Source organism: Lactuca sativa, chromosome 7 (genome assembly GCF_002870075.4).
Source record: "Lactuca sativa cultivar Salinas chromosome 7, Lsat_Salinas_v11, whole genome shotgun sequence".
In the NCBI taxonomy this organism is placed as follows: Eukaryota; Viridiplantae; Streptophyta; class Magnoliopsida; order Asterales; family Asteraceae; genus Lactuca; species Lactuca sativa.
In genome coordinates, this window is record NC_056629.2 from 5,289,571 (window position 1) to 5,361,659 (window position 72,089).

General features: G+C 34.2%; 3 protein-coding genes across 4 annotated transcripts; 2 read left to right on the plus strand and 1 right to left on the minus strand.

Annotated features, from left to right (window-relative positions):
- Window positions 1–1,655: 1,655 nt before the first annotated feature.
- LOC111902668 (26S proteasome non-ATPase regulatory subunit 4 homolog) lies at window positions 1,656–4,155 on the plus strand. 2 transcript variants are annotated; one of them, XM_023898485.2, is made up of 10 exons: window positions 1,656–1,809; window positions 1,882–1,995; window positions 2,221–2,326; window positions 2,418–2,532; window positions 2,610–2,819; window positions 2,905–3,202; window positions 3,299–3,425; window positions 3,531–3,640; window positions 3,749–3,817; window positions 3,898–4,155. In XM_023898485.2, exons 1-10 carry the CDS (start codon window positions 1,798–1,800, stop codon window positions 3,946–3,948), a joined length of 1,212 nt encoding a protein of 403 aa, XP_023754253.1. In that variant the 5' UTR covers window positions 1,656–1,797; the 3' UTR covers window positions 3,949–4,155. The 2 variants fall into 2 exon arrangements, with proteins under 2 accessions (XP_023754253.1, XP_023754254.1); XM_023898486.3 differs by having other exon boundaries at window positions 1,795–1,809; window positions 2,240–2,326.
- A 30,535-nt stretch (window positions 4,156–34,690) lies between these two features.
- LOC111902670 (ATG8-interacting protein 2) lies at window positions 34,691–37,423 on the plus strand. The gene is made up of 3 exons (XM_023898487.3): window positions 34,691–34,849; window positions 35,688–36,440; window positions 37,212–37,423. The coding sequence occupies exons 2-3, from the start codon at window positions 35,688–35,690 to the stop codon at window positions 37,302–37,304; spliced, it is 846 nt and encodes a 281-aa protein (XP_023754255.1). The 5' UTR covers window positions 34,691–34,849; the 3' UTR covers window positions 37,305–37,423.
- A 15,650-nt stretch (window positions 37,424–53,073) lies between these two features.
- Window positions 53,074–54,087, minus strand: LOC111902698 (uncharacterized). Its single transcript, XM_023898518.1, has one exon. It carries the CDS (start codon window positions 54,085–54,087, stop codon window positions 53,074–53,076), a length of 1,014 nt encoding a protein of 337 aa, XP_023754286.1.
- Window positions 54,088–72,089: the final 18,002 nt, after the last annotated feature.

The window sequence follows — 72,089 nt, forward strand, 5'->3', positions numbered from 1 at the left end:
AAAACTTTTTGGATCCTATCCAAAGTTTTTTGAATACCACGGGACCAATTTCACAGTTTTGTATTTATTTGTAAAAAATGGTTAATAACGTCAGGAAAAAAATGTTAAATTATTATAACAAGACGGGAAAATGACTTAGGAGGGTAACTACCTATTATTCATGTTCACATATTGGCAACTTCTTCTTTTTTGTACATAATAAAGCAACTAACTTGTTTTAACTGTTTAAATTACACCAATATTACCGGCTAATATTTGTTTTAACCGGTAACTCAAAGGGAAAATGACTTAGGAGGGTAACTATCTCTTATCCGTGTTCACATATTGACAACTTCTTATTTTTTGTACATAAGAAAGCAACTAACTTGTTTTAACTGTGTAACGTCCCAAAAATCATGACCAAAAATTTCGTTTTTAGTTTAATACTAAAACCATAATTGTCAAACCATTAATTTAATACTCCGCCATCGGACCCTGCTCGGTATACAGATTTGTCTCTTTTAGGCCCCGCCCGCTAAACACATACAATCATATAACATGCTAACACATAAAGAAACATACTCTACTGTATCCCTGTCCTAAGAAACATATTCTGCTAATAATGAGATATGGAACTTCATCCGTACTCATCTAGTTCCAGCCAGGGCTTCAGCAGTGCAAGGTGAGTCTCCTCACTGTGTGAATGGGTCTAAGGCCACAATGCCAGCCCATGTAGTCTATGAGTAGGAAGACTCGGGGGTTAGCCTTAGACATTGTATGCTAGTATGTTATTCCAGACCAAGGTCCGATGTCGGGCGGGTGCCCGAGGAATGTTTGCATGTTAGATTATACTTGTTGTCTGTGTGATACTTGTATGTGTCTGGTAGGGAGGTGAGTGTGGGCGAGGTTCCGTATCTCATCACTAGCTGAGTACGGACGATGTTTCGTACCTCATTATTAGCAGAGTATGTTTCTTAGGACAGAGATACAGTCAAGTATGTTTCTTTATGTGTTAGCATCTTATATGATTGTATGTGTTTAGCGGCCGGGGCTCGAAGACAGGCAGAGCCTAAGAGAGATAGATATGTATACCGAGTGGGGCTCGATGCTAGGAGGGGCCTGATGCCGGGCGAGGCCCGATGCCGGAGAATTAAATTAATGGTTTGACAATTATGGTTTTAGTATTAAATTAAAAACGAAATTTTTGGTCATGATTTTTGGGATGTTACACAGTTAAAACAAGTTAGTTGCTTTCTTATGTACAAAAAATAAGAAGTTGCCAATATGTGAACACGGATAAGAGGTAGTTACCCTCCTAAGTCATTTTCCCTTTGAGTTTCCGATTAAAACATGTATTAGCCGGTAATATTGGTGTAATTTAAACAGTTAGAACAAGTTAGTTGTTTTATTATGTACAAAAAAGAAGAAGTTGCCAATATATGAACACGAATAAGAGGTAATTACCCTCGTAAGTCATTTTTCCTAAAAAGACAAACATGCCCATGCCTTCGTCTTTGATTTTTTGTTTCGAGCAAAACCAAAAGTACTTGGAAAATTTAGTATTGAAGTTTATGCTTTATTTTAGATAAGTAAAGCTTATTAAAAAGGTCAATCTTGTCATTTACCAAGGTCTGGCCCAAAGCATGCTCACAGGCCCAACAAAAACAAAAGAAGGGCCCAAGTTTTCTGATATTCCATATTTCCAGTGGTACGGTACGTATCGGGCAAGAAAACTCTCCATTCCTCTCCTCCAAACACAACTCTCAAACCCTGTAATCACTCTTTCGATTTACTCCGTTTCTTCGTCAACCTTCAATCATGGTGCTCGAGGTACATTTTTCAATTTTGCCACATACTCTTCTATTTCAAAAAACTAGGGTTTTAATTTGTTATTTGGATCAGGCTACGATGATCTGTATCGATAATTCCGAATGGATGCGTAACGGGGATTACTCACCCACTAGGTTTCAAGCCCAATCCGACGCTGTTAATCTGATTTGTGGCGCTAAAACCCAGGTAATTTGATAGTCAATCATAGGGCTTTTGTTTTGTTGTTGCCAAGAGTTTAAATCGTACGTAAATATTGTTAATTGGGAAAAGTTTTCGGTAGATTGGGACAAGATCCCACATAAGATGAATTTTGTGGGTCTAGGCGTTTGGCTACTAGTTTTTTTACATAAATTATATTCGTCAATAGCAAGTTGACTTATCCGGTGAGAAGCTGAAAAATTGATGTTGCAGTCTAATCCTGAAAATACAGTGGGCGTATTGACAATGGCTGGCAAAGGTGTCCGTGTTCTTGTCACTCCTACTAGCGATCTTGGCAAGATCCTGGCTTGCATGCATGGTTAGCTTCTTTGATGTAATATTTACTTACAATCTATACAACATTTTTGTATGAAGTTTGAAGTGCTGAAATTTATTCTTCACTTACTCAGGTTTAGAAATAGGTGGTGAGATGAACTTAGCAGCTGGGATCCAAATTGCTCAGTTGGCTTTAAAGCATCGTCAAAACAAAAAACAGCAACAAAGGATAATTGTGTTTGCTGGAGGGTATGTATATGTATCCTTATACATATCATCTTTTTATTAATTATCTTCTGATTTCATTCACATTTTTTGGTTTTCAGTCCTGTCAAATATGATAAGAAAGTACTGGAGCTGATTGGGAAGAAGTTAAAGAAGAACAGTGTAGCTCTTGATGTTGTGAACTTTGGTGAAGAAGATGAATCAAAGTCAGAAAAGCTTGAAGCTTTAGTTGCTGCTGTAAACAACAATGACAGCAGTCACATTGTTCATGTCCCAGCTGGATCAAATGCTCTTTCTGATGTTCTTTTAAGGTTTATTATAATTTATTTTTTATTGACATATCTTTATTAGTATTAAGTATTGCATTGGCTGATAAATGTTTTACTGTTAGTACAGTACTCCAATATTTACTGGTGATGGAGAAGGTGGAAGTGGATTTGCAGCGGCAGCAGCTGCAGCTGCAGCTGGTGGTGTATCTGGTTATGACTTTGGTGTTGACCCAAATCTTGATCCTGAGCTGGCACTTGCTCTTCGTGTTTCAATGGAAGAAGAAAGAGCAAGGCAAGAAGCTGCTGCTAAAAAAGCTGCAGATGATTCTTCAAAGAATGAGAAACAAGGGGAGTCTACTTCACAAGATGCAACTATGTCTGAAAATGTTGCTTCTGAATCTGAGAATAAAAAAGATGATTTAATGGTTACTTCTTGTCTTGCTTCTTATTTTTTTTAGCTTTAACTTTAATTTTTATAATACATATTTGTTGTTAACAGTATAATAATGGTGGCTTGTCAGGATGATGAGAATGCATTGCTGCAACAGGCTCTTGCCATGTCAATGGATGACCCTGCTGCTACTACTGTGACAACAAGGGATACTGACATGTCAGAGGCAGCTGCTGATGATCAAGATTTGGCACTTGGTAACTTGCTATGAATTTTATATACGATTGATATTTTTACAGTTATGGTAAAAAAAAAGGTGAATCAATCTTTGAAACTAAATGGTGTTAATTTGCAATTTGCAGCCCTACAATTGTCTGTTGAAGAAGGTGCAAAAGATGGATCAGGGTCAGGGCAGGCAGATATGGGGAAGCTCTTGGCTGATCAGTCGTTTGTCTCATCTATTCTTGCTTCGGTACATCATCATTACACTTTTTTCTTATTTTTTTGAATAGAAAAAAAATAATACCAAAAATGGAGAGAAATTGATTTTTTTTTTGTTTTTTTGGGGTTGGTTTTGAAGCTGCCAGGAGTCGACCCGAATGATCCTTCAGTCAAGGATTTGCTTGCTTCAATGCAAAATCAGCCTGAGGTTAGTTCAAAGATCTTTTTTTTTTTTTTTTTTTTTTTTTTTTTAAATAAGAAATAAAAATTAATTTGAGATTTTATTAGTCTGACCAGAAGAAAAAGGAGGATAAAGCACCCAAGGAAGACGACAAGTGATGTTATTGTTATGTGGTCTTTTTTTTTCCTAAGTATAATCCCTGGCATGTACCACTCCTAAAAAACCTGATTTTTATTTTATTTTTGTAGGCAAACCACTCCATGAGTTATATATTTCTTTTGTATTTGTGGGTGTAGAGGTTACAAATTACGGTGGCATTTGTTGTTTAATGAATGATAATGGGATATGGATAGACTTGTTGATTACACCATAGAATCTATGTTCTGGTTTTAAATGGTCCCTAATTTTTATTTTTATTTTTATTTTGTGTCATTTAAGTCATTAAACTAGTGAACAGCCTGTTAAAAAAGATCATAAAGCTCTGTTTTTCTCATTTGGTCCCGGTTTCACAGGTTACATATAATCCGGGTGGATTTGATTTGATTTGATTTTATAAAAATTAAAAATTAAAAAATAATCGATGTAGACATCAGATGGATTCCCTTATCAATCTCTGTTTCCATGTAAATCACATTGCATTCACTGTGCAAACTAAAGGTGAAAATTCTCTCGAAATAGCTGTTTCTTACTTTCTTCCTTGCAGATCATCCATTTTTGAGAAAATATAAATGATGGATAAGTTATCGTAATTCTGAGTTATTAGATAGTTTACAGGGAAAGATTTCATCAAGGGGATGAATCTTATGATTACAAGTAGTTTGAAATCTTGAAGCTGAACCAGATTATACCATTGGTTTCCTGTTCAGCTGATGGTATAATTTATTAACTGTTCTTCTGTTTGAAATCTTCATCATTCCAAATACCATTCAACAAACTGTTTTGAATAATCTTCTTCAAATCCAACGTTCATACACCCATCTTCACGCTCTTCGATCAATCAGCCACACATAAACATAAACCGGTAATTGTCTTCAAATAATTGAAACCTCAATCCATCTTCATCCTTTGAAATACCCATCAACAAGCTGTTTCGAATTATCTTCTTCAAACTGAAAGTTCATCTCCATCTAAAAGGAATCAAACTGTAACCTCACTCAGAACCAGATATATCGATCATCAAAGGATAGAAGTGGAGATAAAAAAAGTAAAAGTTTAGGGATCATTTGAAACGAAAACATTAACTTTATTGGTGCTTTCATGATAAAAACCCAAACCAAATACTACTATTCTTGTTACCATGGATTTATCAGTTTGACTTTTGGTTCTGTTTATCAACTTTAATCATGGCACTTCGGATTTAGATAAGATGATCATTAATTTCTCTTCTTGCTTGCTTGTTTACATTTTTCTTCATGGATAATTTTTAAAGTGAATAATATTGTGATTCTTGTGTCTAGTTGCCTTGTCTCACACGAAGTTGAAGTTGTTTTAAGCCTTCTATTAACTATGCTGTTTGGGAAAAAAACCCACGATGATTGTCACTATTGAAAATTACATTTTAAATGTACAAGTTCCCTCTCTAATAGATAGATATTAGAGACTTGTTTCTTCAAATCACAACGCATTCACATCCACAGGGAGTTTGTTTGGGTTGCTGATATACAAGTTCGTTTTTTAGCATTTGTTTTATGATTTAGTTTTGTTAAGTGTTTGTTGAAGTAATTATATTGAAACCAATTTAATAAAAAAAAAATAAAATAAAATAAAAAAAACTTAAACCAGGAAACAAATAAACTTTATTTATAGACATTCAATAGGTTTATCAGAAATAACAACATTATTTATATAGGTTTATCATAAAAGAACATTAAGTTGAATGGGAAATTAAAATATGAATATGACTTAGCATCATCTTCATCTCAACTACTATCTTCTTATCACATATCGCTATCACATGTATTATGAAAATAAGTTTGTCACTTCATCTGCTATCTTCATCTCAAGTGTTATATGACAAAAACAAGGTCATTCTATATGGATTGCACCATCTTTCATCTTTTTTAATATTTCAAGCCTAATAACCTTCATATTCACCTGTTTGCTCCAATCCAGAAGCAATCTCACGAGTAACAGGTTCTCATATCCAGTCGCACCTGCCAACATATACACAAAATTTATCTGAGATACAATTGTAGGTGAAAGGTGTAATAGTTTAGAGGTAATATCAAGTCAATTCTTCAAATTTTAAAATAAAATGGAGCAAATTCTAGTTGCACCATGGGTGTTTAATGGAGTTCAACATCACTTAATTGGCCTAAACATTGAACTCAATTAGTCAAGTATGTTTGAAAACCTCAACAACTGAACTTATTCCATTATTCGATCATAAGAATCTAGCAGTTAATTTTCCAATAGCTTTATGATTTTGTTACAAAATCCTAATAACATCTAACGTCCTCTAATCAACTAATAATGAAGAAACAATCCATTTAGTCATTGATTCTCGGGCATAGATCCCTTTTCGGTTTCCATGTAACATTTTTCAATCATAATTCATACATAAGTTACAGGACAAAACAGCCTAATTTTCATAGTAAAAAATGTAAATTAATAACCAGTATAAATCATAAGCACCTAACGAAGAGAAAACATACTATGTGCATCTGATCAACAATCCAATGCTCCATTGATGAATCATGGTAATAAACAATTCATGCCAATGATGCCATCTTAGTTTAGCCGCATGTATCATCAATCAGTCGAATGCAATTAAATCCTTTCAATTCTACCGATTTACAATAATAAATTTACATATACGTATACATAAAAAGCTCAAATTACTGAAGAAGTGTGTGTGACTTAGAAAGAGATACCTTAAAAGAAGGAATGGAGCTCTCTCCACAGCTATCACATAAAACTCCATCGAAGTCCAAGGCATACAGATATCGCATTTATTTTTCTCTTTCTAATCCAGTCGGTAGGAAAAGACGGGAGAATTTGAACGCTTTGTTGTAGTCCAACAGATTTCAATTGAGAGCCTCAATTTTTGCCTCTCTCCACATCTACACTCCGTCCGTGCTAAAAAAACACAAAAAAAATTAAGAAGGATTAATACCATAAAAACCATTAATCCATTATATTTACATCATTGTTTTGATTTAGCTCGATTATTTATTTTGTTATTTGTTGGTGATTTTAGTGTCACCATGTCATTTTAAGTAATTGGGACCGATAAATGAGCTAAGGGGCTTTATAATTTGTATGCTAATATATGTACGAGGTTGTGCGGAGTGCACGCATCTATAAGATCGAATTAGAAGCCGGTTCGACGACTAGTCAGGGGTCCGGGGGCAGCGCCCCTGGGTCCGGGGTTTCCAAAGGGGCTGATGAAACCCTAATCCTGTTTATAAACGGTTTTCCTCCTCAGAAGGAGGTTACAAATTTTAGCTCTCGTTTTCATCAAACTCTCACATAATCTCTCTATCAAATTGGTTTACGATTTCTGTGCCTAGAATCGTAAGTGTCCACTTGGATTATCCTAGGCTGAATTTCTTGCAACCCAGACATATGGTAGAAATATCAGTTTGAAAAGTATTCTCACGATCCAAGTTGGTATCCAGATCTCCACTACAAACCCTAATATATCTTACATTATTTATATGCCATTATATTTTGGAATTTTTTTCATTTTTGGGACACCGAACGGTTACCGACAAGTTAAAGTAACCATTAAATTTACATCATTGTTTTGTTTTAGCTTGATTATTTTTTTTTGTTATTTATATGCCATTATATTTTGGAATTTTTTTCACTTTTGGGACACATGCTACAATAACTTGTTTGTTTGTCGAAACATGTTTTTAGCCCAAACATTTACATCTCAGATTGCGTTTTGTCCCAACTTTTTTTTTCCAATTTGCCATTACTTTTTTGGAAAAATTTTCATTTTTAACCATTGTCCAGTTATCAATAGGTATTTTAAAATGTAAAATGCCAATCTCTAAGTCTGGGATATCTACTAAAGAATGTGACATGTTAATCTCCGAGCCAATCAAATTTGTTCATTCATTCGTAATTCATCTAATGACATATTTGTTGAGAAATCAAAAGAATGAGATGATAGTACATATTAGAACATATTAAAGTATAAAGCTATAGTAAGAGAAAATATAAAATAATTGTTGCATTTAACCCTTAAAATTTTACGGACTATAGTCATCTCATTTCTTTGGTTTCTCAACAAATATGACATTAAAAATAGCCAATTGTTTCCTAGATGAATTATGAATTAACAAATTGGATTTGACTTAAATATTAGCATGTGACATTATTTATTAAATGTTATGGGTTCAAGACTTGCACTAAATATTGGTAATACAAAAAATAGAGTGTGTGACTTACTAGCTGACACATCTCGTCTATCAAGGATAAGTCACGGTTTCGACTCTCGCTTTCAACGCCTCTTGTTTTTTCATTTTTAAATACGTATTGGTGATCGGCCAAGGGCTAAAAATGAAAAAAGAATAAAAAAATAATGGCAAACAAAAAATGGGAACGATTCACTATATGATAATTGTTACAATCGCCTAGACTAATCTTCCAACCCTCCCCAAAATTACACACACACACACACTCTCCAAAGTGGTAACAAACACTTTCTACACTCGAAACAAAAGAAAGAAAAAAAAGAATTGAACAATTCAAGTGTATTGATTGGAGTGTTTTGAAACCAAAGCCTTAGTCTCTTTTTATAAGTTTGGAGTCCTCCCAAACTTTCATCCTTATACCATTATAATGTGGGATGGAACAACTATTCATTTAGACCAAAAAAACTCAATACATATCCACCTTGGATAAATAAAAGAAAACACAACCACATAAAAAGAACATCATCTTCAACCGACAATCATAATTCTAAAGTCATAAAGTTATCATACCCCACCATAAAAGAGTATCACCATGCAGAGTTAACCATTCTTAGAAATTCACCCATGCACATGTTGAAATACTTGCATGAAGTTTATTGCAGAAATTTCCTATTTGGCATACCCACAAGTCATTATCCATCAACATCAAATTTAACCATACATCTTCCAATTATGCCAATCAATTGCCTGCGTGTAGATACATAAACCATCAAATAAACTACATTTTTTTTCATGGTAGCATGGGCATAACATATGGATGTCATTTCTCAAAGGAATTCATTACCATCAATAACAGTGGATAAATGTTAACTACATTTGAGCCTTTGTTGAATTTGCTCCACCCGGACAATTTCTCTTGACATGCCCAAATTGTCCACACTTCCAGCATACTAAATGCTTATGTAAGACAATAGTTCCAACATAACAAATTCTTTTGTGATTTCTTCTTCTTTCTGTTCCCGTACATCAAAATTGTTCCTTTTGACGAAGTATCGCTGCTACTCTCCACTCTTTTATCCTCAAATAGGAGTTTCTAGTAAAATCTGCATACTACAAGGTCTCTTTCCCATACATCAGAATGAGCTTTATATGCTCACAGAGAGATGACAAAGATAGGATGAGCCTTAATACTTTATCCTAATCTTCAACCTTCACTCTGATAGCCTCTAGTTTTGTCAATATCATTAAGAACACTTATATGATATGAGAATTTTGTATCTCCATTCATATGAAGAATATGTAAATCACTTTGGGTTCTCAGTTCCCCATATTCCTAAAAAAGCAGTGTTAGGTTTTGTAGGTTTCTAGTCCTTGATTCTTGGGTTTATTATTTTGGTTTAGAATCAAAATTTGAAAGGTCACTTAAGTCTATATTTCGACCCTCATAACTTTTTCATACGAGGTTGAAATAAGTTTATTTTTTCCAGTATTTAGTTCTATGTCTTCTTGGCTACATTATAGTATTAAGAACCACCTTAAGTGATTAAGAATTTGTTGGGTTACACATCACTAAACATGGGCTATGATGGATGTTGGTTTTTTTTCTTTTTTTTGTAAAAGTTTCAGCCAACTTTTGCAAGCTCCGAATGAGCTTATTTTCCCAACATACAGTCCTCTTTATTGGCTACTTTTTTAGGCTCAATACCACCATAACCAGTTAAGAATATCTGATTTTACACACCCCTAAACATGGGTTGTTACGACTGTTAGGTTGTTTTTAGTTTGTGAAAAAAATTAGGGGTCATCTGACAGTTGCTAACTAGGTTAGAAGTTGCACTACAAATAAAATGACATATAGCGGCACACATTTTTAGTGGCATATGGTTAATGTGCTACTATATCATGGTATTTAGTGGCACTTATTATAAGCCACTAAAAAATTAGGGTAAATTACACGGATGGTCCTTGTGGTTTGGGGTAACTTGCGCGCCTAGTCCCTGAGCAAGATTTTTAACTCGGATTATCCCTAATGGTAAAATTCATAACCCGCCTGGTCCCTCACTTAACATTCCGTCTAGTTGCTCCGTTAAAACACCCCACGTGCAAGGCACGCAGGGGTATTTTTGTCTTTTTAATATTCTAGTGTTACCGCTATGTTGTATACGAAGAGGCGATCATTTTGCTTTGTACTCCATCTTTTCATTCAGAAAACCCAGAAAAAATTTCAACATTCCGATAAGAAAACCCTAATCGTGATATCTTCTCCTCTGAAACGCAATGGTGTTGTGGCGTATACGTGCAAATATGGAGGAAATCGAAGTTGGACGTCGTTACTGTAAGTATTCTTTCACTCTCAATCTTCTATAACTTGGATTTTGTTGAAACCTTATCTGAAGTGGGCTATTTCACAGGGGGGCATCCGACAATCTTTTCCATTTGGTTATACCATGGTGGAGAGTTCACCAAATTTCCTGGAAGAAAGTACATCAAAGGAAAACAAACGTATATAGACTTACTCGACATGGATACTTTCTCAGTGCATGACATTGATGAAATGATGGAACAGTTAGGCTATGTTGATGAAGGTATACCTTTGTACTATCACTTTAAACGACCTTTTTCAGATTTAGATTTCGGGTTATTTGCTTTGGGTAGTGATCAGGATGTGAGACATCTGGGTACCTTCATTTCCAAGCATAAGTTGATTGAAGTCTATATTGAGCATGGAAAAACCCAATTACATACATACACAATGTCCCCAAATCAAGAAAAAATTCAAATAAAGGAAATTATTGAACCTCCATCGTGTTCTCGTAGGCTTTTCTTAGATTGGTATGATACTGGGGAGAAAAATGTTGTTGGGGATGCTTCTAAAGAGGCTAATGTAATGGACCTCACTGGAGATGACAATATGGACATAACTGATAATGGGGATAATAACAAGGAAGGAAATCCATGCGTTGAAGTTGAAATTGGGGACAAATTTGAGCACACAAATGAAGTTGAATTTAGGGATGGTAACAAGGATGGAGAAGATCCATGGGCTGAATTTGAAAGTGGGGACATGTTTGAGGACATAAACGAAGAAGAATTTGGAAGTGGGGACAACTTTGACGATGATAGTGGTTATAAATCTAGTGAGTCCGATGATATAGACTTTTATGTTGACAATGACAACATCTTAGATGATGTAGAAGTTGACATGAATGATTTCAATGATAACATTGATATGGATGCAGAGTGGGTTGGAGGTATGAATGACAATGTGGTACAATAAGAGAATGAAGTTGGAGAGCTTAATGAAGTACTAAATAACGAGGTACTTTTGTCAAGATCATCTTCGGATGAAGTTCCAGTTGGTCAACGAAAGAAGACCATCAAAGCTATCCAACGAGCTCATGAGAATGATGAAGCAAATGTTGTTGAACCATTTTATATCCTTCAAACCTTTAATACAACCGAAGAGCTTAAAGAAAGAGTTAACGTCCATGCTATTGAGACAACAAGGGAACTTGGTTTTGAAAAAAATGACAAGAATAGGGTAAGAGTTGTGTGTAGGGGGACAATACCAAAACTGGGAAACTTAGACAAAAGTGGGGAAGGTCAACAAGAAGTCAACAATGAAGATGAAGAGAAGTGCCCGTGGAGCCTCTACGCTAGTAAATGGAAATGTGATATAAATTGGATGGTCAAATCTTACAACAAAGAACATCTTTGTCTCCAAGCTCGGAATGTTAAAGCTTGTACTTATAAGTTTCTCGCCCAAAAGATTACAACTCAGGTGGAATCTAACCCAACTATTCCAATTCGTGCTTTACAAGAACAACTGCAACGTGATTACCAAGTGGGACTTTCCAAGATGAAAGTGTTTAGGGCTAGAAATGAAGCTCTCAATCAGGTGCGAGGGGATTATGTTGGTCAGTATGCTCTATTGAGAGACTATGTTCTAGAACTCCAAAAACATAACCCATACACGACTGTAAAGATTGATGTAGAGAGTGAACCAAATCCAAATTCAGAAACTAGAACTTTCAAGCACATATACATCTGTCTTGGTCCTTTAAAAAAGGGATTTGCTGCTAGAAGAAGAGACTTTCTTGGTCTCGATGGTGCCTTTATGAAGGGTCCATACCCAGGACAAATACTTTCAGCTGTGGTAACCTTTTTTCATATGAACTACATTTATATTATAAAAAGTTGTATTTTAGGTTATTGATGGTGCTTTAATTGTGAAATTTTTACTTATGTAGGGAATTGATGGTAATAATGGAACATATCCACTGGCTTATGCTGTTGTGGAATTTGAGAGTACCAACTCATGGACTTGGTTTCTAACTTGTCTAGGGGATGATTTGGGTTTAGGAACCAACTCAAATTTTACGTTTATGACAGACAGACAAAAGGTATTAATTCGAATATCAAATTAATACATTATATATGGTATACTTTTAATACAATTTTCCATTATATAGGGAGTGTTACCTGCTATAGCAAAGTTGTTTCCATGCGCTGAGCATCGTTATTGTCTTCGTCATATCCATGAAAACATGAAAGCTAATTGGAGGGCAAAGCAATTCAAAGACTTGCTATGGGATTGTGCAAAAGCATCTACTGTTCAACAGTTTCAACGATCAATGGAGGAACTTAGAAAACTTAATAATGATGCGTATGAGTGGCTTAAAAACATTCCTCCTCAACATTGGTCTCGTTCATACTTTACAGGTAGATTTTAATGTTAGATCATTAGTTTGTAGCTGTGCAATATGTGTGAAACTCTAAATAGCTCATACATATTTTAATGATTTATCAGGTAGAGCTCATACAGATGCTATGCTTAACAATATGTGTGAATCTCTAAATAGCAAGATTGTTGAAGGTCGTGATGTACCAATCATTACATGTTTGGAGTACATTAGAGAGTACTTAGTGAAGAAAATTGTAACTGTGCAAAAGGAAATTGATAAAGCTGTAGGTCCATTGACTCCTACAGCTACCATATGGGTTGAAAAACTGAAGAAAGAGGCTTCACAATTAAGGTCTGTTTTCTGTGGGAATGGGAAATATCAAGTTAGTAAAAATCTTCTGGAACAGTTTGTGGTAGATATGGGCCACCAAACATGTTCATGTAGAAGGTGGGAACTAATAGGGATACCATGTGCACATGCAATAACATGTATGTGGGAGATGTTGAAGAACAAAGAAATTGATAAGATACCCGAACATTGGGTCCATCGAACGTATTGGTTAGAAACATGGAAGAATATGTATTCTTTTACAATTCAGCCAATCAATGGAAGGAACATGTGGGAGAAGTCTACATGCCCTACAACCTTACTCCCTCCAAAACACCATGTGCCCATTGGAAGACCAAAGAAAAAAAAAAGGAGATCTGCCATGGAGGTTGAGGATTTGGTGAAAGGTAACCAATTGTCAAGAGCACAAAAATCAGTGTCATGTTCTAAGTGTAACAAAAGTGGGCATAATGCAAGGACTTGCAAGGGACAAAAGGCTGGTGGTTCTCAAACTTCAAGGAATGTTGGTGGATCACAAACTTCAAAGATTGTTGGTGGTGCTGGTAGTGAAAAAGTGAAGGCTGGAAGTGCAAAAGTGAAGGCTGGTGGATCAAAAACTTCAAAGAATGTTGGTGGTGCTGGTAGTGAAAAAGTGAAGGCTGGAAGTGCAAAAGTGAAGGCTGGTGGATCACAAACTTCAAGGAATGTTAGTGGTGCTGGAAGTGCAAAAGTGAAGGATGGAAGTGCAAAAGTGAGGGCAAGTGTTAGCAAAAAAGGGAAAGGTGTCCCATAAATGTGGCTTTTAGGTGTTTATGTATTGTTTTGGTTGATGTTGACAAACATTGTCTTCTTTTGAACTAATTTATGTGTTGTGATGGTTATGTTGATTGCTTTTGAAAAACAATGGTGTAATTATAGTATCCAGTTTTAGCAATGTACTTTGCCTTTGACAAACAATGTAATCTTTTGATTGCTTTTATTTTGGTCATCTGTTTTGCTTATTTTGGTCATCTGCTTTTGGCATTGCTTTTATTTTGGTCATATGTTTTGCTTTTATTTTGGTCATCTGCTTTTGTCAATTTAATCTTTTGATTGCTTTTAGCAATGTAGTTTAACCAATGTACCAAGATACATCACAAATTGTAAAATACAATCAAGTTCAACAAAATATCATTTTCATTGATAAAAAGGTACCCTTGATACAAATAAGATTCATTACAATGCATTGTAAACAACTGCAACTACATCAGTTGATCTTAAAACTAACACTACAACTTGTAAACAACTATCCCAAAAAACAAAAACCAACTGATTATTAACAATGCCTTTAGATTATGATTTTGGACCTCAAGTTCTTGAATTTGGATTTCAAGCCCCTCGTTTTTTATTTCCGCCTCATGACCATGCTTTTCTTCATCTACCCACTTAATAAAGCCAGACCTTGGTCCTTGTACTGTGAATAACTTCGATTAGCACATACACATACTAGGGTTACAATAGAAAATCCCCCAAAACAATTCCAACATCGTACCTCTAATGGGCAAACATAAAATGCCCTACCTGGGTTTCTTTTCGTAGTTGAAGTACGTATAACGCCTATCGCACCACAGTTGCATTTCACCATGTTTGATCGGTTGTGAGAAGAAAGGTGGGAGGAGAAGACTGTGATTGAGAAAGAAATGGGGGAGGAAGACAAATAAACCATGTTTAAAGAAGACTGGGTGACATGAAAAGACAAAAATACCCCTGCGTGCCTTGCACGTGGGGTGTTTTAACGGAGCAACTAGACGGAATGTTAAGTGAGGGACCAGGCGGGTTATGAATTTTACCATTAGGGATCATCCGAGTTAAAAATCTTGCTCAGGGACTAGGCGCGCAGGTTACCCCAAACCACAGGGACCATCCGTGTAATTTACCCAAAAAATTAATACATTTAATGACACTTAATCTTTTGTGTCACTAAATTACATAGTTATTAGTGGCATAATGACTTGATATACCACTAAAACTTTTTTTTAATTAAAAATACCATATAGATAATTCTTATAATTACTAAAAAATTTAATTATAAGATTAACAATTTATTTTATATTTCTCGTTTAAAACTAGTATTACATATTTATGGAAATTTACTATAATTATTAATTGATTTGTTAGTTTTTACAAAAAAGAAATTAACTTTTTTTTAAATTGGTTAAAAAAAGGTATCGTATCCTATATTAACCATGAACAAATTTAAACCGGTTAAAGATTTTAGCACTTAACCTTGGTTAACGCGTGTGATCAATTGTATATGGCCAAGTGTGATTAAAGGTCTCGTTAGGCCCAAATTTTGTGCATCTTTAGAAATATGTGTTAATCGAATACAAATATGTTTTTTTAGAACATATATTAACATAAAACAAAGACCAATAAGAAGCAAAGCTGGAACAATACGTACAACAACCAAATAAATATTCCCAAGAAAAATACGTTAATTTGGGTTTATCATCGCATCACACACCGAAGATATCAAAACCCACTCCCACTCTCTCACTCCTGACGATGATCTGAACGCACCCTCTCTTCGTCGACGCCGGACCATCACGCTATCGTCGGCCTATGCGTCGCTGCTTCTGCGATCGCCATTGCTTCTGCGATCGCCGTCGCTGCATCCTCAATCTTACAGTTAGGTATTTTTGCTGCTCAAATAAAGTATTTAAAAATTTCATTTGTTTTTAGATTTGAGGTTGTATACTGCTCGATTGTTGCAAAATCATTGCCCAAACTGCTAGGGTTAATCAATTTCATTCCAGAAGTATTTCAATCAATAGTTCTCAGATAATACTTTATTGACCAATAGATGTCATAAACATTACCGAAAGTTGTCCATTATCACCCCGTAGTACTAAATACATGTTATGGATCAATTATTTGCTTGTTTATATTCCATTCTTTGCCAACCAAACAGATGGTTAAACACATGCAATTTCATTTGACATTTTTTCAACTTCTGTTATCTTTAAGAGCTTTATTCTATTAACATTTTATGAACCAAATACCTCCTTGGCTTCAACTTGTTAAGATGTCTACTAAGTTAAAAAATCACACGATACCTTCATCTTTATTGTTATATTAGTGAGAGTTCCCCAATAGGAAGCCTGTAGCATAATTTTGTCTCAATGATATCAATTTCAAACTAGTTAGATGTATATTAAAATGTCTCATTGACATAAATCTAACTCTCAACCCTAATCCAATTCCCATTAAATGCATTACAGATAACCACTTGCTACCAAGCAAAGTTGTCAATTTGGTTGTTTTTAATGATAAGTGAAACCCACAAGAACTATTTGCATTATAAAACAGAAAAAAGACTTTATTACCCTTCTTCTAAAGCTCTACCTGTAACCATCTAACCATCTAGGAGATGATTAAGCAAACACAATGTAATAAACCAAACGTGTGGTTTTTGATTTGATTTACCAATATATATATATATATATATATATATATATATATATATATATATATATATATATTGTATTGACAATTACTCTTTGAGAAGAAGGTGCTTTTTAAGCTTCATGTTTTCAATTCTACAGCATACCAACTGTTCCTTTAACTTATTTGTAGCCTCTTCAAACTTTTTATTCATAAACTCTTTCTCCTTCATTTCTTCTTTACATCTGACCCTCATTCCATCCAACCTTGTTTGTGCTCCATTTAACCTCATTCTCAATTTTGCCTTGTCTATATCACCCTGTTAAAGTCAAAGTCAAAGTCAACATGATTACTAAAAAGTCAAAAAAAAAAAAAAAAACATTTTTCAAGACAAAAAAACTTACACCGTGTGTTTTGGCTTCTAAGGTAGATAGCTTCATTGTCAACTCTTCAACTTTAGCTTTCGTATTTAAAAGCTGGTAAAAAATATAAAGAAAAAAAATTAAGTAAAATGAAAAATCCAAAAATAGCAATCAAATTTGGTTTTTAACTTTTTACCTTGTCATTACATTTTTCCATGAGCAGTTGTTATTCTTCAATCTGAGCCACTAACTCTTTTCTTTCTTTTGTGATCTCAACAATTTGATTCAGTAACTTCTGTAGATACACATAATTGTTGACTATTTGACCATTTGAAATTTATCTCATTTTGCTGATAAAAATTTTGACCCTTGCTTTTCTTTTTAATTTTTAAATATTTTATTCTTTCAATTTTGTGAATTCACAGAAATACCCTTACAGGGTATGATTCAGTAACTTCTGTAGATACACATAACTGTTGACTATTTGACCATCTGAAATTTTTTTTGTTTTTCCAATAAAAATTTGATCCTTGGTTTTCTTTTCAGTTTCTAACTTCTTTTTTTTTTTTTTTTTTTTTTTTTTTTTTTTTTTTTCAGTTTTATGAAATTTCAAAAAAAATACCCTTATAAGGTTATATCTTAATTAAAAAAAATAAAAAAGTATAAAACTTACATCTTCTGATGTTTTCTTCTGATCATCAAGCAGTATAAGATCATTCTTCAGCCGGTCAATTTCAAGTGATTTCTCCATAAAAAACACAATAAGGGAAAAGAAAACAAAATAAAATAAGTTGAATTTTCTTAATTAACCGAGTTATCTTCCACAATATACTGCTATAAGTTATCTCCATTGGAAGTGCTAAAGGTTCAATAACAATGCTAGTAATGAAAGTGAATTCAGAAGCATGTAATCCTTAATTTCTATAAAATGAAGCTAAAGCACCTTCAATATCACAAAAAAAAAAAAGATTAAACACGAATAAAAATGAAATCAAGGAAAATCTCACTTAAAAACACAAAGACCTCATGATCAATGTTTTCTTATACAATCTTTGACCAATATTAAAAAAGCTTAAAATAACCCACGGCAGTGACTGTCAGAGAATCTTATGACGAAAATCACTATTATGAGTTTATCTATTGTAAAAAAATAATGAGAAATCACCTGGGCAGTGTAAGGAATATGCCTTTTTGTATTCCCAGTTCCCAACTATTGAAGTATCTTAAGGGTGAACCTGTGAATGAATTAAAGTAGATAGCCATTTCTTCCTTTTCCTCCATCAACCTACTAATAGAGCTATCTGCATTCTGATTTTTTACTGCTGCTTCTTCCAAGTTTGCATTCTGATTTTTTACTGCTTTTTGTTCATTGAATCCCTGGTTTCACCTTTTAGTTAAAACAATTTTACACTAAAAAATAGAAAGTACATTGCTATTATGGGTAAAAGATAAAGTAAATTTATGGAAAATAATTATGTAAAGCATGAGTGATTTGAGGAGAAAGAGCCGTGCTAAGATGGAAGAGCCCCATGTTTCTGGGACAAAATCATTTGCTCGACTTGCTCACGAAGTGGTATTATTATATTTTATTATTTTGACTTATATTATCGTCTTTTTTTAAAATTATTTATTTTTCATCAAACATAACTACATCTTGTTATAGGCATTGAAGAATGGTGTATACCCAACATGAGGACAAATATATGTTAAAACCCGCACTCGTAAAACTGGAAATATCGGGAATGAAAAAGTCGCTCAAGTTATGGTAATGATTTCCCTAGACACTATATATACATGTTTTTAATCATATCAAGTCATATACTGTTTGTTTCGTTTTAAACCTTGTTATTTGTCCCACTTTCAAAGTATTGGAAACATACTTTTAAACTAGGTTGGTATACTATGATAGTATAGTAACCACTTTCAAAGTATGTTGCTATTAATTTGAAAGTGGGACAAAACAGTGGGTGAGAAACACTTGTCATGTTTTTTGTATGTTGCTATTATGCACACTTCCCTATAAGCCATTACAAGCGATTCCTCAAATACCCAAGGATCAAGTACCTTAGGATCTGTAGATGAAATTTCAAATGATGACTACTCTAAAGTGAAAGGTCCTGAAAAAAGAGGGTATATCAGATGTGTTGGAAGGATGCCTACCGTAAAAGAGAAGGTTGTTTCTTGTTCTAATGATCCGAGTGTCGAACAACTAAAAACTATGGTGAACGTTATGGAAAATATCATCCAAGAACATATCCCAAATGCAAACTTGTCTGGAATTCTTAGCAATATGAACATACAGGTACATATGCCATCTATAATTGCATTGTTCCTTTTCAATTACCCTATGAACAAGAAAAGCATTCATTAAAATTAGTCCATTATCATATTTCCAATTGGACTTAAGAATGACCACTTTTGCCCTTTTGAATACTCTTCTTGGTGTACATTTGCATCTTCTTAAACGCATTCTTCTTGTTCATTTGTACAAGATTAGTAGAAGGTATCGAGAGTTGGACATTAATGTTATATGTTTTCATTAATTTGTTTCAGATGCTAGGCAACACTTCTACAGTTCCACGCAACTCTAATTCAATTAACCAGAGAGCATCTTCTGAAAGTCATCATAACCATGGTAATAATTTTTATGAGCTTTTGTCTTTCCTTTGTTCTTATAAATATAGTTTATTTGTGTTGAGTGTTATATTATGTATTTTCTAAACTAAGCTTTATTTCACTGGATTCTGGATTATCCTTGTTTGTTTTTTGACAGGGAATTGCTAGCATTGATTCTAAAGTATGAGATAACACAATTTATTCAACTTATCATGTCTTTGTTTTCTTTTATATCCAAGTTTTAAATTTTGTTCATTACTCTATATTTATCATGTATTTAGACATATTTGATATTTATCTAGATATTATATTCAAAAAGTTAAAAAAATATTGATGAAAAACAATGAAATTTTGATTATTTTCAATGTGCTACAATTTAATTATTCATTTTATTTTATATTATAGATGAAATTGTATTGTGGTAAATAAAATTGTCACTAAAATCTTAAAATATGTAACTAAAAGTAACATGAATTTTTTAAATCACATGAGTTTTTAATGGCACAAAATATATGCCACAAAAAATTTCCTTTGCTGTGACACATAAAAAAAGGCACTATTTTTTTTGTTGTGGTAAATAAAAAAGTGTCACTAAAATCTTAAAATGTATAACTAAAAGTAACATAAATTATTAAATCAAATTAGATTTAGTGGCACAAAATATGTGCCACAAAAGAAATTTGTTTTACTGTGACACTTAAAAAAGTGTCACTGAAAACCTAAAAATTGCAGTAGCAAAAACAAAAAGTGCCACTAAAAGGTTTTAGTGTGAGTGTTTCTAGTGACATTTATTAAGTGTGCCGCTGATTCATTGAGAAGCCTTTAGTGGCATTTTTTTGGGCTTTTAGTGGCACTTTTTGTGTGCCACTAAATGACATATTTTTTGTAGTGTTGATTGGGTTATAAGTTTCGATTGAGTTCTGATGGAAACTTGTTGTTTGTTTTTGCATCTGACTAACATTGCAAAAACATTGCAAAATGCCTATATTAACCTCATACAATATTTTTTTTATAATAAATCCTTTATGATTTACCATTTAATTATATTGAACGTCATACGTCATTGTCAATTTAAGAAATCATAAACAAAAGAACGTTTTTCATTGGACTCCACATTTTGTATAACAATCTGCTCATTGGAGTGATCATTTTTTTCTTTGGAAAATGTTTAAAATATATACAATCTTAATGTGACATACAACAAATCTTTATAACTTTCACTAGTTTCCAAAGCTCACAATCTTCTAAATTTTTATGTATCATAAAACCAAGTCATGATCAAAATAATAATCTTTAACATGAAATAAGATTTCATTTGGGTATTTACTCAAACATATCATGTCCTTTTGACATAAAAAACCACCCATCAAAGTTCTCTTTGTCCAGTCACTTGATCAAGAAGGAATATTTAACCTCAGTCCTCATAAGGCTACATTTTAAACTGAGGAAGCAGGTAAAAATTCTTCTTTTTTCTTCTCCTCTAACTTTGGTACCTTTTATGGCTCTTTCTTCTCTTTATTTGGTGTATCAACATATGCCTCTTTGACTTCTTTTTCTTCTTTTTATGTCTTATCTTTAATATTCAAATTCTCCATTAGTCCAACAACATTTGAGGCATCTTTGTTCTCCTCCTCCGAATATTATGACTCTAATGTAGAAAACTTCATTAACTATTTCCATGAACTTTTTACAGTCTAAAATCAAAGAAAATAACAACACATAATTTATAGTTACATTGACAGAGCAAGAGATCCAAATTAAACACATTTGACAAAAATTAAACTTAAACTTACTATCAATGTTAAGGCTATTTTTCTTGATCACTTTAGTGATAAATTCAGAAAAATATCATGTACTGTAGTGGGGAGAACAGGATCCCTCGGTTCAAAAGATTATCAGATGAGCAAGCTTTCGGTTTGGAAATATTGTCGTGTTTAGAGGAAATTAAGGAAGCAGTGATGTCTTGCGGAGGGGACAAGGCGCCAGGCCCGAATGGATTTACTTTTACTTTTATCAAACAATATTCGGAATTGATAAAATTGGATATCCATGCTTTTGTTAGTGATTTTTTCTCAAAAGCTAGAATACCCTCGGATGCAATTCTTCTTTCATTACTTTAATTCCAAAGATTAGTAGTCCAATGGTGGTGAATGATTATCGACCTATAAGCTTGATTGGAGTCCAATATAAGATTATTTCTAAATTATCAGCTAATTGGATTTCTAAAGTGATAAATGATGTTGTTAGTAGCGAGCAATATGCTTTTGTTCATGACCGACAAATTTTGGATGGTCCTCTTATGGTAAATGAATTAGTAGAATGGTATAAAAAGAGACGAAAGAAGATGATGGTTCTAAAAATTGATTTTGAAAAGGCCTATGATTCCATCGATTGGGATTTTCTTGATCGTATGATGTAGTTCATGAAGTTTGGTGATAAATGGAGATCTTTGATTCACGCTTGTTTGATTTCAACTAGAGCTTTTGTTCTCATTAATGGAAGTATGACGAAAGAATTTCAATTACAAAGGGGTCTTCGGCAAGGTGTCATTTATCTCCATTTCTCTTTATTATCGTTATGGAAGGTCTTCATATTGCTATTGAAGATGCAAAGTCGGTGAATCTTTTCTCGGGAGCTAAAGTGGGCAAGTCTTCTCTCATTATTTCTCACCTATTCTATGCCGATGATGTGATTATACTTGGAGATTGGGTTATAAGTAATATTTATAACATAGTTCGAGTTTTACTTTGCTTTTTTTGGTTTTGGGGTTGAAGATTAATATACATAAAACAAAGTTATATGGTGTGGGAGTCTCTTTTGATGAATTGGAGGACTATTCTTTGATTATTGGTTGTATGCCAGATAAAATTCCATTTAATTATCTTGGACTTCCGGTTAGGCAAAATATGACAAGGGAGGTTGGGTGGAAGATTGTGTTTGATAGATATCATAAAAATTATCAAGGCTCTAACTTTATCTATATGAGGTAGATCAATGCTTCTAAAATCGGTGTTGGGGTCTTTCGTGATATATTTAATGTCTATCTTTCTTATGCTTGTGTTGGTGGCAAAGAAATTGGAAGCTTTACACTCAAATTTTTTTTTATGGGGAGGTGATGCAGATAAATGAAGATGCATTGGAGGCCTTGATATTAGAAGTTTGGTGGTGTTTAATTTTGCTCTCCTTAAAAAATAGAGTTAGCGGTTCTTAAACACTCTAAATTTATTATGGGTGAAAGTCATACAAAAATTATTTGGTGACGATGGTGGTTTCCATTTTAATTATTCTCGTTTAGGAGCAGGGCCATAGGCTAGAATTGTTGCGTCAAATTCGCGTCTTCTTAATAAAGGTGTTATGATGGATTCGATTATAAAGAAAAAAGTAGGAAATGGCAAAAACACTAGATTTTGGAAAGATGCATGGCATGATAATCATTCTTTATCTGTTGAATTTCCTAAGCTCTTTGCACTTGAAAAGGAGAAAAATTGTTATATAGCAGATCGAAATATTGATGGTGTTTGGTGTTGGAAGTGGAGGCATGAACAAAGGGGCAGTGAAGAAGCTTGTCAGATTAGGAATCTTATTGATTGTCTCCAACAAGTTGAGTTTTCTAATCAATCTGATAGGTGGTGGTAGGATATTGATGAGAATGAGTCTTTTCATTAGGGCGTGCTTAGAAAATGGATAGATGAAAGTATTCTCCCTAATGCAAGTATAGATACCAGATGGAATTCCTTTTTACCTATAAAGGTAAACATAATGATATGGCACACTCGTTTAGATAAAATCCCAACTAGAATGAATTTAGAAAATTGGGATATAGACGTTTGTAACGCCCGTAGATTAGGGTTAGTCAATTTTAAAGACAATAAGCATCAAAAATGACTTTTTGATGGAAGATTATTTTGAAGGAATAATCTTAACTAAGTTGTAGTATATGTTACAAGGATTTCGTACATTTAAAGAACACCGAAATCCGAGTTATAACGAAGAAATTATGACCTGTCGAAGTTTCGCGACAGATGCGACACGACACAGCACGACGTAAAAAGTGAATTTACGTTAGAGCGATATTTAGCCTTAGCAATCTAAACGAAATTCGTAGGGTTCGTTAAAACGTGAGCGTGCATAAAAAGAACGTCCAAATCTAACTTCGTATGAGGAAATTATGATTTTTCTAAGTTTTGACTTAGTTGTATGCAGCCCGAATACTCGATTTGAGATCGAACAGTTTTTAGCCGAAACAATCTAAACGAGAACCGAAGATCTTGTTGATAGTAGTGCAACGGTAAAATGACAAACGAAAACGGACGTCGGATGAAGAAGTTATGAATTTATAACGGACTTTTCTTGTCCCGGCCTACTAAAAATAAATAATAAAAATAAATTAAAAATTAGCCGACGGAGTCTAAACGAAAGTTGTAGTGCGTAGTCTCACCTACGCGTGGATATAAAGAACGTTGAAAACGGAGTTCATATGAGGAAGATATGAACTTTTGAAGTTTAGTAAATAATTAAAATATTAAATTTAATTATAAATTTCAATATTATCCAAAGGGGGGGAGTCAACGACCTTATCCAGGTTACACCCAACGTAACTAAAGATTACGCCCAGCGTAATTCGGGGTTTCAACCCCTATAAATAGATGTCGAGTGCAGCCGAGTTCTATTGCTCATTTCTTCCCTTTCTCTCGCGTTTTTACCTCGTTTTTCGTGTGAGAAATATCCTGAAGCCCCGGTATCATTCCCGAGGCCCGAAGCAAGTCCCGAAGCCCCGAAGATCCCGAGAGGTGCAATTCCCGAGCCGAAGCTCTACCCGCGAGAAGCCAATTTTTGTGAAGATCTTCCAGATCTACCGAAGAATACTACTTCTACAAGCCGTAGTGTTGTCCGATCATCTTCTGATCAAGTGAGTGTGTAGTTACTTTCTTCTAACACATAAATATGAAGTATTTGCTATGAAATACGTGTTATGTGTTTATATATTGTTGTTTATTTGAGATGAGTGTGAAATGGATGTTTTATATAGTTTTTAAGTGAGTTAAACTGTATATGTATTTTATATCTACATATATGTTGGGTAGAACATGGGTAGATGGAATAGTTGGTGTGTGATGAAAGATGGTATGGGTAAACCTTGGTGACTATGGAGTTAGCGCCTAATATGTAAACCTTGGTGACTATGGAGTTAGCGCCTATTGTATAAACCTTGGTGACTATGGAGTTAGCGCCTACTGTTGAGTAAACCTTGGTGACTATGGAGTTAGCGCCTATTGTGTAAACCTTGGTAACTATGGAGTTAGCGCATATTGTATAAACCTTGGTGACTATGGAGTTAGCGTCTTTTGTATAAACCTTGGTGACTATGGAGTTAGCGCCTACTGTTGAGTAAACCTTGGTAACTATGGAGTTAGCGCCTATTGTATAAACCTTGGTGACTGTGGAGTTAGCGCCTACTGTTGAGTAAACCTGGGTGACTATGGAGTTAGCACCTGATAACTATGGATTTAGTACTTGATAGATAAACTTTGGCAACAATGGACTTAGTGCTAATTCCTTAGGTAAATGCTTAGGAATGAATGAATGAAGGATAGTGGATTCTTAGGGTAAACCCTTGAGAAAATAAAGGAGATATGGGGATGGGTATTTGGGTTGATTGTTTGATAATTGAATATAATAAACGTATTATTGTGGGTTGAAAACCCTATATGCTCACCAGGCTCCCAATCCTGACCCACTCAGTTTTCTTTGCATTATAGGTAATGACACGAGGGTATAAGTTGGTGGACTTGACGAGAGATTTTGGATTATAGATCAGTAGTTATAAATAATTGTTGTAAGGTCTATTTTATATTGTTTATGCTTTTGGTCTGTATCGGAATATGACATCCCGAGATTTTGTTATATAATGAAAATACATTCTCTTTGAGAAACGTTTTGATAAATTCTTATCATATTTTATTTTGGGAACAAATTCCACAAATCTTTTAATCAAATGATTACTCTAATTTTATAAAACAAAGCATAAACAAATCGGTCTTTTCTGACCGTGAAAATAGGGATGTCACAACGTTCCTTCCATTTTATGTCATATTTGTGCTTTAGAAGTGGAATAGTTGGATCACCTTTTTGTTAGATGTCAAGTGGCTGCAAGGACCTGAGATGACATCTTCAATTGGTTGGAGATCGCTAGGATGGATTTTGATACAATATCAAATCTTTTTATTTTAATTGACAATATGTCAGTTAATTCAAAAAAGAAAACTTTGGTGGATGCCATTTCCTGTACTACCATCTGGTTCATTTGGAAGTATAGGAATGATCTGGTATTTGCTTCGGGAAAGTTAAAAAATAATGAAATCATGGATGCCATTAAGGAATTCTCTTTTCTTTGGTATTCAAATATAAATATAAAATGTTTTGTTTCTTGGGTTAATTGGTTAAATATCCCATGAACTCTTTGTAATTGGTTTTTTCTCTAGTTTTTGCTAGAGTTTCTTTTTATATATTTGTGGCTGATTGTTTCAAAAAAAAAAAATGATCTGAAGGTATTAACACAATTGCCCCTGTTTTCAAACCTTAACCTAAATCCCCTAAAACGGACATCTATATCATAAATTCTCAATAGAAATTGAATTGTATTCCCCCAATCTAGTACTCTTCCATATATAATCATATTATCCAAAACCATGTCATGTTCCATGATTATGGAAATAATGCTAATCAATTTGCTGCTTCAAGGAGCATACAAGTACTTACATGATGAAAACATACAAAATCAGATACCAAATCACATTGCAATTTTTTTTTTGTATATAATTGTTACAACCGATAGGATTACCAAGTTTCACCTGCAAAAAAACACACACATACACACACAAACATAGAAGGATATAGAATATTGATAAATCAACCACACATCTAAACATGTGTATTCTATTGTATTTATATTGACAAGGTACAATAATGAAATCCTATGATTTAGGATCTATAAAAGACAAAGATACATTTTAACAATAAACAATATAATTATCTAATACCCCCCCTCAAGTGAATGGATGATGGACCAAGACGAAACATTGCTCGAAAATGTTCAAATTAAGCACGCGGAAGACTTTTGGTGAAAATATATGCCACCTGAAGCTTGGTTGAGATGAACTTGGTATAGAGTTTGCCAGAAGCAACAAGTTCTCTAATAAAGTGATAATCAAGATCAATGTGTTTGGCACGCTTGTAAGCAACAAGGTTCTGTGTCATAATCAATGCACTTTTATTATCATAAAGAAGATTGGGATGATAGGAGGTAACGCATGAAGCTCACGAAGAAGATGAGTGATCCAAATAATTTCAGTTGCCATGTTTGCCATTACCCGAAACTTCGATTCGTAACTCAATCTATAAACAATTGGTTGTTTATTGGCACTCCATGAGACTAAAATACCACCCAGGAAAATTGAGTAACCATATGTAGGCCGATGAGTTTCAAGACAATGGGCCCAATCAACATCAGAGTAACCTAGAATGTTGTTTGTTTGAGGTTGTCATAAGATAAGCCCATAGGTAATGGTACCTTTAACATAGCGTAATATTCGATTGAATGAGTGGAAGTGATCATCAGTAAGAGCATGAAGATATTGACTCGCCTAATTGACAACATATGAGAGACCCATTCGAGTAATGGTTAAGCACTGAAAAGCACCTACAAGTAAGTGGTAAATAATTGGATCATAAAATAATGGTCCATCTGGTGTAAAGGTTTCATGAGTAGCCAAAGGAGTGGGAATTGGTTTAGAGTAAAGTAAGTCAGCACGAGACTTGACATCTTTGGCATATTTAGATTAACTAAGGAAGAGCCCATCATCAGTATAGCTCACTTCTAAACCAAGGAGATACATGATGCATGAATGTTGGGCAAAAATAATTAAGGAGGTTTCAGCATGGCTGCAAACAAAACCATTTGCAAGCAAGAAGGAACCAAGTTGTTGGAACCACACACGTGGTGCTTGTTTCAAACCATAAAGAGCCTTAGACAACTTGCAAACATGTCTGGGAAACTAAGGATTAGTGAAGCCATGCGGTTGTTCCATGTAGATGGTTTCAGTAAGGTACCCATGAAGAAATGTGTTTTTGACATCTAATTGATGCAAGACAAACAAAGGAAAGAACAATGTGGATAGTTTAGGCTTTAACAACGGGGCTGATAAATATGAGAATAATCAAGGTCGGGAATCTGACTGAAACCTGGAGCAACAGGACGAGCCTTAAAGCGTTCAATAGAGCCGTCGGAGTTGTGTTTGGTGCGATAAACCCATTTAGATCCAACAACACTGGAGTCAGGCAGACACGAAACTAGGACCCCCAAGTGTTTTTTGTTCGTAAAGTCTCAATTTCCTCATGCATAGCAGCCAACCAGTGAGGATTTTTTGCAGCAAATTTGTATCCTTTAGGTGTAGTATAGGTGAGAAGGGCAACATGTAAGTCATGATGTGCAAGGAATGAAAAATCTGCAACGTGTTGTGGTTTACAAATTCCGTCCTTGGAGAGATTTTGCATTAGATGGGTTGATTGTAAGAGAATGGGCAGATTGTTATAATGATTAGGGATAGGGTGATTGGGGTTGTTCACATGATCATTATCCGAAGAATCATCATCGAAATGAACATTATCATCTGAATGGTCATGATTAACATGATCATCATGAATAGTTTCACTAGGCACAAATGATTGTTGTGGCAAAGGCGGATCAGGCGTACATAGACGACAAGGAGTTGGGCTACTGGTGGAGGGTGCAGAAGGCCCAATGGAGTCTAGAGGCTATGAGACAGAAGTAGGATGATCAGGCTTGGGCCTATCCGATGATAGAGGAGTATAAATACCAGACCCGTCTTCTAGATTTAAGTATAAATCTAATATTGACAAATCTCGATCAGTGATAGGATCCTTAAAAGGAAAGGCGTTTTCGTCAAAACGTGCATGACGTGTAATGTGGATACGAGAAGTGGCTTGATCGACGCAGTTGTAACCTTTGTATTGGGAGTGATAACCAATGAAAATGCAAGTAATACTCCAAGGAGCAAGTTTGTGTGCCGAATAATCTCAAAGATATGGATAAACAAGGCAGCCAAAGGTGCGGAAATTGCCATAATTTGGCACTCTTGAGTAGAGAAACTTAAAAGGAGACCAATTATCAAGAATTTAAGTGGGCATATGATTGATAATAAACATTGTTGAGCTAAAAGCATCAACCTAGTAAGAGGCTGGCACATGAGCATGGAAAAGCATAGCAAGCCCAGTTTCAACAATGTGTCTGTGCTTTCATTTTGCACGTCCATTTTGCTGAAGAATATATGGAAAAGGTAGTTGATGAAAAGTGCCATTTTCTTCGAAGATTTGATGAACTGTATTATTAATAAATTCAATACCACCATCACTTTGAAATACTTTGATTTTTCTGGAGAATTTGGTTTGCACAAGCTTGATAAAAAGCAGTTAAGATAGTATAGAAACCTGATTTGGCCTTCAGAGGGTAGAACTATGTGAAGCGTGAATAGCCGTCTACAAAAATGACATAACATCGATAGCCATCAGATAAAACTGGAGCTGGTCCCGTATTAGGTCTAAAGGATGTAAAGAACGTTTAGGATTTAATTCAAAAGATAATCTTTGACCTTTAGAAAGTTGACAAGGTTCACAAATAGTAGGTTTTGGTAACAAGGAAGTAACATATAAGAAACCCCGTTTATGTAAACCATAAATAACATCAAAAGAAATATGTTCTAAATGACTATGCCATAGTTCAAAAGAATAAGCTTTATTTGAAACACCAGAAACAACCACTAATGTTATGAGACCGTCTCTAAGCACATATAATCCATCTTCACAACGTCCTTGGACTATCACCTGCTTGCTTTTCCGGTCCTGAATATTAAAGAAATGTTGAGAAAAAAGAACATCAACCGGGTGATCTTTGGTGAGTTTACTAATGGATAACATGTTATTGGTTAAACTAGGAATAACCAAAACATCATGTAATGCCATCTTTTTAGCAACCTTAGAATTAACCATATGTGTAACATCCTGTTTAAGTAATAAATAAAGAGATAAAATTTGATGAACGAATAGTCACAATAAATTCATATTATTTAGGGGATTATCGGTTTTGGGAAGCCAAAGGTTATAAATCAGATCATTCGGGGGTTAAAAAGTAATTTTGGAATTTATTTTGAAAAGATTTTGGAGGCCAAGGGACTATTTGGTAAGTATTAGACTTAAATTGTAAAGGATTTCAGGAGGCTAGGTTAAAAAGGTAAATTTCGGACATAAAATGAAAGGAATTGGGGGAGCGGGGGTATAAAGAGTAAATTTTGGGCCTAAATGGAAAAAGATCTTGGGATGAGGGACTAAAGTTGGAAAATGGCACACATGTTTGAAATGAGACACGGGATTAACTCCCGTATCCCTCCCCCTCGTTTCCTTGCACGAACCCTAACTTTGCATCGCTATACCTCCGGCCGTCATCGGCATGTGAAGCATCTTCAACCGCCACCTTTGTGGAGACCTTCAGCCGCCGCTAACGATGTGGTCGACTCCTAGCACCACCGAGCATTCCACAGGTGGCCTTGTTACCAATATTATAAAATATCGACAGAAAACGGGAAGACACCATTTCAGTTGGAGATCGGAGAAGCAAGGTCGAAGTCCCTGTTGCTGTCGTCGTTCCGCCACTGTTGGCCACCATCTCGGGTGGCTGTGGGATTTCGAGTGCGTTTGGATTGATGTTTGGTGTTGTGTTGGCCAAGGATAGCCACCACCACCACGTGCCACTGCCGGCCACCACAAGGGTGGTTGCGTGTGTGTGTGTGTTTATTTAGTGTAGTGTGTGTGTTATTTTGTGAGTTCATTGTAAAAATTGTAAAAAGCCAAAGGAATAATGAAAGTAACTCAAAACCACCACCGTTGGGTGGCGGTGTGTTTATTTGTGTTTGATTCGTCTGGGATGCGTGAAACCCTAATGGGTCTAATGGACCCTAATTGACCTAAGTAAAACCCTAATGGGCTTAAGGACCTGGTTTTGGGCCTATTGGGCTAAGATGGGTTGGAAACCCTAATTAGGGTTTGGAAAACCCTAATGCCATGAAATGACGAAAACCCTAATTTGGGACTTATTGAGACTGCATTGGGATTATTTAATAAACTTGAAATATTAATTAACAAATAATGGCAAATTAACTTAAAGGAAACATTGGACCTATTGGATTAAGTCCTTAATGGGTTAAGTAGGGACACTTAACCCTAATCGACATTGATGTGAAAAACCTTAATTGGAATTGGGTTCTTATTGGGCCACTTATTGAACTAAGTTGTTGTGGGCCTCAATGGGCCAATTGGGAACATGTTATGGACTTAGGAAATCATTGGGCCTTAGAATAAGACCCGTTAGAGTGGCTTGGGCCTAATTGGGAAAATTGGGCCATAAGTGGGCTGCAATTGGCCCCTGAGGATTATGAGAGGTTGGGCCATGGGAATGCCTAATGTTTGGACTAGAATGATTGGTTGGGCCTTAAATAAGTCCATATAGAGGTTTGGGCCCAATTTGGAAAATTGGGCCATATATATTAGGCTTTGGCCCATTACTTGGCTTTTGGGCCTTTGGAGTGTGATTTGGACCTTGGGATTGGAACCCAATTATTAATTTGGGTATTATTTGATGTTGGCAGTTCGGGAATCTATCAACCAGCTGCATCGAGTTCATCCACGGGACTTCAGCTGTGTGAGGTGAGTCTTCTCACCATACCCATGGGTCTAAGGCACCAAGGTCGACCCATTATGTGTTTATGGTATATGTGTTAGCCATTATGTTCTTTTATATGATGTGTGATCTTATGTTTGCATGAAGACCCCGGGGGGAGCCTGTGACATTGGATGTAAGACCATGTGGGGTAGCCCATGGCAATCCTAGGTAAAGACCATGTGGGGTAGCCCATGACATTGGATGTAAGACCATGTGGGGTAGCCCATGACATTCCTAGGTAAAGACCATGTGGGTTGGCCCATGGCGTTGGATGTAAGACCATGTGGGGTAGCCCATGACAGTCCTAGGTGAAGACCATGTGGGGGTAGCCCATGACATTCTTACAGGTTTTTGTATGCATGGCTTATATGCTATATGTAGCTTCTATAGCTAGCAGGATATGTGATACATGTAGCTTTTATAGCTAACAGGATATGTGATATGTGGATTGTGTGTATGGTATGCTCTGGAAAACTCACTAAGCTGCATGATTACATGTTTTGTTTATGGTTTCAGGTACTTCATTTTCAAAGGAAAGGAGCCGGCTCGATCGCAACGCATCACACTATGTTTTCTGCACATGGGATCTTTGGGATTACACTCTGATATTATTTTATGATGACATGCTTGATTATTGACACACTGGTTCGACATGAGATATTATTATGACTGTCTTATACTGATGATTTTATGTAATAACTTAAATAAAACGAAATTTTTGGTCTTGAATTTTGGGTCGTTACAATATGAGAAACAAGAAGTTTATTTTCATTACCAAAAATAACATGCATATTACCCGAATACAAAGCTGATTTAGATACATTGTTGATGGAAGGAGTCATATGTGTAGTTGCTCCCGAATCAACATACAAATACGGATTTCCTTGGGTCACATGACATTGAGAATGAAAGGCCTGAGCTAGGTTTGCATCTAAGGTGATAGTGGAGTTGGTTGCATAAGTGTGAAGATGAGGACAAAAGGAAGCATAATGGCCATTTGTACAACACAATTGGCAATCAAAAGGACCTCTGCCTCCATGTCCTCTTCCTCCACCACGAGATCCTTCTCCACGAGGATAATATGGTAACCGACCCCTAGTATTGTTAGAACGAGACTTAGAGATAAACTTAGCAGTAGGAGCAACATAACCGTGGAGGGATTGTAGGAAAATCTCATGATTTTCTATCTGGGACAATAAATCTCGAAAAAGATGGAGATGGCTTAGAGGTTTGTATGACTATAGAGAAGGTCTAATATGAAGAACCAAAACCACAAAGAAACCAATGTATTTTGTCAATATCATCAATAGGTTGGCCTATGGCAGCCAATTTATCACATACACTTTTAAATTTCCTTCCATAATCAGAGACTGTAGTGTTACCTTTTTGCATCTGACGAAGAGTATCCGAAGAGAGTGGATGCGTTCAATAAAGGAGTTGTTGTAGGCAGCCTCCAATGCAGTCCAGATAGATCGAGAATTAGAGAGACCTAGGACCTCAGCAACGGCTTCTTCAATAAGAGAATAGTTAAGAAGAATAACCACTTTTTGATCAAGATCAAGCCAGGAAGCATACGTTGGATTTGGGACAGGTTTACTGTCAACTTCAATGCTCTCTAAAGGTTTGAGAGAGGGGTCGTCAATATGGGGCAATAGCTTTTAATAAGAGAATAAGGAAGCATTTGGTTTCTCCACAATAGATAATAGTGGAGCTTAATTTGATTAGGATCATATGGAGTAAGGTATTCATGGGGAAAGTACCATCTGTCGATGTAGACATGATCAAGTACCACAAGAAGTTTAGGGTTTTGAGAAGAAGAGAAAAAAAACGAGAGGAGGGCGGCGTGGGATTTAGGTTGTGACCATATAGAATATTGATAAATCAACCAAACATCTAAACATGTGTATTGTATTGTATTTATATTAACAAGGTACAATAATGAGATCCTATGATTTCAGATCTATAAAATACAAAGATACATTTTAATAATAAACAATAGAATTATCTAATAAAGGAAGGAATAGAGGAATACAAACCAACTATTCCAGTAGCCTGAATATAGGGGAAACCAAATTAGCCATTGATAGAGATGGATTCAAACTATTCTTTTTAAATTCTCAACTTCTTCTTTTTCTTCCTCGCTAATTTTCTTCTCTATGAATCGTTACATGCGTCAAATTCCTCCAATAATCCTCACTTTTTGAATCCAAGTTTTATCAACTTGAAGTTTGATAATTTGTTTGGAGGCGTTGTTGGAGGAGGGCCAACCAACAGTGATTACGAAGGAAATGGAGGAGAAAGGTGGGAGGATCTGAAGGAACGAGGTGAGAGGATGAAAGAAAATATGACCAGGTTAGAGAAGGAGAAGGGCACACTAGGGAAAAGAAGCGTCTTGTCTCGGTCAAGAGGGAAAATAGTAGAGACTGGATAAAAAAAAAATAGGGACTGAGTCCAACATTGTAGAAGGTTTATCAAACATGCAAATTGAATATTTGGACCCAATCCACGTTTGAACCCGGTTAGAATCCCTTATCAAAAACACCCTCTAGTCAACTTTGAACAATCATTATTTGTTCATACGAGTTTCGAATGAGATGATTTTTTCTCTAGCATTTACTTCTTTGTCTTGGCTACTTTTTGGGCTCAAGAGTCACCTTAATTGGTTAAGAATTGACCGAGTTACACAATCATAAACAATGGTTATTAGGGCTGATTTTTTATAAGCGTTTTTTGTTATGTTTAATTTTTTACCTGAAAACCGGTACTGAGACCGAAACCTAACCATCATCATATCCTCATACATATGTTCAATTCTATGTTCCCTAGATTTTTATTTTTTGGTTTTGGCTCGGCTCGGTTCGGTCCTGCTGTAGCCAATCTCAACACTATACTAAAAATCACATGAAAGGTCAATTTCTTCATAGTACATTATCAGAATATATAAATAAAAGTTTTAAGCTTGTACTATAAAACATACTGGTTATTTATTTATGTTTCTTTGAAACTTGTTTGCAAACATCATTTTACCTATAAAAGAGATGCTTTGGGAGCACAAATTTAGATTAAAAACAAACCAAAAATTTGTTAATCTTTTTGCCAACAGGCAATCTTTATAGTGTCATAAATCCGTTTGGCAAGAGGATTAACAAGTTCTTAGTTTGTTTTCGATCTAAATTTGATCCCCAAACATGAAGCATCTCTTCAAAAGACCAAAAAGTCAAAAAGTAACGCGCCAATACAGCTACCGCATATACTTTCCCTCCTTGCGCAAACAACAGTTACATACTTTACCTGCTATATCCGGTTAATCCACCAATAATCATTTATCATTACCGGTTGTACCCAGTTTCCCTTTATCCCCGTACTCCTTCTAGTACTACATATACACACCTCCGATCATCCCCAAAAACACTCCACTAACCGCACCCTGATACAGCAGTTTGTACATCTCCGTCTCCGGCGTCTCTACCTAAAACCTTATCCTTACTGTAAGTGAATCGCTTATACGATGATCTTGATTGGTGATTTAGTTAAAAACGCACCTTCTTACTTCTAAGCGATTGATGATATTGTTTAAAATTTTAATTTCCCTAAGTTATATTCTTAACCGTGTTGTTTTAAGCATGTCTGATTAGTTATTGCCGATGTCTAGATCCATTTTGTAATTTCTTTTGTAGAGTATTGAATTTTGGGAAACATAACGTGTTGCTACACGATACTTCATACATCAACGTAGCTGTAAGTAAATTGATTATACGGTGGTCTTTGATGATGATTTAGTTAACAACGCAACTTCTGATTCACCGGCGATTCTATCTGAATTTTGAATCGTATCTTTTTAAGCATGTATGATTAGTTTTTGCTGATATATGTTATCTCGATCTATAGTTCTTATTTCTTCATAATATTCTGAATTATTGCGAGGAAAGGATTGCGTGTGATCTTATTGTTCCTTATTATTCGTTTCAAATATTTAATTCCAGTGGACTACCAAACTTTGAAGAAAAAGTTGTTTGCTAGTATTTGTTTTGTGTTTTTGCTAACCAAGGGGCGACTTTTTGCTAAGCAAATCCACTGTTTAGATTCCTGCCTTTACGTGGCATGACCACAACGAGAGGTTATACCAATAGCCAATAGTGATTTATATATGTTCTTACTTTCGTCATTTGTAGGGCTTATCTTTGACTCTTCTAATCCTATCTTGAGCACGCAAAATAATTACTATTATAGAAGCATATTAGTTTAATCTTACCTTCTTATCCCTACAATTTTACAAATTCCTACACTAATGCGAAATGATGCATGCACAAATTCATGAAAACACAGATGGCAGATAAAGAGGAAGGACATGCAACTGCCCCCAAAGGAGCCGATTGGGAAGTAGTATCACTCACTGCATCAGCATACGCTGCTGCCCCTGGTGGGAATATCCCAGAGCTTAAACATGAAGAAAAGGGTGAAGTAGTTGACAAAGATAAAGTCGAAACTTCCAACGCATTGTTCATGTCTACTCATTTTGTTTTGCCACCTAAACAAGACACAGAGATCTTTGATCAGCTTGATGATTCTGAATCCGTGAAAGAAAAAGAAATTTATGATCTTAAGAAGCTAACCGAGTTACATGATTATAACAAAATTCCCTTTTCTAATGATCAGAAATTAGCCCTCGGCGACACAGACTTCACAGAGAACACTACATTTTCCAGTCTAAATATGGGAGCAAAAGAGCAGAGTATTTACACTTCTCCTGCACTTGATTCATTACACAGTGAAGCAACTATGGGTCTGAAAAACATAGATGATGAAATGAGAGAATTAGATGAGTCTGTATACTCTTCTGAGGAACCCAAAGAAAACAACAACCACCATGAACATGATGGATCTGGATGTGGTGTGCCTTATGGAGTTTGGTTGAAGAAACAAGCTGTATCTTTGTATGCACATACAAAAGAGACGAGTACATTTTGGTCTATTTTTGCTGCGGCTGCAGTGATGGGTATTGTGATTATTGGCCAACAGTGGCAGCATGAAAGATGGCAAGTTTTGCGCCATGAATTGAAATTTCGGATCCATGATGAGGTACGCCTAACTCCTGCTTACATTACATTTCTCCATAAATGGTTTTCATGGAACAGATTTTTTTTTTTTTTTTTTTTTTTTGCAAATTGACATTTTTACCACAAATCACATCAATATTTCGCGAAATTTGAGGTTATTACGTGATAAATGTTCAAAAAGATAACTATTTTATTATAATCACAAAATGACATAATTCGAAGTGTGTTATTAAGAAAAGGACCATATTTTTAATATTTATCACCAATTAACCATTTTGGTGAAATTATTTTTTTCTTGTGATATCTTTTTTTTTTTTTGGCAAAATGACAAATCATATATTGCAAAATGAAGATGTTATTTCGCAAAAGGAAAATATATAAATATTCTTTAAAGTTTTAGTTTTTGTATCTAGGAGCCTAGGACCTTTAATAAAGCAATTTTGCAAATTGCAAAATTCATTTTGTGAAATAAATGGTTATTTTATGATAAAATTGAAAGGACATATTTTCTTAATACCAACCTCTCATTTTTGGTACTTTTGTCATTAGCCCGAAAAAAACTTTATTTGTTTGACTTTTGAATGCAATATAAGTATTAAGCTAAAATAACCTCTTTGCCCTTAATATCATATCATCATTTACCTTAGTAAGTTTGTAGCTAATTGACATGTTTTGTCTCATTTGGGACAAAATGACTTGGGGATTTATAAAAACAATTTCAGCCAATTTTGTGTAAAGTTACAGTTTAAATACATGATCTTGAATAAGTTTTGGTGTCTGCTACTGTTGACAGAGGATGAGGATGATGACAGGTCTTAAAGACGCAATCATAGGTGGCAACCGGCGAGATTTTTTGGTCAATGGAAGCATCTCTCGAGATCGTTGAAGTTTAATGGAGATAATTTATTTTGATGATGATGATGATGATACAAAAAACAGTGTGAAAAAATGTCAGTATTTAAGTCACAGTTATCACTTATTGAAGGTTATTTAACATTTTCATTATATGGGTCATATATATATATATATATATATATATATATATATATATATATATATATATATATATATATATATATATATATATATATATAAGAAAAATATAACTATAAAAGTGAGATCTGTAAAATGGAAGATGGAGAGTAATTGTCAAACTAATGATGTCTTATTTTATGAAAAAAAAGGAGAAAAAACCGTATATTAAATCTGTGTTTATTCTCTTACTAGCTGTGAGACCCGTATGTTATACGGGTTGAATAAAACAAAAAAAAATTAAATATGAAGTTTTAAACAAAAATTTATTTAAATTTTAAATTTAAAATGAAACATATTAACTATTATATAAGTTATAATATTGTAATTTATTGGTTATTTTCAATTAAGGCAATTATCAACTAAGGTGTAAATATGATGTGTTAATTAAGAAAATAACAAATGAAAAAAACATTTATTAAAAAATACCACAAAATGACAAGTGTCAAAACTAATAAGAGATTCATGTAGCAAAAAAGCCTTCATTTATTAAGGATGATGTTTTTTTAGAGAAATTAAATATCCTCATACCTTTTATTTCTACAAATCTTCTTATCCATTTAAATAATGACATGTGTCATATTACTATTATAAAATATCTTTAAATTTCATTAAATGAACATTAAATATTACACTTGTTATTATTTAATTTGATATAATGATATATATAAAAAGAATAGGTAGGAAGATATTTAATTTCTCTTTTTTTTTTATGCTTGTAATTAGTAAATATGTTTTTTTATGCTTCTAATTAGTAAATATGTTTTTTTGATGGATTGGTGTAATAAGTAAATATATTACTTTTATAAGATATTGATTATCTTCATAAGGTTTAAAAATTGACCGTCTAGGCTGTTAGAATAACTAAAAACTAGTTTTTTGCTCGAGTAATATTTTTGTTTGATAAGCTAGTTGTTAATGATAAAATAGTAACATTTGATAAAAACTAATTGAAAATTTAGATGACGAATGTAAAATACCATATAATGGTATATATAGAAAACATGTAGAAAAAGTATGTAAAAATATATTTTGAAAAACTTTTGGAAAATGCCTTATGCATTTATCAATAATCTATATTAAATAGTTTTCTAAAATACTAGTTTATAACCAACTTTAGCGGTTTCACAAAAATATTATATCAAATAATAACAAAATTTATTGTAAAAACGAATATTTTTGAGATATTTTTGCACCGGTCATTTATTAATTCCAACATGATACCATTTTCTCTCATTAATATATATATATATATATATATATATATATATATATATATATATATATATATATATATATATATATATATATATATATATATATATATATATATATATATATATATATATATATATGGATAATGACTTGAAAGGGTAACGAATTTTTGACTTTTTTCACATTTAGTCACTAAACTTTTTTTCGTTATCTATTTGCCATTGAACTATTGAAACTGTTCACATTTTACCCTTATGACCGGCTGTTACCGGTCGTAAGGGTAAAATGTGAACAGTTTCAATAGTTTAGTGGCAAATAGATAACGAAAAAAAGTTTAGTGACTCAGTATGAACAAAATCGAAAGTTCGTTTCCCTCTAAAAAGTTCAATGACTAAATGTGAACAAACTTCCTCTTGTATTATGTTTTAGCAAAATTATTTATTTTTGTTAAATTGTAACAACATTTGTTGATGAACAAATCTATGAAATAAAAAAAAACAAAACCCTAAAAATATATTTAAAAAAAAAACAAAAAACCGAAACCGAAATAAAAAACCAATGGTTTGACATTTTCCAAAATAAAAAATCAAAGTTTCCAATCTGATTTTGGTTTTACAAAAAAAAATGAACCATTCTCACTGATGTGAATTGTGACCATTAGTTTGGCATGCGGAATTTGTGACATCCCATGAATACGTAGTTACAACATCGTCTGAACTCGTAATTCATAGTAAAGGGTTAGAGTATCATCGCATGAATACGTAGTTACAACATCGTCTGAACTCGTAATTCATCACCTACAGGTTATGGGCTTGCTGGTGTTTTCACTGGGTTGTCTAGAATAGACTGTGGTCGCCATCTATACTCTGGTAGATGACTACATCACCACATTGCCGGTTAAGGTTATGGTATCTCCTTTCATCCTACATAACCTATTCATCATCATCTATTTACCTAATTATCATCACATTTCTATCATTACCTATCGCTCATCATTTTATTTCATCACACACCAACTATTTCATTTACCCATGTTTCATCCACAACATATTTGTAGATATAAAATAAATATACCGTTTAAATCTTTTAAAACATGTATAAAATCGTTCATCCAGTATAGGCAACAAGTATTCAAATAATATGCACACATAGCACGTAATTTATATAAAATACTTCATATCTATGTGTAAGATGAAAGTAACTATATATACCATAAAAATCCCATAAATGCTTCCTAACTTCAAACCCCAAGGTTTACTCTACTAAAGCTTCATATTCTCGGCTCTCTGGACCTAGAAGGGTCCAGATTCCTAACTTCAAACCCCAAGGTTTACTCTACTAAAACTTCATATTCTCGGCTCTTTGGACCTAGAAGGGTCCAGATCTATAACACAAACTTGCAAGAGGGGTTTGAGGCATTCAAAACCCCAAAGATGAAGTGATTCAAGCCCTAACCCCAAAATGGAATCTACACAATAGGGAAGGAAAGGGGTTCATTTTTGTACCTCAGAATGAAGCTCCTTGCTTGAATAACTCAGAACAATAACCTTCCTTGGTCCCTTTTGCTGGAACTCTTCTCCTTTCTTGCAAAATCACACCAAAAAGCTCAAGATAGCTCTTCCTCTCACTCTACACACTCAAGCTCGCTAGGGTTCTCACTTATGGGAAAGGTAGTCGCAATTGAAGGCCATAAGTGCCTTTAAATATGGCTCGGGCCCAAAGATTTAGGGTTTCTGCCAATAGCGCGGACTTATCGAGTTGCCTCATCGACTCGTAGAGTCCATTCATTAATCCGAGTCATCAGTCGCGAACTTACTCGACGAGTTGAGGCGTCAACTCGTCGAGTCTCTCTTCTTAATTCAAAAGAAAAATACTTAAATTATGATACCTGGAAATCCGGATGTTACATTTTGTTTTTTTATTTCATAGATTTCTTCATCAACAAATGTTGCTACAATTAAACAAAAATAAATAATTTGCTAAAACATAATACAATAGGAAGTTTGTTCACATTTAGTCATTGAACTTTTTAGAGGGAAACGAACTTTTGATTTTGTTCACATTTAGTCACTAAACTTTTTTTCGTTATCTATTTGCCACTAAACTATTGAAACTGTTCACATTTTACCCTTACGACCGGTAACCGGTCATAAGGGTAAAATGTGAACAGTTTCAATAGTTCAATGGCAAATAGATAACGAAAAAAAGTTTAGTGACTAAATGTGAAAAAAATCGAAAGTTCGTTACCCTTTCAAGTCATTATCCCATATATATATATATATATATATATATATATATATATATATATATATATATATATATATATATATATATATATATATATATTAAAGAAATGAAACTTAGGAATAGTAAATTTGACATTTTTTTTGGCCGAAATGGTCACTGCACTTTGCTCCTCATTTTTACATATTTTAACATTTTTGGTCCTTGCAATCAATATTTTTACACTTTTTAAAATGTTCCCTGCATTTTGCTCCTCAATCTTTACCTATTTTGACATTTTTGGTCCTTGCAATCAATATTTTTTACACTTTTTAGGAACCTTTTAATATTTAATGTTTTACCACAAAACTTTAACGGTTTGACAACTTTGATCCATTTTCTAAAAATTTGCTAATTTCTACCCCTTTAATTCTTTAATGGTTTTGAAACTTCTAATCCTTGCAGTTAAAACTTTTACATTTTTTCATAAAAACATGAAAAAACGGTCCGGGGCAAACTCCGGGCTTTTCATTCTTACACTTTCTACGTCTGTCATATTTATCGATTCAGAAACAATATTGAAAGCTTCTGGCCCCCACGTAGCGGGGGTAACCTTTCTAGTTTAAATTAATTTATATTTTAACTTGACGTACCATGTTTGGTTGAGATTTAAATGTTTCAAAATTGAGTTAAGTTCAGGTTTAAACAATTTAACATTGGGTCTTGGGGGGATATGTTGTTCAAATGATATAGTCTTTAAGTTATTAGTAATAATAGTAATAAAATACAAAAGTAGATCCAATATCATATTTATTATCAAATTTATTTTTAAACTTTCATGTAGGCCTGACATTGGTGCGGGTTTTGACCTTGGTCTGATCTAAACCTTTAAGAATTATATGGGTTTGGAGCATGGTTTTTAATTCTGTCAGAATGTTGTATTGTTTATTGATTTATATTCTGTAAGAATGAAAATGAGCGAAAAACGATACGTGAGAACAAAAATGAATAAGAATTATTGAGATTGCATGAAAATGACAATAGTTGTGTAAAGTTGAACGCATTTTCATTACTAAACAACCTATTCTCTTAGTGATTCTCATAGAATAGAATTGTCCACACGTCCGCACAATAGTTGTCCATCTACATTACAACCTAACCCTATATATATATATATATATATATATATATATATATATATATATATATAGGTTATAATGTGGATGAACAATTATTGTGCAAACGTGTGGACAATACTATTCAATGAGAATTTGTAAGAGAATAGGTTGTTTATTAATGTGAATACGTTCAATCTCACACAATTATTGTCATTTTCACGCGTTCTCACTAAATCTTATTCATTTTTGTTCTCATGCATCGTTTTCCATCCATTTTTATTCTTACAGAATACGACTCAATAAACATTATGACAGAATGAGAATAATAAAAAAAATTTATAATAATCTTATAAACGATTTAATTAGTGAGAATACATACTAATGACAATAGTTAAGTAAGATTGAACGTATTCACATTATCAAAAAACATATTTTCTTTGTCATTCTTACAGAATATCAATTTTCATACGTCCGCACAACAGATGTCAAAAAACATATATATATATATATATATATATATATATATATATATATATATATATATATATATATATATATGTATTAGGTGTGTGAGACTCATCACTCATATTTAAAAAAAACTAAATACAAAATTGTAAACATTTGAGAAATTGAATTTATAAGAAAAGTGAGAAAATATTGAATTATGAAAATTAAAGTGCTTTTTTTTATTTTCAATTTAAAAAAAATTTAGATAAATAAATAAAATAATTAATGAATCTTTAATTTAGTAATTTGAAATTAAAAGGAAAGTTCATTAATCAAATTAATATGTATTTATTATTGCATTTAAATACTATTTGAAATTTAATAAAATGAAAAAACCATAAAATTACACGTGGAATAAAAATTAATTTAAAATAACCACAAAATTACATGTGGCATACTAAATGAGAATGTGACATATGACAAAAATATCTTTATTTATTAGGGAGGATATATATATATATATATATATATATATATATATATATATATATATATATATATATATATATATATATGGTTAAGTTATTTTGTTTCTTATATTTATTGTGTGCTAAATGCACCAATAGGAATTTAGTAAATTAAATAATTATTTAATTAAATAAATATAGACATTAAATAATTTCCATAATTGTTTATATATTAAATGATATCCATAATTATAATTCTCTTTTTATGGAAACTAATTAAATCCGTCATTAATGTGAGCAATAACATTCTTTCAGAATGAATTCACATATAGGTTTTTATATATGCGTTCGTTTTCTGTTTCAGGACTCACTTACTTACAATATAATAAAATTGCATGAAATACGAAGATCATGAGTGTATTCTACTAGAATACACTCTCATTCTGCTGGAATACACTCTTATTTTTCTCTATACGAATTCATTCTGAAAAATTATTATTGTTGACATTAATGACGAATTTAATTAGTTTACATAAAATTGAGTTATAAGTATGGAAATATATATATATATATATATATATATATATATATATATATATATATATATATATATATATATAATTATTATAAAATTTTTATTGGTGCATTCTAACACACAATAGATATGGGAAACATTTGAACCAACCTCTCTCTCTCTTTCTCTCTCTCTCTCTCTCTCTCTCTATATATATATATATATATATATATATATATATATATATATATATATATATATATATTGTATGTGTAACGAATAGTCGTGGTTAATTGGTCTAGTTTCAAACAGTTATATAATAATCATGGTTGTAAAAATCGGCCTAGGCAGCCGATTAATCGGCACCTAGGCGCTTGGCGGCCTCTAACCACTTACGAATAAGGGTTAGAGGGTAAAATAATCGGCCTTGGTCAAAATCGGTCAAAACCGGTCCAATTATGTCCTAGTCGGACTAAGGGCCTGTTTGATTTGGTGCTGACCCGGTCCGGTCAAACATTTTTGTCTTACTCGGTCCGGTCAGAATGTTTGATTTGTGTAGTTGAGCATCTGAACCGGTCTCCATCCAAAAAATTGATCTGACTCGATCCTATAGAAAATAGAAGCTGATCGAGTAAGTGATGGAAGAAAAACATTCGTGCCCTGATAAAAAAACGCCTCTTTCCAACGCCTTCGATAGAGCGCCTTCTTCATCGCCTCCGTTCTCTAGCTCTTTCCTTTACCGAACCTCCCTCCTACGACCTCCCTCCAACGTTGCTCCTCCCTTTTCCGACCTCCATGTTTTAGAACGTCAATAAGGGTGAATGTTCTTTAATCGACATTATTGACACAAAGTTCTTCAATCAACGATATTTTTTTTTTCAAATTAGGTCCAACATGTTACAAATATAGTGATTCTAGTTTGCTTTGGTGGCTATTAAATACCAGGTATGTTTCACCTTTCTTCTCTCATGTATTTGATGATCGATGAAGACGTCTGATCAAAAATTGTTGATGTAATCCGGGATTTGCATAGTTAGTTTGATTTGAACATTCAATTTTGGGTATTGAAAATGATAATGGAATTAATGGTGAAGAACGTGATCTTATAATGTTGTACAACTCACATTTTTTGTATTTGTGCTCTTGTATAGATGACTTTCTGTCTATGGTTGTCAATTGTTCATGTTTGTAATTGATACTTTTCCATGCCAACCAAGTGTTTCATAGAATGCATGAGTGATCTTCTTGTTTGACCAACGTCTGATCTTCTTGTAGCATATTCTTTCTTTCTTGTTGTAGATTTTTTTTTCATGACACATTGTGAAGTTGAGTTATATGATAATTTGGTAAAAACCAATTGGAGACATGATTTGGTATAATGGTGCTTTAATTAAAAGTATAATATACTTCAATATATGATAATATTTGAGGTTAATTATTAAAATGCCCAAAAGGAAATCATAAAGTATGGTATATGTGGTTAATTTGTGTTCATTGTTATGACAGATTATGTTCAAGAACTTGTGGAGCTCAATAAAAGAATGGAGAAAAAACTTGTTGTGAGGTGGGATGGTTGTTGGAACCAGGGCATTTGATTACATCAAAATGGTGTCAAGATTTCTTACAATAAATAGATAGAATACAATGAAATCTAGGATTTATATTTAAGAAGTCTTTTTATATGATTGTTTTGTTTACTATGTTAGATAAATGTAACCAAATAAACATATATTGAAGAAATATTTTCTATAAATGATGAAGGGTAAAATGGTCATTTTTAGTGGTCAGAATAGTTAATCAGATGCATAATCAAACAACATGGTTTCAGTCAGGAGCAGATGCAGTCAGACCTTCATACCCAGTCAGGACCTTACTTAGTCAGATCTGACTCATGGGTCGTTTGATAGTTGCTAACTGGGTTAGAGTTGGCTGGGTTAGAAGCTGACTGTGTTAACTTCTGACTAAAACTTGTTGTTTGATTTTTCATTTGGTTGACTGTGCAAAATGACTATATTACCCTCAAACAACATTTTCTTTATAATAATTCCTTTATAATTTACCATTTAATTTATAATATTACATCATCATGAATATGTATAAAAAATTTCAATGAAACAAATACATTATACCACTTCAAATAGCAACAATAATCACTTCAATGTAAGGGAAAAAATGTCAAGGTTCTCAACGTCACATTTAACCCATGTATTATATAGCTAATCAACTTCGATTATCCTAATCCTATATGACTCTGAGAACTATCATCCACCTCAAAACTTGCACCGTAATCATAAGTGTATTTGACAGTTTGAGAATTGGTAAAAGGGGAATTGTCCATGTAAGCAATAATATTTAGTTCCTTGGAATCAAGCAACACAATAGGGGTTGATTCATCAAACTTGTTATGTCCATCACCACCTTCATCTATAAATGGACTCACCTGCAAAACCTTAATTTAGTCAAATTGGTAAAAACATATATGAGATAAGTAAAATCTAACAGAGCAACCAACACTCAATACAACCCATCAAGCAAACCTCGTAATCAACAATATTGAATCCAATTTTGTTCAAAATGCATCAATTTTGTCAATGGTTGTGGTATAATCTGAACAAGTAAACAAATCAATACACAAAAGTGTTGATTAGGTATGTTGGGTAATTGACAAATAACATCAAATTTATGCAAATAAATATAAAAAACATCTAATTTCAGAAAATACATACACAAATAACATCTAATTTCAGAAAATACATACATTTTTATATCTAATTACTTAGGAGGGAGTTGCAGGTCGTCACCTGGTGAATTGCAGGTGATATGTGTATTTTTATATATATTTTTATACACTTTATCTTAATATTTTGGCCTTATTTATTCTATTTTAGAACTAAAAAGTACTCATAATGCTTTGAATTATGTTTTGCAGCTATTTGTTGCCGATGAAGCACAAAAGAAAAGACTGAATCGGGAACCGGGCTTAGAAGCTAAAAGAAATCAAAATTGCTGAAAAAGTGAGTACGCCCCGCGTAAGGAAATAGTACGCGCCGCGTACACCTTTGCACCGGATAGACTTGATCGCGTGATTATCTTGAGTACGCGCTGCGTAATTCTAAGTACGCCCAGCGTACTTAGGTCGGCCACAAAGATTATAAATATCGATTTTTAGCTAACCAGGAGGGAAGGATTCGACTTCTAACCTAATTTAGTCGACAATTAACTTCTGTTAAGCCGTTTTGAGGGTCTAGAAGGCGGCCGGAAGGCCGTTAAGCTAACGGAAGTGGAGATCGGAAGGATTGGAGAGCGGATACATGTTGATTATCATATGGTTTGCTGACGTGACCATGTTTAGCATTCTATGGTGGTACTTTTCTGTATTTAGTTTCTGATTTAGGTGTAAAAACCTTTTACTTTGTGTTTATGATTGAATGAAGCTTTGATTATTGGACTAATTGCTATATTAAATAGTTTATTTGTGTTTAATTTATCTTGCCAAGCTTGTTTAAAGATCCTCATGTGTTAATGATGATTATTTTCTGTTAATTGTTAAGTGAATTGAGTTGCTTGAGCATCTGCTTGATTTGCTTGTCTCTTATGATTTTTGATGACCATCGAGATTATAAGACTAGAAATAACGAATGTGAAACTAGGATTAACTTGAGAATAAGTAAGTTAATGTGTGAGCCTTGTTTGATGACCATCAACAAGAGGTTGATTAAATGTCTACATTGATTAACTATATTTACAAGTCTTGCTTGATACGAACTGAACACTAGGAAGCATGTTAGTTTAATCAACTGATCACTGTTTGAATTGACTTGTTTGCTAAAGGATTAGTTATAGTGAACGCGAATCTAATCATTTTAGGAATCGGTGAACATTGAATAAATGAATTTGTGTATGCAATTGTCTATGTTTTAAGGTGTAATTTATCCAAACCCAAGTACCTGAAGAGATGTGCTTTCCTGTTAGTTTATCGAGAGTTGTTAATTGATTTATTAAACCATTTTATTATTTTCGTGTAACCTGTAACCTATAATCAAATATATTAAATTAATCCATCGTTCCCTGTGATCGACACCCGACTTACCTAAGCTATACTGTAATCTGACTAGGTACACTGCCTATAAGTGCATAGATAGTCTAAGTTTGTTAGGTTATAAATATTAAAATTAGTGGGTACTTTTGTGCACATCAAGTTTTTGGCGCCGTTGCCGGGGAACGGTTCTAAATAGTTAATTTTATTTGCTAATTGTTATTATTTTTTTTATTTGTTGATTAATTTTTTTTTTGTTTAGTTTAATTTTTATTTTTATTTTTTATTTATTATGTATTTTCCAAATCTCGATGCTTTTGATGTTTTTCTTGAGGAAGTAGTGCAGGAAGATGAGGATTATGACTCGGATGAAGATTTGAAGAAATTTGATAAATGGTTAGATATCATCTTGTCTAATGATCAAGAACAATCTGAGTCACAAGAGCTAGATTTACAAGATGAAGAATTTAATCCAGAAAAAGACTTGGAGGAGCTGGAAAGATTGCTAGTAGAGAGGTCAGACGAAGAACAAGAACAAGCTGAATTGCAGGAACCAAGTTGTGGTTTGACCATTACCACGACATGGTCCCCTGTTCTTCCGGTTTGTGTTTCGAAGCATGGGGTGACGATTCCAACTTTGGAGAAAGTTCTGAAGCGCGATCCATTTATGATTAGTATCCAACCGGTTCCAACCCTTCTCAATATTCTCGGGTTTTATGAATTCAAGCTCGTTTGGCCAATTTTAGAAGAAAAGAGCCAAATTTTACAAATTGGTCCACCAAAGAAAATATTCAATGCAACGGATGGAATGGCATTGAGTATATTGGAAGTTTATTAAGTTGGGAGTCCAGCTTAAGACTCGCACAAAAAGAAGCGCTTGCGGGAGGCAACCCGTCATTAGAGTTTGCTTTTCCTTTTCTTTTTAAACTTCTAGTTTATTAGGGTAATTTAGGAATTTAATTTTGATGTTTGTTTTCCATTTTCTATTACTTGTGTGTTGTTTTAATCTTTTCAGTTTGAGGCTTAGGATTGCATGTGAGAGCGAGTCAAGGAAGCGAGTTTTTAACGTCAAAGTGTCAAGTCCGGTCCTAGGGGGTATGAGCAATTGAGTCTAAATGTGAGGAAGGGTTAAAGAAGTTTTTAGAAGCTAAAACAGTTGCAAAATACCAAGATTTTTCGTTCAGTGGCCTACTCGACGAGTGCACTAAGCAGACTCGCCGAGTCGCCTTGTATTTCTACATATTCTGAGAAGACGCGCTGGTACTCGACGAGTCCATCATAAGACTCGACGAGTCGATCATCTTTTACACTGATGGACTGCTGATTTGATGCTGCTACTGGTCCCACTTGCTCGCTTATTCTTCCATTTCCTTTCTTGAAGATCTTACACTAATTTCCGCGTATTTGGAGCGACCCACATGAGTTTTGACACCCAAGGCATGGATGAGATGTTACCATGTCTAAAATTGATTGAAGTTGGAGCTTAACATGGAAGTGATCAGCCTATCAACTGCTATCCCAGGGGAGTTTGTTCCAATTCTCTTCTTATTGTTCTTTATCATGCATAATATGCAATGAGGGCATTGCATTACATAAGTGTGGGGTAGGGGGTTGGTTACATACTAGTCAATTTTCAAAAATTTTGCATACCAAAAGGATTATTTAGGATCTAATTTAGGAAATTTTGGTAAGAAAACTAGGATTCCATGTTAGAATTGTGTTAATAATTACATGAAGACCCAAATGTTTAGTTGAGCCTATATACGTTCTAGTGCATTTGTGGCTTCCTTATTCTAGTGAAATCATGAGACAAAAACACGACCTTGCTCAGCCTGAGGGATGCAATATGTTTAGCAGCCTAAACCAGAAATGTATCCAGGAAAATTTTTATCATTAGCCAATAAAGGTTGAGATTGAGCGCCCCTGCTTAAGCATGTAGGATTTGAGTGAAAAAAAAAAGTAAGTTACATGTTAAAAAAAAAAAAAAAAGAAAGAGAGACAGAATTACAAGAAAAGTTGAAGAATTTTTGGAGCATAAAAGTTAAGTATGAAGTTCAAAGATCAAAATTCCAAAAATCCAAAAAGTTGAAGATACCAAAAGCTAGTACAAGTTGGTGAATTCAAAGATATCAAAGATGAAATGTTCAAAGAAGTGAAGAATTCAAAGAATTCCATAGTGGTATCGGATAAATTGTAATTTTCTAGAATATGTATGCTTGGGTTGCTCGATTAAAAATACCTTGAGGTTAAGAGGTTTTCTGAGGATGGATTCGGAGGGTTGCATAAAATGAGCATAGTTCGGGGTGAGTGGGTGAATGTTTATGAGGATTGTGAGTATTTGGAATATGGGGGGTTCTTTAGGAAAAATTTTAGACACAAATGCATGCGTTGCGGTCTTGGCGTAATGGCTGGGTTAGATTGGAGTTGTTATACATGATTCTAATATGATTAAAATTCAGTTTTGCTTGAGGGCAAGCAAAGGCTAAGTGTGGGGTATTTTGATATGTGTATTTTTATATATATTTTTATACACTTTATCTTAATATTTTGGCCTTATTTATTCTATTTTAGAACTAAAAAGTACTCATAATGCTTTGAATTATGTTTTGCAGCTATTTGTTGCCGATGAAGCACAAAAGAAAAGACTGAATCGGGAACCGGGCTTAGAAGCTAAAAGAAATCAAAATTGCTGAAAAAGTGAGTACGCCCCGCGTAAGGAAATAGTACGCGCCGCGTACACCTTTGCACCGGATAGACTTGATCGCGTGATTATCTTGAGTACGCGCTGCGTAATTCTAAGTACGCCCAGCGTACTTAGGTCGGCCACAAAGATTATAAATATCGATTTTTAGCTAACCAGGAGGGAAGGATTCGACTTCTAACCTAATTTAGTCGACAATTAACTTCTGTTAAGCCGTTTTGAGGGTCTAGAAGGCGGCCGGAAGGCCGTTAAGCTAACGGAAGCGGAGATCGGAAGGATTGGAGAGCGGATACATGTTGATTATCATATGGTTTGCTGACGTGACCATGTTTAGCATTCTATGGTGGTACTTTTCTGTATTTAGTTTCTGATTTAGGTGTAAAAACCTTTTACTTTGTGTTTATGATTGAATGAAGCTTTGATTATTGGACTAATTGCTATATTAAATAGTTTATTTGTGTTTAATTTATCTTGCCAAGCTTGTTTAAAGATCCTCATGTGTTAATGATGATTATTTTCTGTTAATTGTTAAGTGAATTGAGTTGCTTGAACATCTGCTTGATTTGCTTGTCTCTTATGATTTTTGATGACCATCGAGATTATAAGACTAGAAATAACGAATGTGAAACTAGGATTAACTTGAGAATAAGTAAGTTAATGTGTGAGCCTTGTTTGATGACCATCAACAAGAGGTTGATTAAATGTCTACATTGATTAACTATATTTACAAGTCTTGCTTGATACGAACTGAACACTAGGAAGCATGTTAGTTTAATCAACTGATCACTGTTTGAATTGACTTGTTTGCTAAAGGATTAGTTATAGTGAACGCGAATCTAATCATTTTAGGAATCGGTGAACATTGAATAAATGAATTTGTGTATGCAATTGTCTATGTTTTAAGGTGTAATTTATCCAAACCCAAGTACCTGAAGAGATGTGCTTTCCTGTTAGTTTATCGAGAGTTGTTAATTGATTTATTAAACCATTTTATTATTTTCGTGTAACCTGTAACCTATAATCAAATATATTAAATTAATCCATCGTTCCCTGTGATCGACACCCGACTTACCTAAGCTATACTGTAATCTGACTAGGTACACTGCCTATAAGTGCATAGATAGTCTAAGTTTGTTAGGTTATAAATATTAAAATTAGTGGGTACTTTTGTGCACATCAGCAGGTTTATGCCAATCTTTGTCAAAAAGAAAAAAAAAATTTCAATGTGCTATTTAACAAGAAAAGTTGGGGGGGGGGGGGGGGGAGAATTAAGTGTTATAGACTCATCGAACTGATGAATTTCAATTGAATGGAATAATGAATCCTTACCTTGATCTCGAAGACGGTGACTTCGATAGGGACGAAGACGGAGACGGGAACAACGATTGCAATGTAGCAGGGTGACTATGGACGATGAGCTCGACGTTTGAGGAGAAAGTGAAGGAGCTGTAGCCTTGGCGACGAGTAAGAAGAGGTGAATGTGATTGCGTATTTTGGGACGAGGGCAAAGATTATTCTCAGTCAACTATGTTTTTTTGTCGGACCGAGTAAGCCATTACTTTGGACCGAGTAAGTGATATGGACCGGGTCAGGTGCAAACCAAACATTTTGACCGGACCCGGTTAGCACCAAATCAAACAGCCCCTCAGTCAGCAACTATCAAACAACCCTTAAATCGGACCCACCGACTCAAAGGAGACAGCTGGCCCAAAGGAGAGTTGGATATGGATTTCAATAATCCTTCTACCTTTTTTTTTATAGAATTGTTTGCCCTTGATATTTTATCCCAAAAACGATGTGGGATACTCAATTGAAAAAACACAGGAACACACAAAGATAATTTTATTTGTTTCCTTTTCTTTGACTCCGATCAGGTGATACTCGAAGACATACTCAAGCGGAAACAATCAAGAACCATGGATTGAAAACAGATACTCGAGGCATGGATTGAAAACATATACTCGAGGTGAAAACAAATACTAGTTCTGAAGAGGCTTTTCGATCAGCACCGGAGGTAGAGCACTTGTTCGTTCTCATCACAGATTATCACCCCCATTAACCATTTTCGTGTACCCTATCACCATCACTCGTTCGTTCCTGCTTCCTTTTTTTGAAATTGATTTTTTGTTTGGTAGTTGCAAGATCTGTAATTGTTCTGGTGGGATCGAATTGCTTATTCATTTGATTAATCTGATTCGTTTTCTTGTTTATGGATGGAATCGATGTCGACTCAAATTGTTGATTCGTTTGATTAATCTGAATCGTTTGATTAATCTGATTAGTGTTCTTGTTCTTGGTAAAATCGATTCTCTCTCAACTCAAATTGGTAAAATTAGCTTAATGGTTGTTTGATCACTGGATTGAAGGCAAACCCATAAACTCAATTCGCTATTAAAACAGATTTTAGTCTAGCCCATAAACTCGATTAAAGGCAAATTTAAGTTGATACAGTGTTTGTGTAAATGCTTAAGAGAAATTTCATGTTAAATGTTATATTTATTAAAATTTTAATAACTTTTTTAATTTATAATGTTATATCTATTAATGTTATATTCTTAGGATTAATGTTATATTTATTAATTTTTTAATAATTTTTTTAATAATTAATGGTATCCGATTAATCCCCGCTTAGTCAATTAAACCCTTGACCTCAATCCACCGATTAGCCTACGTCGAGCGATTTCTACAACCTTGATAATAATTTTCGGTATATTTAGGTTGATTGTGTAAACATTATTTGATGCTCATGGATATTTGTAAAGATTTATACTATTCTTGAAAATCCTGATATTTCAAATCTCAATTTCTACAAAATCAAAAACCATATATGCATATTTTCTACTTTTATTTTGACTTTTTGAGTTAAAAAGTCAATACAAAACACATTTACTAAAAATCATTTCTAATTACCATATAGAATCTTCCCAATTGCTATCATCAATGCCCTTATGATCTTCATCAGTTTTCGTTCCAGCCAAAATGTCGATGAATCTTTTGAATCTTTCTTATGATTATGATCATCATCGGTTTCTGTTTCAGACGAACCCTTTGAACCTGTTGACGATGAATCTTCCGATGACGAATCTGATGGATCTTTCGTATCACTTACATCACAGATTTCTGATGACGACGATATTGAATCTTCAGCATCACTTTCATCTTTGGTTTCTACATCAGATGAATCTTTTGAATCTTTGGTATCACTTTCACCATCGAATTCTCGTTCAGTTAAATCCTTCAAATCTTTGGAACCTTTCGTATCTCCTTGATCATCACCAGAATCTTGATCAGTACCTTTCGTATCGCTTTCACCATCGACTGTTATTTCTTCTGCCGGATTATTATGATCTTCATCGTCTTTTTCTCCCCAAATGCTATCGTCATCAAACGGATTCATCGCAAGAACTACATCTGTATCAATATCAGACAAACTCATTATCTTCATTACATATGTATCAGTATCAGACACACCCATTATCTCTTTCTCCAAGCGTCTTGCCCGCATTTTTAACTTTTCCCAGCTCAAGTCCGCATAGGATACGTTCGATTCTTGTTCTAATTCAGCAATAACGCCCTCCAAGAGCTTATTCTCTTCTTCACCGAGGGTGGTATTTTCGCCTTTTTCTTTCCCCTTTGATGATTCGGATTCATAGCGTTTCTTGGGCGTAGACTGATTCGCGATCTCCATATCATCATCTTCCTTCAGTTCACCACCCGTCGAGCTCTTCTTTCTCTTGCTTTCTGAACTACCGCTACCGTGAGGTGACAGTTCCGGCTGGTTGTTTCCGGCGGAAGAATCTGATGCTCTGACAGAACCATCCAAATCATCACCAGCATTAGAACGATCCCGACACCCAGAACCAGTGCGTGAATGAGGAATCACAGGGTGAAATTGTTGTGGTATTGAAGAATCCATGGCGGAATCTTGATGGGTCTTTTCAAGAAATGGTGGAAATTTGTGTTAGGGGTTTCAGTTATCAGATATAGAGATGGAGAGAGGAAGTGACTTGGAACTCAAGATTATGTATAGAGAGGGACTTCAGTGACGAACTTGTGTTATTTATAGACACGACGAACATTATTAAATTTTTTTTTTTAAGTAACCTGGCATTGAAATTTAAATTTTACTGAAGTCGTGATCACATTATAATAGTTAATCAATGGATGAAGCGGTGTTTGTAGCTGTAAAGATGAAGTAATGAAAGTATTCTGTATATTGATTTCACTGTGACAACTACATAAGCAAATATATATATATATATATATATATATATATATATATATATATATATATATATATATATATATATATATATATATATATATATATATATATATATATATATATATATATATATATATATATATATATATATATATATATATATATATATATATATATATATATAATACAAATGAATCCTAAATAAAAGCATTAGACTAGGTATAGACTTTGACTAATACTAATTCTACGCACGTGTTAACACACGTGTAATTGAACACCTTCTGAGGTTACCGTTATCACCCCCTGCAAGCTCAAATGCGGAGCGAATTTGAAGCTTGTGTCTTAACATGGTCAGCCGATCTTTGTGGAGAGATTTGGTGAAGATGTCCGGTTAATTGGTCGACTGAAGAAACATATCTGATCGTGAGCTCCTTTGCTTCAACTTGCTCTCGAATGAAGTGAAAATCAAGAGCAATATGCTTGGAGCGAGTTCTTATTACCGGATTTTTTGTCATGAAAATCGCACCAATGTTATCACACAACAGTAAGGGAGGATGTAGAAGAGGAACATGCAATTCAGATAATAGTTGCTTGATCCAAATTAATTCAGCAGCAGTGTAGGCTAAGGATCGGTATTCTGCTTCAGTGCTAGAGCGAGCAACCACTCTTTGCTTGCGAGAGGTCCAACTGATGAGATTTAATCCATGAAAAATTGCAAAGCCATACTGTGACCGACTGTCATCTTTATCTGAAATCCATCCGGCATCCGAGTAGGCAGGAAGGGAAGAAGCATGTGTAGACTTGAAGTGTAAGCATTGATTTATAGTCCCTTTAAGGTACCTGAGAATTCTTTTGATAGCTTGCCAGTGTGAAATGGTAGGTGAATGCATATATGGACATACTCGATTAACTGCAAAAGCAATGTCGGGTCAGGTGATGGTGACGTATTGTAAGGATCCAACAACCTGCCTATCACACCCTAAAACCGGAACAGCGGAAACGTTCGGGGGTGGAGGACGTCATGTTTAGTATCACAAGGCATGCATCATAGTAAGCAAAATAATGAACAACCATTTCATTAGAAAGAAAATGTTTACAAAGTATGTGTTCACAAAACATAGAGTACATAAACAAATAACAAAATAAGACTTGAAGCTATACTGCTCCATCTTCTGAATTCCCAGAGCGTGTACCTGTCTAGTAGTTTCCTGAGAATACAAGTTATTTGAATAAGTTTATCAGCAATTAAGTTGGTGAGTTCATAAGATTTTAGTGATGTAAGTAAGTTGTAGAAAGTTGTTGAAAAATGTAGTTGAAATGTAGTAAGTTATACGTTTTGTTTTTAGAAAACTTCGCCTCCTCCTCTAGAAAATCCTATATTTCCTAATTTGATGAAAGATACATAAAAAGGATTCTACAATCCTTTCTATGAGTACTAAATGGATACAGGTTATATAAAACTCAGAGTAAACAAACAATTGATTGTGCGCATCTGCCCTAAGTCCACAACCAAACAAGGAACATGAGGTAAGACGGATATCACACATCCCATTGTTTGTTAGGTCCTCGTTGTATATAACCCCGGTGTATTCACTTGTTACTCACGGAGTTAATTGAAATAGTTCCTTTATATTTAATGAAAATATCCTTTAAGAAAACCCTTATTTCTTATAATAAAATCGTGACTACAGTGACTATTTCTATAATCACTTAGTTTATACTGGCTATATATAATCTAATATCGAATAGATAGTTAATTGGGTGAATCTGCCCTAAGCCCACAACCAAACAAGGAACAGGAAATAAGGCGGAAAGCACACATCCAACTACCTATTGGGTATTAATGATATATAACCATGATGTATAAACTAAGGTATTATAGAATCAATCACCTAAAGTCCTTTAAGTCTACACTAGTTTAATAAAATGGATTGAACCCTTTACTGGTGAGTTTCTAGCTTTGAGTACCAAAAGTTCTGTTTGAAAAGTGTGCTTTGTACTAGAAAACTGTGCATTGAATTAGTTTCCTATGACTTGACCTATACCTGGTACCCCTTATGATGACTTAATGTATACTGAACATATATATAACTAAAATTGAATAGATAATAGGTTGGGTGAATCTGCTCTAAGCCCACAACCAAACAAGGAACATGAAATGAAGCGAAAAGCACACATCATATTACTTGTCGGATCCTATTTATATATATCCCTTGATGTATACATTAAAGAATCATAAGGTTAGCATTATTGTCCCTTTCTACTGAATGTACTAGACCCGACTGTTCTGTTTGTCATTTGTACAAATGTAAGTACTATAGTATTGTATATATAGTAACTACTGTTGTACTAATTGCCTTAAATTGATTATTAAGGTATAATGTGATGGCTAGATCCCATACTAAACGCTCTCCCTGTCAAAAGATTATGGGAACCAAACGCGACCTCTGCAATCAATTGCAAGTCGTGAACATCCACATTAAAATTATATGATCATGTATACCCAATATAACTATCACCTTTTGTTTAGAACAATACGTTAGTGATTCATTGGTATAGTTAGATCATGTAAGTGTTCCATGCTATAACATCTCAGTATGTTCGTTCTGTTATAGTATCTTAGTACTTCCTCTTGTCATAGTATCTTAGTATGTTCTTTCTGTTATCGTGTATTGCATCTGGTATGAACTGAACCTCTAAACTATACCTACTATAGTTTACTAGTATTCTACTTGAACTGTTATTGAAAAGACTCATTTTACTACTAAGTTATGCTTGTACTTTAAAAACGGAGTTTTGTTAAACTATAAAGCAACATAACTGTAAAATAGCTTTTGAAATGTTTTGACCACTTATAGAAGACATAAGTAACATTTTGAAAGATGTTTATAACAAACAATTACACAATTATCATTGTGTTCAACTTGTATCCCCCCTTAAAAGCATTTAAAACAGTTAAAAGATTCATTACGGGGTATGCACTCACCTGATGTGGGTGATTCAAATGGGTATGCGTGTAAGGATGAGAAGTTCCACGTATGAAGTCCCGAGACACAATAGGTCCTAAATGACATATAATGACACATATGGGCATGAATATAGTGTTTATAAGCAACTATATGAAAGGAAACACCTTCCGTGACTAGGAAACACTTTGACCAGGTGTTGGAATCACATGTGATTCAACACAGGAAGGTAGAATGGCACTCACATGAGTTTACTACCATGGGTTTACAGCCCAAGGGAGTTTATGGCCGTAAACTCATGGTCACTCATGTATAATTGCAAGTTTGAAGGCTAGGGAAGCTTTAGAGACTTTTGCTTTACACTAGTATGAGAAAGACCACCTCCATTGAGGCTTTTGATGATTTTACGGCCCAAAGGAGTTTACAGCCGTAAACTCATGACCAAATATGGATTTGAGGGTAGTTTAAGGTCCTACAATCATCAAGGAAGGGTTCTGGGCCACTAGCTTTGCATCTTATAGGGTTTAGGGCTCAAACATGCCCTAACATTGAGTTTACTGCCAAGGATGATCTTGGGCTGTAAAATCATGATGTTCTTGGGGAAAATGTGTGATTCAAGTCTCTAAGAATGAGTCCTAACTGGATATGAAGTATAAGGAAGAGCACTTACGATCTAGAAGCTTGAAATGGTTGATATTGGCCAAGAACACTAGTGTGTGTTCTTGGTGTTCTTGTGTGTTCTTGGTGTAACTTGAGGATCTAAACATACATGATTTCCATGGATGAAATCAATGTATGTAGCTAGATTAAGAGATGTATCACAAATCTAGGAAGAATACTTACATCTTTTGAAGATCTTGGAAGAAGGTTGGATGATAGTTGAGAGAGAATGAAGAAAATCGGCCAAGGAATGAGATAAATGGCTAGAAATGAGCAAATGCCTTGAGTTTACGACCACATGAGTTTACGGCCGTAAACTCATGGTCTTGTGGCCGTGAACTCATTTAGATGAGGCTATGGTTCAATTTGCTACACTATGGTTCTACAAGGTACTTTCTAACACTTATTCCTTAAGTGTATTAGGCTCAAAACTCCTTAGAGTGACCTTTAACTGGGCTAGAACTCAGTACTAATGAGTTTGACACTCAGTTGAGTTGATTGACTGGGTCTTTAAAGCAAAAAAAATTTCGGGTTGTCGCACTGCCTGTATAGATTTGGATCAGAAAAAGGATCACCGTGTACTGTTAAACGAGATTGACTGTCAGTCGGTGTGGAGATGGAAATGGCATCGTCCATATGTGTACGATGTAGAATGTCACTGATGTATCGGGTTTGACTCATAGTGAGTCCAGTAGGGTCGCGTGTTATTTGAATGCCAAGGAAGAAATGTAGATCACCCAAGTCTTTAAGAGAAAATGCAATGTGTAGTTTGTTACTGAATCGTTGAATAAGTGTTGCATTTGTACCTGTGATGATGAGGTCATCAACATAAACCAATACATATATAGTTACGGAAGAAGAGTGGTGAACAAACAAAGACGTATCGGATTGACAAGCATGAAAGCCTTGGGTGATGAGATATGTCTTTAGTTTGGTGAACCAAGCTCTCGGAGCTTACTTAAGCCCATAGATTGCCTTATGGAGGCGACACACGTGATTGGGTTTGGTGTGATCTTCAAAGCCACGTGGTTGCTTCATGTAGACAGCCTCTTGCAAATCTCCATTGAGAAAAGTGTTATTAACGTCACGTTGGCGAACACACCACCCCTTAGATATGGCTAAAGATAGGTCCAGAAAAATTGTTGTGGGCTTGATGACCAGAATGAACGTCTCGAAATAGTCAATACCCTCTTCTTGACTATATCCTTGAGCAATGAGACGTGCCTTGTGTCGTTCAATTTTACCATTTGAATTCCTTTTGATTCTGTAAATCCATTTGCACCCTACAATATTGATGTTAGCGGGACAAGAAACAAGAGTCCATGTGTTATTTCTCATGAGAGCATCATACTCAGCTTGCATAGCTTCTTTCCAAGATTGGGATTTAATTGCCTGTTTAAAAGATGAAGGCTCACTAAAGAATGAAGGTGAGACACATGCATGAAAGACTTTGGGTTTAAGGGAATTGGTATGAGCACATGTTAGCATTGGATGTGTTGTATTGATTGAGGGGCGATAATGAGAAGTGGAGGGTTGATTTTGTTTAGCGCAGAACTTATGGTTGATTGTTGGTAGGTGGGAGTTTAAGAAGTAGATGGAATTATGGGGTCTGGTGTAGGTGTAACAGAGATGTTGGGAGAGACTGGAGTATGGGGCGGTGGTGGTGGAAAGGGAGTGTTTAAATCAGCTGCATGTTGAAGAAGAGTGGGAGTAATAGACGAAACAGGTGGAGAAGAAGGAGTGTTAGATGTAGTGGTGGAATATGGAAACACTTCTTCATTAAAGACGACATGGCGAGCAATATATATGTGTGACGATGGTTGATGATAACATAGGTAACCTTTATGAGTGGAACTGTAGCCTATGAAGATGCATGGTAAAGACCGAAAATCAATTTTATGGTGATTGTAAGGTATTAAGAACGGGTAGCACAAACAACCAAAGGTTTTGAGAAAATCATAATCAGGGACTTGAGAGTACAATACTTGGTAAGGAGATTTATAGGAAAGAATAGGTGTAATTGTACGATTATGAAGATAGGTTGCAGTTTTAAATGCATGTTCCCAAAAAGTATGTGGGAGAGAGGAGTGAGCAAGGAGAGTAAGTCCTTTTTCCAAAATGACTTGATTTCTTCTTTCAACTGATCCGTTTTGTTCTTGGGTATATGGACAGGAAACACGATGGGAAATCCCATGAGTGGTAAGATAAGAAGATAGATTGCGATATTCACCGCCCCAATCAGATTGTAAGGTTTTGATGTTAGAATTGAATTGGGTTTTTATCATTTGATGAAAGTGCATAAAGAAGTTAAGTACTTGAGATTTGTGAGATAGGAAATAAATCCAAACAAACTTGGTACAATCATCAACAAACAACAGAAAATATCGATTTCCGTTTATTGAAAAATAGGGGGATGGTCCCCATACATCAGAATATACTAAATCAAAGGGCTTGAAAGAAGCAACTTGAGAATTAGTAAGTGGAAGTCGATGACTCTTGCCAAGCTGACATGCATCACATACAATAGGCAGGTTATGGGAAGAAATTGGAAGCTGAAATGATTGCAAGAGTTTCCTAAGAAGAGATTCGTGAGGATGAGCCAGTCTTTTGTGCCACCCTTGAAGTGAGGTACGCACACCAGTAAGACCAAAGTAGATGATGATTGATGTGGTGATTTATGACAAGGAGGCACCCGATATAGACCATGCTTAACGTCCCCTCGGAGTAGTATTTTGCCCTGCAAAGACTTGACATAACACTTAGTAGGCCAGAATTCTAAGTAAACATTATTTTCTTTAGTTAATTTGGAAACACTTAGAAGATGTTTAGTGATTTTGGGAACGATAAGGACAGAAGGCAATTTGAGATTATGCAAGGAGGATATGCCCAGGTGAGAAATAACAAGATTTTTACCATTACCCACTTGGAGTTTGTCATTTTCATGATAGTCTTCAGCAAGATTCATCTTCTGGAGATCTGGAGCAATGTGGTCAGTTGCCCGTGTATCGAAATACCAATTTGGATCAACCACTGTAGATGGGCTATGATGATAAGAAAGGTTTGCTTGGCGAGCCAGTTGATCATGTGGATTAGGCCTACGAGATGGATCATCCACTTGGTTAGATCGTTGCCAGCAGTCCACAACTTCATGGCCCTGCTTGTTGCAGATTTGGCATTGAGTGCGACGTCTGCGTGAATCAACAGGACGAGACCCAGTAGAGTTTGTGGAAGAAGAGCTAGAGCCAGATGAAGAGTGGTTCCTATGAGAGTTGCGATTGACTTGAAGAGCCAAAGGAACTGAAGCATTGGGGGCAGGGGGAGGTGCAACCTGTTGACGGAGGTGGTCTTGCTCAAGACGAGCTTCTTCTTAAAGAAGCAGGCCAATAAAACCATCAACTGTGGAGTCATCATTCTTGACCATAAAGGCAACGGTAAAGGGGCCATAAGAAGAGTCTAGCCCACTAAGAATGTGACCAATCAAGTCTTCGTTGGCAATTGGATGGAGATTCTCAGCAACAGAGTCAGCTATTGACCGTTTGCGTTCAACATACTCCATCATTGTCATCACCCCTTTGGAAAGGGTTTGGAGTTGCACCTTCATTGACATGTGACGTGCCCTAGATTGGGCCTGAAAGGTGCACCCAATAGCCGTCCAGGCTGATTAGGAAGATGTAGCACGAGCGACAATGGCTAAAGCACGCTCGGACAAGGTGGATTTGAGCCAGAGAAGAACAAATCTGTCTCGTTTCTTCCATAGTTGAAAGTTAGGGTTGGGTTCGGTGGTGGGAGGATCGGTGGTGGGCTGAATAGGACGAGTTGCAGCGAGGGGATTGGGGTTCAGATGAAGGATTCAAGGTCAAATGTCTCTAGGGCAAACACAATGGTGGTGCGCCATAGACAGTAGTTCTCTGTTTCAAGTTTGATGTTGATTGAGGGGATTTGGAAGGACGAATTTGTAGCAAGACCGAGGATGTGCTGATTGTTGGTCATCTTTGTAGAAAGGAAGAAGGAAGGAAAAAAAAATACAAGGCTCTGGATACCATGTAAAGATGAAGTAATGAAAGTATTCTGTATATTGATTTCACTGTGACAACTACATAAGCAAATATATATATATATATATATATATATATATATATATATATATATATATATATATATATATATATATATATATATATATAAGGGATAATACAACTGAATCCTAAATAAAAGCATTAGACTAGGTATAGACTTTGACTAATACTAATTCTACACACGTGTTAACACACGTGTAATTGAACACCTTCTGAGGTTACCGTTATCAGTAACATATGATAATTGATTTTGCGAATTATTTGAAGAGAAATTAAATTGTGTTGTATTTTTTATACCTATAAATATTCTTACCCACTATCATTATGACACGTGTCATCATTCCATATTTACTTAACTATCTCATTAATGGTATATCAGAAATCTCCCTTTCTATAAATAAATAGTGTTAATATGCTCCTGCCATGTGTCAAATTGTTAATTCTATATTACGCCATGTGTCGTTGTTGCATATCCGTTTTTAGTTAATAATTAAATATGCCAATAAATCAAACAGATTTCAATTCCATGGAAATAAATCAGGAAAATATCCCTAATTTTTCTCTTCATCCCGTTTCCTTTATCTCACAAACAATTCCAAATCAAGCGCTTTTTGGAGGAAACTAGGGTTCTGAAACTAAATCATCTCCAAATGGATTCCTATAAACCACAGTTGCATACATTAAGTAATTATTGGGTTCAGTTTCTTTGTTCTTCCTTCCCAGTTCCCATCTTTTTAGAGCAATGATCTAATTTGAAAAATCATATAAATGTAGTTATCTCACTATCTTTGATGTAATTAAGCACAACCCTTCTGATGCAATATGAACCCGAAAGGTATTTATCTTTGCCCTGTACTTAAGGTATATTGTCATCTCCAACCTTGGATTTCAGGTATTGGAAGCACTTTGTGATGAATTCATGGTCATTGAAGAAGATAATTGTAGCCGAAACGAAGTTTAATTAATCACCCTATATGAGACTATTATCTCCTTTTCTTTCTCTTACTCTCTCGAAGAACTACCATCGAAAATGAGTGTTTCTTTGGTATTTCATTATGGGTTACTGCAATAGGGCTGTAGGGAAGGGGGAAGAAAGATGAGGGTGATTGGAACAGATGGTGATGATGGTGGTGGAGAAGGTCAGGAGGTTGTTGTGGGTGACGGAAAAAGGGATTCGGTTGAAATATCAGATGTATATGTTCCTTCGTTTTCAATCCATTTCCAAATGCCAATATGCCAAGGCTTCATTGGTAAGCATCAGTGATATTTCAATTTTTAAGGGTTTTGGTTTTAGTTGTTCTTGATATTCCTGTTATTTTCTACGCCGTCTGATATTGGAAGCTTCATAACAGGACTATTTTATCTTCCCATTGCTCTCTCTTGAAGTCGATGTGCCAACTTAACTTTCTCCTTCCTGTAAGTGAAGTTTATTTTGCGATTTTTCTTTTTCATCTTACATTAGTGTTGCAAATTGATCTTTCATGTGTTAACATTTTCTGTTTTCAGGTTTGAGGCTTATTTCATTTTTACAATCTATCATGTTTTCCTTTTTGTTTATATTATCTCTAACATGTTTGATTATTACATCATGAGTATAAATCAAGAAATGAATAATTAAAAAAAGAAAAAGAGAACCTTTGTTGAAGATTCCAGCGGATGAACTCGAGTAGCTGATGTAAATTTCATGACTACATTTGGTGTAAGTTTAAGGTTTTTTTATAAGCCTTCAGTTATGTATCTGTGAAGAATAACGAATAACTCAATCAAATTGCATATTAGTGTTTTATTAAGACTATGATGGTCTGGTGTACACACAATCAATTGAAATGTCTTTGTATAACAATAGTTTCCCGTTATTTATAAATTTAATGTTCAATTTTTGTTTTTACAAATTTACCAGTTAAGAATAATGACCTTTGAGAGGAAAATATTGGTTTCAATATGATTAAATAAAAACTATTTACAGTACAAGGTTCTTTCATTTTACTTAATGCCACCTCATTACATTAATGTCTCTTTCATTCCACTTGGTGCCATTATTAGGATGTAAGTTATTTATTTATTCACAATTTTATTTATCTTTTGATTTACGGTTTTCATAATGCTTTGTTTCATCATTAAAACCAAATAACATAATCTGATCCAACATCATTAGATTAGTATCTTTTGATTTAGTTTGATTTTCTAAACATGTATCATTCCTTAATTATTTTCAGTTTTTTATTAATTTAAACATTGTACTTTGTATGAGTTACATTGTTTTACACAATTATGACATTGTACTTTTAAAGTAAAATGCCTTTTAAAGATTTTTTATGACATTTTGGTTTTGCTTGTGTACAATACCATTTTACTGTACTTCAAAAGTAGGATGCTATATAAGTACTATTTCCAAATTAGTCTATGCTTTATATTTTGGAACTTATAACTTCTCTATAACTTAATCTTTAATACTTTAGTAGTTTCATGATATTACAACCTAAATGTGTGTGTGCGGTATTGTTTTCGAAATAACATATACCAAAATGTAAAAAAAAACTTTGTAAAACTCCTAATGTCTTATTTAATGATTAACAAAATAGAATTACATACCTTATTTAATGGTTAACAAAATAGAATTACATACCTTCAATTTTATGAAAGACATTACAACTACAACATTCTACTTTTAAAGTTGTTTTCTTAATACTTTTCATTTTTTTTTCTTATTTAAGCATTATACTACCATCCATGCTTATGTTGTGGTTGTTATCCGTAGTCTAGCATACACTTTTCTCATGTATCTTAAAAAAAATACACATATTTATTTCAAACCATTATAAAGTTACATAAGAATTACATAACTCTTATTTAATAATTTTTCAAAAATAATTAATTAATAATTGTGATTTTTAATTATCAATATTTGTTTAATTTTGTATCCGTGGTTCCCACGAGTTATAAGCTAGTATATTAAATAAAATAAAATTGAATGATAGAATGATGACTCGTGTCATAAAATTAATGGGTAGAAATATTTGTATGTATAAATGGTAGAGGCAATTTAATTTCTCTTATTTTAATTTCATTAAACAATATTTTTGACAATGCCAATAAATCGTGATTATTTATGATAGTTTTAGGTTTAATAAATAGTTCGTGGAATGCTATTTTTTTTAATGAAATTGGAAGATTTCTAATATATATCCAACTGTTAGAATGTAGGCTTTGATACTTTTTGAAATATATCAACCTAAGGGAATCAACTAAAACTATTTGGTGGAAAGTGAAGCTTTTGATGAGTTTTGAAGCTTCATCAATGGTGAATCATGAATTTTACCCCTTTCATTAGAAATTAATTGATGTATTGATGTCACTAAGATACTAGGATAGTAGGAAAAGGTTTCTATTGGGATCAAAGATGGGGTTTTTGGGAAAAACCCTATGCCACGACGTAGGACATGGTTTACCACGACGTGATAGTTGTATAAGTGTGCATCAGTTTTGTGCGCCACGATGTTACAAGCTTATGGTCATGACGTGGCAGTCGCTTGAAGGCTTAACCCTAATTATGGGATTTGTGTCCCTATTTAAGGTAAGTAAGGGCTATGGTTTGCACACCGTCAACCTCCATCACTTCCCTTTCACCCTCCAAGAAACCCTAGCCTCTATTTTGACCTTGTGATACCCTTGGTGGTTATTTTAGCCCTTGAAGAATAAGGAGAAGGTGTTCTTGATAGTTGGAAGAGTGTATCACTCCAGTTCTTCCATCTTGTGGAGCTTAGGAATGTATAAAGCTTCCACCTTTTTGTTTCTCTATGTAACGTCCCAAAAATATCAATAAAAATTTCATTTTTAACTAATCAAACCATTCATTCATTTGTTCCAAAAGATAGTAAAAATAATAGTTTTCTCAAAATATCATAGTAAAAATCACGACTAGCCAATGTGGAATAAACTCCGGGGGATGTTGTGTAGTCATGTTGGGCCCTTACCTTTAGAACTAGAAGTACATAAAAAATGTTTAAACCACAAACCGTAAGCACAAAGTTTAGTGAGTTTCCCAAAATACCACATAACCATATGGGTGTCGCCTAACACATAACAAGTCTCACCTATTATGCCTCGCCCTCATACATGTTGGGCCTCACCCAATAGGCCTCGCCTAACATACAAATGGGTCTCACCCAACGGGCCTCGCTTAACATACAAATGGGCCCCGCCCAACACATAATGCAAGAGTCACAAAGACAGCTTGCATCTGTTGGATTAGTGTCTAAGTCCATAACTATTTTGGTATGTACTTGACCCGATGGTGCATGGTCCTTTTGGGTTGCCTTCACCAAAGCAACTTGATTGGAGAAATAAATAGAGAGAGAGGTTATTATGATTTATTAATATGTTATAAGAATAATATATTAAAGGATAAATCATATTTGTTTAATTAATATTGGTCAATAATTAATTAAGAATTAATTTTGTGCTCAAATGTAATTAATTAAACTAGAGGGGCTGAATTGTAATTATGTGATAGTTACAAAATATGGTAATGGTTATAATAAATATGGGTTGAACGAATTCAAGGAGATAAGGATCCTTGAAATCGTCCAAAGGATAAAAGATAAGGGTTTTCAAGGCTTATCTTATGGTTGCTTGGTGGGCAAGCAACTAGATAAGGATAAGGACTGAAACCTAATCTCTACACCTATATAAATAACCCTAAGGCCATAAGAATTCGTCCATGCCTTGTCTAGGGTTCCTAGAAATGAATTTTATACCTCTTCCCTCTCTCTCTTGATTCTCCATTTGCTCTTGGTGTTTGTGAACCATTAGAGGAGTGACACTTGTGACTCTAAGCCTTCCAAAGTCAATACAAGAAGATTTGGGATTGTTATTGCTACATAACAATCAAGGTAATATTATAAACCTATTCTTATGTTAATATGATTACTTATATGCTAGAATTAGGGTTTTATTATGTGTTCATAATGTTGTGTATCTAATAGTGAAAACATAGATCCAATTCTAGGGTTGCATGCACACATAGGATTGTTTGTACAAATCCCATCAGTGGTATTAGAGACTTTGGTTAACTTGTTTTCAATTAGTATTATACAATTGTATGAACTTGACATATTAGGGTTTATAGCCAATAAACCCTAGGAGGCTAGAAATTTCGAGATTAGGGTTTCTATACCCTAATTTGCGAAAATTTGAAAGGGTTTCAAATCCTTTACTTAAGCCTCACGATTTTGAAATCTAGGGTTTGAAAAACCCCATGATTTTCGAAATTAGCCTCCTCCCCAAGATAAGATGCTAAATTTTAGGGATTTGGATTATCCCATATCTTGTAATTATCCTCTAGTTGTTATATATGGTGATTATAGATTTTCCATTATCCTAACCATAATTTCGAAATCTAGAGAGATAATTAAGGGATTTGGATATCTTAAATGTATAAATGGTAATTATCCTCATGATTTAGATAATCCCTTATGATTTAATAATTAAATTAATAGTCTAATTCAAGATAATTATTAAATCAAGAGTTTTAATATTTAAAATATTAATTTATATGACATAAATTCGAAAATTTTAAGAGAGATTAAAACTAAATTGTTTTGAAAAGTTTCAAAACTTGCTCTCAAGTTTTGGAATTTAAAAGTTGATTAAAAGTTTAATTAGGAATGTCAAATTCTAAAACCTTATTATAGTTTTGAAAAAGTTCAAATCACACCCTTATGGTTTTATTAATTAACTAAGGTGTATAATTAAAAGAGGTTTAATAAATCCATAAAGTTTTTGGTTTAAAATTTAATTGAATTAAAATTATAATTGTTAAATTTGACCACCTAATATTTTAAAAGTGTAAAATACACCTTATACTATATATAACATTAAAAGTCTAACACTATATATATATATATATATATATATATATATATATATATATATATATATATATATATATATATATATATATATATATATATATATATATATATATATATGTATGAGTAAAAGTCAGTCTTACCGTTAGTAGGCCTCATTCACGAAGCTAGTCTATAAGGGGTGTTTAAGGAAATTGCCTATAAAATGGCGATTGAATGGGTATCCACTCTTACCCACCACACTCTTGACTAGTGGAGGGTCGTTAACCGAACGGGTAGGATGGGACAAAACCTTCCATTATAAGTATAATGAATTACTAAAGTAACTAAATGTTTTCATAAAATTCCCAATCTTAGTTACTTAGGCAAAAGTGAATTGATGCAATTCCATGTATTTACACTTTGTGCCCTTGCGAAGACGTTAGTGGAGCGTGTGTGGTTTACCGACACACTAAATGGTTCTAAGCAAACGTAGCAAAGGGTGACTCAATGTTTGTCATAGTTCGGTGGAGCGTGTGTGGTTTACCGGCACATCGAATAGATGACTGTAACATGTGAGGGCACCATGTAAGTTTGCATGGTTATTCACACCCGCTTTATGATCCTCGGCATCCCAGTCACAAACAAGAGGGGCATATCGAGATTTAAACATGACATTGAAATGATCAATGAATCTCAAAGGATCTAGGAATTTTCATAGATTTAAAACCTAAAATTTCTTTTTCGTTTTTCATGGTGGAAATTAGTGAATCGTCATTCACTTACCTTCAAATGTTCTGCAATTTGGGTTACGGCATCCCTCTCCTGAGTTGCAGAATATTATGTTGGGTCCTAGCCTTAGTATCTCATTTGGGTGATTTGCTAAGGACTCAATCAATCAACTAACTTGAATTCGTTTTCTCCCGTATTGTAGATGTCAAAGTTTGACAATTATGGTCTTCTCAAATCCCGTGGAACAAGCATTCCACATGAAGATGATATTCCACGATTCGATCGAGGAACAAGAGATCATACTTCACTTCCTCCTCCTCCTCCAATCATTCTCCTTAACCCACAAGTTCAAAGGCTTGAAAAGTTCAAGATCACTCAAGCCCTTTTGGCAAGTAAACATAAAGAAGGAAAGTCGGTGTGTGCACACGTCATAGGGATGAAGTCACACATTGATAGGTTAAGAATGTTGGGATCCGTTGTCTGTGAGGAAATAGCTGTTGATTGGGTTCTTTAGTCAATTCCTAACTCATATAGTGAGTTCGTAAGAGAGTACTATATGATGAACCGCAACGTGACCCTTATAGATCTCACCTATATGCTCATTGCTGCTGAATCAGAAATGTTTTGGCGCAATAGAAAAGCAAAGTTGATTGGTGAATCTGCCTTCAAGACCTCTATGGATATAGACAATGGCAATGAAAGGCATGCTATGATCGAAAAGGTTGATCATAAGAGAAAGGCAATGTCTGAATTAGTTCCATGTCATGTTCCAAAAGAGTCAATTTGCTTTTATTGCCAAGAGAAAGGGCATTGGAGACGAAGTTGCCCCATTTACCTAAGAGATCTAAGAGATGGGAGAGTCGAAACGTATGACTCTAATATAGGTAAAATCCATTAACTAACTCTTTTAAGCTTCTATTCTAGATTCTTAATACATAATGTGATAAGATTACAATTGATGTTTTGTAGGATCGAAGAAAAGAAAGGAAGCTTAAGGGAAGAAGTGAGCAGAATCTAACCATGACGGAATGGATTTCGATCGCATTTCTCGAAGTTTAGATTCTTGAGCTACTACTTAGAGTTAGAATTAGATAGCTATGAAAGATGTATTAGCATAGTTTTTCAATGAATTGCATTGTAAGGACAAAATTTTTCCGCAATAAAATAAATTTTGATTATTTATTTATCCTTGCAATGGCGAATATGAAAAATTGATGTTTGAATGTTTCTATTATTAGCAATAATGGATTTGGTTCTTATGGAAAGTCGAGAATTTACCAAATAGGGAGAGTTTCTCATCGCCCAAGTTTCAGTTAGACAGAAACTTGGAATCATGCAACTTGGTTGCACGATGAATGAGAAATTTCATATTTGGAAATTAGACTAATTCATTGACAAAGTGTCAAGTGAAGGACTTGGAGATCGAATACACAAAGTTGCGTGTTGATCAAGTCCACCATAAGAGTAACAATGATATTCGTCATGATTATACTTACAAGATTAAGTGTAATTATGAATTGATTGAAAAACTTTAAACCAATAGCAGAACGAATAAGAAGAATCAAGTAGGCAGAAAGATAAAAGTTTTTCCATTCTAAGAAGAAGGGAGAGTACCTTTTATGCTTTATGATAGGTCTTAACCATATCTCAATTGATCCTCTAAGTGAGTCTTAGTACAATTGTATGTCTAAGAAGAGGAATCAAGAATTGAAGAAATGGTTAAATCAAGAAGTCAATCATACTTCGTTCCAAAAACAAGTCTTAGAGTTAAGATTGTGAAATTGAGTGATAAGTATTAAGAAGGTTTATAACATTCATCAAATGTGGAAAGTTGTGATGTCTTGGATAAGACAAAGACCAACTAGGACCAATTTATGAAGTGTTTGATAAAAGCTACACTAACTCTTGAATATTTGTTTGTCAAGAAATGGTTGTTGACAAGAGAATCTTATATGTCAAGGAGTCAGTGGGAGTCTTTATGGTCTTGAAAGGTTTCAAGAACAAATCAAATAAACCTTATCGATCATCACTAGCACACGAGTTGAGGTTTATAACCTATCGTGTTGACATTATTTTGTTTCTGTGCCATTCCACTTGAGTTAATTATGCATGTGAGTTCTATGAGTTCTCATTTTGAATGCGTAAAAGGCAAGGACCTTGATCAATGGAAAGTACATTGATAAGAAAAGGTGAGCTGCTTAACTACTTGGAAGACATGGTGGGCAGCTGTGCTACCATAAAGGCAAGAAATCGAGATCAAGAAAGTTCGATCCATATGAGTTTGAATTTGTCATAAACGTTGGTTTTAACAAATTCACATGGATAGGAACAAATACACCGTTTAAATCTAAGTGTCATAAGATTTCCTCCTTCATGAAAATGATTGTGAGGAAATGCTTTCACTAAGAAAGATTTAAGAAGATAGTGATTGTAAAATTGCATTCTCGAATTCGGTTATGGTTACAGTATCCCTTTCCATAATTTGAATTGTGAGGTTTGGCAATTAGTCTTAAGTGTTTAGACACACATATGAACTATCGAAGGCAAAGGTGTATAAGTTCAAGAAGCCTTGATAAAAGATTATCAAAGAACTAAGTATAAGAAACATGAACTTAAGAAATTCAATAAGCATTGTTTTTCTGAAAGTTAAGCTGTTTCTGAATACATGTCGAAGCTAGTGGGAGCATAAGTGTTATGTTTATAATAATCATCATGATAGTGGGAGCATAAATGTTATGATTATATGATTATTAAGGCACCTATTGCAAGTTGGCAATATTAATTATAGAAAACAAGAGTTATACCTTGCAAAGTCGTAAGGGTTGTAATGTTGTTTTGCTATAATTAAGGGAGAGAATATTATGCTTCATTTCAAATCTAAAGGATTAGGTTGAGAAATGTTAATAAATTTAGTCAAAGGTAAATAGTGTGTTATTAAATTTTTGATTATGATTATGGCATTCCTCTTCACAATTCGAATTTTGAGAACATAGCAAATAAAACATTATGCGTCGTGTCCCATACGCTTTGAGTATAGGATCGATTGCAAATGCTTTAATGTTTGACCATTCTAAAATTTTCCAAATGTCTAGCACATTTAGAGGGAAAAAGGACTAGAATCGGTTTAGACTAAAATAATTAAACAACTATCAAAGGACAATCCAAGTTCGACGAGGATTGGTTGCTTGTGAGTAGTTGGAAGTATAGTATTGGAAGATATGGAAATGTTTCCATATTGGATGGACCATATCGACATCATTACGAATAGATAAGATTCTATTAAGAATGATTTGTCATATGGAAAATATGGAAACGTGTCCATATTGAAAATTGGATATTGAAAATCTATGACTAGATTAGAAACTTTTATGCAAAGGATGTTCAAAGGAATGTACTTTGAGTGAGAGACA

Excerpts from the sequence above, each read along its gene's own strand:
- LOC111902668 (XM_023898485.2), top strand. Across the intron at positions 1,996-2,220 it reads TTTGTGGCGCTAAAACCCAG|TCTAATCCTGAAAATACAGT; the intron begins GTAATTTGATAG and ends TTGATGTTGCAG. Across the intron at positions 3,818-3,897 it reads CAATGCAAAATCAGCCTGAG|TCTGACCAGAAGAAAAAGGA; the intron begins GTTAGTTCAAAG and ends AGATTTTATTAG.
- LOC111902698 (XM_023898518.1), bottom strand. The coding sequence starts at position 54,087 with ATGGATTCTTCAATACCACAACAATTTCACCCTGTGATTCCTCATTCA.
- LOC111902670 (XM_023898487.3), top strand. The coding sequence starts at position 35,688 with ATGGCAGATAAAGAGGAAGGACATGCAACTGCCCCCAAAGGAGCCGAT. Across the intron at positions 36,441-37,211 it reads AATTTCGGATCCATGATGAG|AGGATGAGGATGATGACAGG; the intron begins GTACGCCTAACT and ends TACTGTTGACAG.